The 72,089-nt window shown below is 45.1% G+C and overlaps 1 protein-coding gene across 4 annotated transcripts; it reads left to right on the top strand.

Annotated features, from left to right (window-relative positions):
• The first annotated feature begins 9,771 nt into the window (after nucleotides 1–9,771).
• Nucleotides 9,772–40,585, top strand: LOC119400211 (uncharacterized). Of its 4 annotated transcripts, none has more exons than XM_037667214.2 (9): nucleotides 9,772–10,079; nucleotides 15,271–15,558; nucleotides 18,313–18,467; nucleotides 20,146–20,308; nucleotides 21,841–21,925; nucleotides 24,462–24,679; nucleotides 36,642–36,763; nucleotides 39,127–39,356; nucleotides 40,269–40,585. In XM_037667214.2, the coding sequence occupies exons 1-8, from the start codon at nucleotides 9,965–9,967 to the stop codon at nucleotides 39,349–39,351; spliced, it is 1,371 nt and encodes a 456-aa protein (XP_037523142.1). In that variant the 5' UTR covers nucleotides 9,772–9,964; the 3' UTR covers nucleotides 39,352–39,356; nucleotides 40,269–40,585. The 4 variants fall into 4 exon arrangements, with proteins under 4 accessions (XP_037523142.1, XP_037523143.1, XP_049273957.1 ...); XM_037667215.2 differs by having other exon boundaries at nucleotides 39,127–39,321; XM_049418000.1 differs by lacking the exon at nucleotides 40,269–40,585 and having other exon boundaries at nucleotides 39,127–40,191.
• Nucleotides 40,586–72,089: the final 31,504 nt, after the last annotated feature.

Raw genomic sequence — 72,089 nt, forward strand, 5'->3', positions numbered from 1 at the left:
CGCGTCCAAGTCGGGGCTGGGACACCGTGGTGTTCCGCCCTTTCTTGGGCCCTCTGGATTGCCTGGATTTGTGCCTGGAGCGATGGGCTCCGGAGTGCCTCTTCCCAGTCGGCTTCGCTGGATAGTGGGCCGTTAGGTAACGCGGGGCATCGCCAAAGCATGTGCGCTAAGGAACAATAACTCTCATTACAGTCCGGACAGCTTGAGTCAACGTCTGTGGAGATACGACTGAGAAAGCCGCGCGAGGGCAACGAGCCCGTCTGGAGCATTCTAAGTGTAATTGACTGAGACCTATCTAATTTCGGGTGAGGAAGAGGATAGGACTAAGCCGATAGTGAGAGGTGACTTCATGAAACGTAAGAAGCGGATCGTTATGCTGGATTTCATCCTGACCCCATAAAGCATCCATGCCGCCGCGGCGCGTTAGATCTCGCGCACGGTCATGGGCAAGCTCGTTGAGGTTTGGTACGTGCTGATGAACGTCCGCACCCATATGGGCGGGAAACCAAGAGATGAAGTGAGTGCCAGGGTCTGTTCTTTTTTCTAGAATGGAGGCAGCCTCTCGCGCTAGGTTACCCGATTCAAAAGCTTTGATGGCCGCTCGTGAGTCTGTGAACACGTTGGTGCGCGAGCGGTCGGTCATGGCCAGGGCTATGGCGACCTGTTCTGCAACTGCGCTCGTAGCTAACCTGACCGAGGCTGAGGAGCGTAATTCCCCGTTGCCGTCAATGACTGCCAGCGCGAATGTGCTAGACTTGCCGTACTGAGCCGCGTCGACAAAGACGGTCGATTCTCGATTCTCGGCGGCGTTCTGTAATATCGCCCGTGCTCGGGCTTTTCGCCTCCCTACATTGTATTGCGGATGCATATTCCGAGGGAACGGGCTGACCACAAAGGTTTCCCGGACCTCCCTGGATAAGGTGATTTCCCGTTCAGCAAGCATTCTGGGAGCCATGCCAGCCTCGTCTAGGATGCGTTTCCCTGCCCTAGTTGACGACAGCCTGACCACCTGGGCGGTGACCTGCGCTTCGATCACTTCATCAATGTCGTTGTGCATGCCGAGTTGTCTTAATTTGTCAGAGCATGTGGTTACTGGTAACCCCAGTCCCGGCACCCTCAGCAACAAAATTTTTCCTAAGAGTGCAGGTATTATATAGCAAACCGTACTCAGGAGTGTTGAAGTCGTTGCCGCAGGTGCTAAATATACCAGACGAGAATCTCTAACTATTACTGCTGCTGATTCATTTGGCGGGTGTTTGCTGAAACAATAGCCAATATTTCTGCAACGGGGTCGAAGTCTGGGTCAGTTGGTACATCACTCTGAGGCAAAAACCAGTCAAAAAGACGCCGGACAAGTTGTGTTTCACTTCTTTCCCTTGTTCGGCGTCTCTTTTACTGGTTTTTGCCTCAGAGCTAATATTTCTGGAAGTACTATAGGTGTATAATCGAGAAGTCGAATTGACAAAGACCACTCAGCGTGAGAAGATTCCTAACCCAGCCTTCTCCTTTGATACCGATGCATCAGGTACAATTATTTTGCTTATTGTCAGATGAGCGAGGCAATCTCGTACTGGTCATTTAAATATCGAAATGGCACTTGTTTAGAATTAGGACAAAAATATGAAATTCTATGTGAAGGATGGAATTGAGTTTACCTGCAGAGCCATTATGTTATATATTTGCATTCAGTAGATCCACAAGCGCTTGCACGAATGTAATCTTAGGGGTGTGCACTCGCGAAGAACGAGCTTGAAAAACAGGCTAGGTTATTTAATAAAAACATATAGTGATCGTCTCTGATAAGAACTATATAGCTTTAAAGATGTTTGAAGTGTTGGTGTCTTGGATCTAATTAGCAAGCTATGGTAACTGCGCTTCCATATCTAACACGTTGTCCGCAGCGAACATTGGAAGTCCAAGGCACAAGCGCAAATCTTCCCTTTCTAATACCATTAGAGCTTTCATTTTTTAAGCAGTGCTGCCACAAAACAAAACGCCACCCAATGCCATGATTGGACGTACATACATTTTGTAAATCATTATCTCTGTATGTCTTCGCAATCCAGTTCTTCGGTTTCCGAGTTTTCGTAACAGCCAGGAACGAAGTACAAGTGTTCAGTTTTCTCGGTTTTGTAGGGAATATTATCACCACAGCTCACAAACGCATGACTCGGGTGGACCACCTAAAAGGTCGGAAAAGAAAAAAAAAAAATGATGCCGCGTGTCCTTGCGGTAGCCTTTCAAAGCGCAATCGGCGAAAGCGGCGGCTGTACCGGCGCCCCAGCCGGATGGATGGAGGATTCCAGGGGTGTCCCCATTGTAACGGGGCTGTGACAAGCGTGCCACTAGGCTTGACAAATAAAAAAAAAAACTTTTTCCATTTTTTTTTAATGTTGGCCTAATGCCTCTAATTCGATTAAACCTATCTTACTACAGAAATAAAAAAAGAAAACGTAAATTTCACAGCCCAGTTTTCTGCCCTTTACGGCAAAATGTCCTGATTTTTCCCTGTATTTAATTTTGTCCTTTCTCTCTAATTTTCTGCAAACAGTGCTCTAACCGTCTTTTACTTATTTCAATCGCGGGTGTGTTCAGCTTTCCATTGTTGTTCCTAAAGCCCTCGGCTTCATGTATAGGCTCGTGCCCAAACGTGCACCTGGGTGAATATCTCCACATTCAATCAGAACATGCTCCGCCGTTTCCTCATCTTCCCCACGGCATGTGCATTGTTCTTCTTCTTTACTGAGTCTCGCTTTATAATTACGCGTTCTAAGGCAACCCGATCTCACTTCAAACAGTAAAGCGCTTCCCCGTGAATTATCGTAAAATGCCTCTCTCCTTATTTCGTTTTCGCCTTTTCGGTATAGTTACTCAGAGCCGGTTTTTTTCTCCATAGCTGCCGTCCAGTAGGTCCTCTCCGCCTCTCTGACATTTCGCTTAACGCTCTTTGTTTACATATTGCTTGCACTACCAGCCGTATATTTACTCGTGGGCCTCCTAGTTCTTTTTCTTCACTGTGTGTCCATGCTCTTCCTATACAAATAACGGAACACCTTCTCTGCCCATCTACTCTCCTGCATATTCCTTAGCCTCTCTTCGAACCTTATTTTGCTCTGAACTTTCCTTGCCTCAAAACTTGCCCATCCCATATCGCCTTTTTACAGCCTCATTTGTCGTCTTCCCGTGAGCACCCAACGCGAGGAGTCCCACAGTCATTTGATTTACATCCATTCCCGATTGCACATCTGCCCTCATGCACACCACTGAGTTCCCAAAAGTGAGCCCCGGAACCATTACACCTTTCCACAGACCTCGAAGCACCTCGTACCTATTGTATCCCCACAACGCTCTGTGCTTCATTATTGCAGCATTCCTCTTTCCTTTTGCTGCCGAGACCTTTTCCTGTACCTCCATGTATCTATCACTCTCATTTACCCACACTCCAAGGTACTTGTATTCGCTTACCCTCGGTATTTCTTGGCCTTGTATTGACACCGTCTGATCAGAGGGATCATTGAATACCATCAATCCACACTTCGTTACACTAAATCATAGTCCAAGAGCTTCACCTTCCCTTCCGCATATATCCGCCAGCCGCTGTATATCATCTCGACTGTCCGCAAATAAGACGATATCGTCCGCACAAAATAAACCTAAAAGCTTCTGCTTAATCATCACGCCGCCCTGTTTGCGTGACAGATTAAAACCAATGTTGCTACCTTCTAGCGCTTTTTCCATAATCACCTTGTTCGAAACGCGCGCGCGCCTGCCCAGTCACGTGACCTCAAAAGAACAACCAATAGCGCGGAAGCACTCCCGGTGGACGCCGCTGGCTGCCTCCTCGCTCTCTCTTTTTTCTCTCTCGCGTGCGCTCCGACGCCAGTAAAGGGGTATTCAGACGGGGGAGACATGCTCGGGGGGTAAAGGCGGAGCCTAGTGACGTCAGCTCGCGAGGAGAAGTCTCCACAAATGCCCCCCACTCACACGGACGAGGCAAACGGAGGGGGAGACCAGTGTTACTAGACTACTCTGGTGGCTTGCACCACCCGTTTGACGAGCTGCAGACGACCATCCAGCTGCAGACTGGACACCCACTGCCGCTCTCTGCAGGAGCAAGTGCAACAATGTGGCCAAACAAGAGCCCGAAATTCCGCCACATCCCCCACCGCATGGGGATCGTTTGTCCTTTCGGGGAAAACGTCCCCCTCTCCTCCGAGGAGGCGCGGGGGGGTCACGCCCACTCGTTAATCCGTGACGTCGCGGTCACGTGATACGCAACCCCCCCGTCTCCCCCGAGCATTCCTCCCCCGTCTGAATACCCCTTAAAGTCCCTAAGATTTTTCCCTGCTCAACCCAGTGCTTGCAAAGCGGCGTCGCGCGTAGCCTACGATACTCGGAGTGACCCGTCCGTGGAAAGAGTACGCTCGGTAATGTCAAAGATGTCTTTGCCGAAGAATTGTTTCAACGGCTCCAGCATTAACTACCCTTCCCCATGCACAAGCAGCGAGGGTCGGCTGTGCGAAATCTTCAGAGACCTTCCCCTGTGGAACGAATACTTCTGGCGACTGGGCATCGAGTTGAGGAAGGTTTCGCCGGGCGAATTGTCTCTCGTCGCAGCTAACCCCACGTTCGTTTGCTGGGATTCGCCCGAACGATTCCGGGAGGCCGCCACGTTCCTACACATATTGCTGACGCAACACCGCTGCGTCACTTGTGTGGATGTACTCGTCGACAAGTTCTGGGACCACCGTCAACTCATATGCGATGCGTTGCGCGAGAGTCTCAACCTTAGAAAGCTCTTGTTGTACGGAACGTTCACGGACATTACCCCGTCTCGAAGCATCGCATCAGCGCTACTGCATCTGAACAGTCTGCGTGAGCTCGAATGCAAATACATAGTCTTCGGACACGACTTCATTGAGGGCCTCTCGGAGTTCCTGGCAAATACCCGGTCGCTGACGACGCTCACTATGCCCGACTTCTCTTACGAGGACGAGGAGGACGCCGTCGTTTTCATACAGGGACTCAAGCGGAACAAGACACTGACTACGCTGTCGCTCAACACGTCTGTACTCAGCCCGTCCAAGAAGCGCCTGACAAGCTTAGTATTGTCACGGTGCGCCGTCTCATTTGCCGACCACCTGTCCGAGAACCAGACATTGCGCACCCTCAAAGTGAGCATATCCTGGGCCTGCTGCTTCCTCGCGGTTCATGCGATGATCTGTGCACTGTTCGGCAACAAAACCCTAACCAAGCTAAGCCTAGTCATGTTTTCGCTTGACGACGAGAACATCCAGCACATTACGCGGCTGCTCAACCAGAACCGGAGCCTCACGAGCTTAAACCTGAACGCCTGCTTGCGCCGCGACGAGATCAGCCGGATGGATTCCTTTCTGGTGGCTCTCACCGAGAACGAGACGTTAGAAGAGGTAACCTTGGACTCGTCGTTGTTCAAGCAGCACGAGTGCAGGTCCTTCTTCAAGGGCCTCGCGTCTAACTCATCCCTGAAGAAGGTGAACGTCGAGCGTCTTGAACTGGAGGACATGGTGGATATGTTCCGAGTCATGCAGGAGACCGGCGTAGAGGAGCGCTTCTTCGTCGGCACACACCACGTCCTTCAAGACACTATAGCTGCGCTCACGGAATGCACGTTCCTTTCTAGCGTCAGCCTAGACTCGCGCTCGTTCCGCGGGCTTGACCCGTTCTTCACCGCCTTGAGCCTGCTGCCGTCGTGCAGTCACGTGACATCGCTGTGCCTTTCACTCCATGAGAACAACGGCAGGGTGAGTTCCTTGATTGCGCAGTACATAACGGGCACGGCCACACTAAGGAAGCTAGACCTTTTCTTCTTCTTCATCAGAAGCGGGGACGCTTTAGACGAAGCGACGCGGGAGTTGGTACATGCTCTGTCCGCCAACAAGAGTATACGCTGGCTGAGAGTTTCTGGCTTCTGCTTTGACGCGACCGAAACTCAGATGATGGTGGATACGTTGCAGTCCAGCCGGGCTCTGTGCAATGTGTACCTGTTCCAACGCAACGACGAGTCGAGCAACTCGTCGCTGATCCGGAAGTTGTCGCCCACCATCTCGAGCAATTACACGCTCCTCAGCTTGAGCTTGGACGAAACGTGCATGCTCGGCAATGACTGGTTTACCATCGACAACGTCGTGTGTCGCAACAACTCGCTGGTGACACGGGCGGCGGACTTCGTCATGGGAACGCGGAACAAGGACTACGCGGCAGCTACTGAGTTGGTGCGCTTCAACCCAGGACTTGTCGCGAAAGTGCAGGAGCTCGCGACCGTCGATGAACACGGGGCCGCGTCGCGCATCAAGAGCAGCCTGGAGAGCTTCTCCGAGTTGGACGACTTCATGCGCCTGGCAGGAGTCGTCAAGTGCAGTGTTAGTTGCCACAGGCGCGACGGTGGTCAGAAGCAACTAGTCGACCTGAATCGTGACTGCTGGTTGCACTTGAGGCAATACATAAAGGTGGGCGATATCCTGGATGAACTGTAGGCGCGGAACGGTCGGGCCAGTTCTTTTTTGTTCGTGTGTCCCGCCAAAACTTAGGTACTTTTTTAGTGCATTATTTGGAAACTGAGTGCTTATGTCTTTGCGAAGTTTTCACTCTGTGACTACATATAACTGATGCATAGTAGTGATTTATTTGTTGTTCTATACTCACGTTGTGTACGACAATAATTTCATTTTCAATAAAGTAGCGGAAATAGCTGCTCATACTTGCGCCCACTTATATTTCTGTAGGGCCGACAAACATTTGCCAGCATAATTACAAATCGTTGCGCGTTTGTCTAGCCTTGATGCATCGTCGTGCAACACAGTTATGTTTGTTGATGTTTCGGGATCTGGGCACAATGCTACTTTAGTCTGCGTCTGCATCAGAATATAACGAAGGCTTGTTCTTTTCTGTCGTGCGCGTGGACGGTTTGCCAAAATCTGGAAGACGGCTTTCCTGCAAGGTTTTTTTTTGTTTTTTCAACCAAGCATTCACGTTGACGGACCGCTTGATGAGGCGTGACCTTCCTGTGGCATGTTTTGAAAAGCCTTGGTGCTGATCCCGCACCTTCTCTGGAATGTGGACAGGCAAGCGCTCGTTTGTACCTTACACTGTGCCCTGGTCTTCACTGCAGTTGCAAAGGGTTCGCTGCCGGCTATTGCCGGTTGGTTTTTCAGCCGCTTCTTTTTTTTTTCTTTTGGGCTTTTCTGTTATTGTGTCCAGCCATGGGAAGAGGCAATACATAAAGGTGGGCGATATCCTGGATGAACTGTAGGCGCGGAACGTTCTGGCCAGTTCTTTTTTGTTCGTGTGTCCCGCCAAAACTTAGGTACTTTTTTAGTGCATTATTTGGAAACTGAGTGCTTATGTCTTTGCGAAGTTTTCACTCTGTGACTACATATAACTGATGCATAGTAGTGATTTATTCGTTGTTCTATACTCACGTTGTGTACGACAATAATTTCATTTTCAATAAAGTAGCGGAAATAGCGGCTCATACTTGCGCCCACTTATATTTCTGTAGGGCCGACAAACATTTGCCAGCATAATTACAAATCGTTGCGCGTTTGTCTAGCCTTGATGCATCGTCGTGCAACACAGTTATGTTTGTTGATGTTTCGGGATCTGGGCACAATGCTACTTTAGTCTGCGTCTGCATCAGAATATAACGAAGGCTTGTTCTTTTCTGCCGTGCGCGTGGACGGTTTGCCAAAATCTGGAAGACGGCTTTCCTGCAAGGTTTTTTTTTTTTGTTTTTTCAACCAAGCATTCACGTTGACGGACCGCTTGATGAGGCGTGACCTTCCTGTGGCATGTTTTGAAAAGCCTTGGTGCTGATCCCGCACCTTCTCTGGAATGTGGACAGGCAAGCGCTCGTTTCTTACACTGTGCCCTGGTCTTCACTGCAGTTGCAAAGGGTTCGCTGCCGGCTATTCTCGGTTGGTTTTTCAGCCGCTTCTTTTTTTTTTTCTTTTGGGCTTTTCTGTTATTAATTGTGTCCAGCCATGGGAAGAAAGTCTTTCGTTCATCGTTGCAATATATGGTGTAAGTCGTGCCTCGAGAAATGCTCGCGCTTTTCATCCCCCAAAGATGAGCAACGACTTGCAATGTGCACGGGTCACACCCTAACTGATACCGTAGCATCCACGTCGTTTCGTACTTCCCCGCATGCTGTGCGTCTTGAACCCCTTTTCCAAGTAATGATCGAATGACCTCAGTATGCTGACCATAAACTTTGAATCGCAAAATCACCGATTTTTTGGCGAGTTGATTTTGCGCAGAGGGAAGTGACAACAACCTTGTTTCTGTCCTTGTTTTGTGCGCTCCTAAGTGTTCTGCCGTAAAATTATGGTCACTTAGCGCAGAATGAAAAAAAAGGAGGGGAAAGAAGCAAGGTGATCGCTAGTAGAAGGTCTTCAAATGGTCCAGAACTTCTGAGTACTTCAAGTACTTCTAACTCAGAACTTCTGAGTCAGAAGTACTTGCCGTTGGGCTGAATGGCCTCGTCATCGGTGCTTATTGCCTCACGAAACGATTGCCACCAGTGGCGGATCCAGAGGGGGGGCGGTAGGGGCGATCGCCCCCCCCCCCAAAGCATGTGTCAGCCCCCCCCCCCCGCCTGTAGTGCCTGTCGCTCTCCTCATCCCTACCCTACCAACCCCCCCCCCCCCCCCCGGTCAGACGATGGAACCGCCCCCCCCCCCCCCCAAAGTTGCCGCCTGGATCCGCCCCTGATTGCCACAAAACTATTCCGAACCCGACAAGAACGAGCGAAGTTGCAGGAATTTGTCACACGCCTCGAGTCTCTTCTCTCTTCCTGACGAGATCTGGAAGCTACGCAGGAAGGCATGGCACAGGAGAAAGCATAAGCCAGCGCGCGTCGTGACCTTGAGGGCTCTTGAACGCGATCGCCGTCTCCCGCGGTTACTTTAGTGTGCGAGTCCTGATAGTTTTTGGTAGGCTGCACAGTGGCACATACCCGTTTGATGATGAGTTTTCTTCTTCATTTTTAGTGAACCAGTGGTGAGTAGTGGGATTTAGCCACTTTCTGTGGCACATATATGATCAGCGTTACATCTTCACAGTATTACCACGGCCCCGGACATGAAAGTCTCGACTAAGAACAGCTTCGCTATTAAAAGGCACTTTTCCATCAGTTCCTAAAACAAATCGTGTTTGTAGACTTAAGTTCTTTCGTCAGTTGGTAAATTGGTCATTACAATGCTAACTCATCACATAATCTTGATTCCATTTACAGATTACGCAACTAGATACTGACATTCATAAAATATTATGCCTTTAATTAAAAGAGTCAATTCTTTTATACATTATTTCTTTCCTCGCACGATAATCGATTGGAATAACTGGTCTAACGAAGCTGTAACCACGATATCTTTGGTATCATTTGAAGAGCATTTGGCCTGAAGCATAGAGTTTCTTACAATATGGCCTGAAGTGTCCTTGCCATCGTTTGTTCTTTTTTGCCCCACTGTACCCTTCTTATGTATGTGTACCACTCTGCTATGGTCTAACTTAGACCGGAGTATTTCCAAATACCCGACGTGGGAGCGACCCGCATGAACCCCTACGCCCTGTACGGTGTAGGGGTACGGTGGCGACGACAGCGCCCTAGCGTCGTTTATCTGCGCTAGTCTCGGAGGCAACGATCACTCAAGCCGCCGAAGAGTAAAGATCTCGGAAGCGCGCTTAGAAGCAGCGCCGCACTCAACGGCAAACGCGCGCGCAGCCTGGTAACAGTGGGGTGCGCAAGCAAGCAGTGGACACGACACGGATGACTTCGGTTGCGGACACGAAAGTGGGAAGATTTATGGAAATATGCTACCGCGGCGTAGTTTAACAACTACGAAGAGCCCATGTTAGCGAAAGGGCTACGCGGCAAACTCGGAAAGCGTGTGAGTCGGCGTGGCGTCTCTCCGTGATAACAAAAATGAGCGACTCCGGATCGTTCTTACGGCCACCGTCGTTTCATTGCCAACGGCAGTGGTTGCTGTTGTCAACTGCGACGTTGCTGTGGGTGTTGTCAGCGGCCGCGGAAGCGCTGGGTAAGTCAGCCGAACCTGCTTCTTAGTTTACAACTCTAATTACATTCTCCGTGAATGCGCTCTGACGTCACTACGGCTCTCTGACCATTGCTCTGACGCGCCGCGCGATAGCATTCCTTTCCTGGGGGGCATGAGAGTCAACAACCCACGTAAACATGGGGCTTGCATCGTTTCTTTCTTTTCCTGGCTGCGTTGCGTGCAGTTGACACCTTTTGCCGTGTTCGTTTGCTTAGGATACAACTCGTTGTAGCGTGCGTTTTGTTGTAGCTTGCGGACAAGCGTGTGTCATCGCACTTAGCCCAGCTCGAAACTGCACGCTTGCTTTTGTTTATGACGTTCGTGCTGCAGGTGTAACGAGCTGACAGTTCACTGGGAGGAGGCGTAGCATTACTGACGACGCCGCAGATGTTATGCAGCACGATTGTGTTATGCCGTTTGTGCGTGCACACCAGCTTCGCAATGATTCAGGCCTGTGTAGTACTTAGATTTAGTTGAGAACCGCGGAGCCCTCCACTACGCCGTCCCTCATAAGCATATCGTGGTTGTGCTACGTTAAACCCAAACAATTATTATTATTACACGAGCGACGCAGTCATATCTCAAGACAACCCTAGCGCGCGTCCATGTTTTCGTGTCCTCTACGTGATTTGACGCATGCCGCTTTTTCGTTTTAAAAAGCATTACGAGCCGCTTACGGTTCTGAGCGGTTGTCTCTACTCGGGAAGTGGACACAGGCGGTTGAGAATGAAGTTTAGCTTTCGACTACGTGATTACTACGCTGAGATCGGGCGTTGTAATCCTAGCTACGCGCAATGTGATGACAGCTGACTGCAGGCGCCCTGTAGGAGGCGTCCAGCTGAAGTTGGGAGTCGTTCGCACCGCCTCGTGATGCGCTTGTCTGGCTTAGAAAATCGCCGATAACGAATCAGAGCGTGCTCTGCCTCCCAGATGGACGTTCCGTACCCTGCTAGGCCCAGGAAACGTATCCACATGCAACCGTAAACCCAGTTGCTAGTTATCTGAGGTTGCCAGATTACTTCTCATAACTCAGCGGCTTCCGCAGTTTTGTGCTCGCTTTCAAACAGCCCTGTTCATCAGCTGTCACAACATTTTAAAAAGATTGATGTGGTATTCCGGCCCTTGCAGATTGATTGGGGGCTTCACATTATGGCCAAAATCAAGGCTTGCCACGTGAGGACCTTATCATGTCAATTACAACATTTTTTTCTTTGCAAGGCAAGCTTAAGTTTGCTGTTTGTAAAGCTAACGCTAAAATCATGGCACATCCTTCATTTGGGTGTGCGTCATGTCATTGGCTGTTCTTACTGTTATCTGTTAATTGACTTTGGAGCAGAGATAACTCGAGTAACAAGCGCTCGGGAAAGACTGGCAAAAAAAAGATAACCGTGTGTAAACTCTGTGCTCGATGCAAGCTTTTCATCAGCTTGTCGTGGCCTCTGCAAACTAGCTTGCGTGCTGTCAAACAAACATAAATGTTTGACTCGTGTCGGAACAAGAGGTTCGAGAGATTGTAGCACTCGCTTCCATCACAAAAACAACATCCTGGTTATTCGTTTACTTTGTGTGTGTCAGAACTATCTGAAAGCGAGATCACGTGGCTCTAAGAATGGACCGCAACCGATAACTAAGGAAATATAGTATGGGCTCTGGCACATAGGCTACAACAAGCAAATGGCAACCGTGTTGTCCGCAATGTCTTTGCAGTTTGCCACATTTACACTACATGCCAACTGGCAAATGAATCTGCAGCGGCAATCTCAATGCTTGTGACAGTAGTAGTGCCTCGCTGCCTAATATAATAAGCCTCCGAAAGTTTAATGATCGTGGATGGTTGATGCATGTTGAGTGTAATGATGAACGTGACGGTGTGGCCTTCAATGGGGTAGCCAGTTTGTTCTAGCCATCCACATTACGAACGGTAGTACCTCTGCAACATATTTGTAAGTTTGTGCCATCAAAGCTTGTGTAGCTCCCTTTGAATAACTCAAGGTAAACAGAATATTAATGAGAACTGTTAGTTCTCATTAATATTGTGTCTAACAAAGATAAACGAGCCCTTGAAAAATCATCTGCTTTCCTTCAAGGTAAACAGGCCCTTCGAGTTCTTAAAATGGGGACAAAAAACTAAGAAATGAAAAACGACAAAGATTCACTGTATACTTTCACAGTCTCGCCTGTTTTTGCTAACTGCCTCCACTCCTCTTGTTTGAACAAACCAGGAGGCTAGTGAAGATGGGCATCTGTGTGCCTGACGTACCACTTTTCTTTCTTTCGCAGTGCACCCTTCTAACTATTTCTTTCATCCATACCAGGAATTGGATGTTCATCCACGTGCTTAGCAGCACAACACTTCAGTTGCCACAGGCAGTGACGATTGTGGGTTGATATCTAGGCAACAATGAAATGGGGCAATATAAATGACAAGTCACCTCTATAAAAGATCAGATTGGTATATCAGAAAGGCTTATCACCGACAAACCCATCGATTACTTGAAAATGGTGCATACAAACATGCATGTGACCGGTGCATCTCCAAGCGCCGCATTTCCGTAGGCTCGCTGGTGCTGAGTTTTTCACCTATGATGCTGCCACCGAAATCTGTGAGCTATGAAACCTTCGCTTAAAAAGTGAAATAGGATTCAAGAAGCTCACATTTTCCTTTGCTCGCGAATTCTGGTTTATGCAAAAGGAGCATGTCAACGTCAGAATCGCAAGTCCCCTATCAGCAGCCGGCAATGGGACATTTCGACTCCTACCGTCAACTCTGTGATGAACAAATGAAAAACAACTTTGATGGCAAAAGTATGCATTTCTCATAACCCACCACCTCACAGTTTTAACACAATAGCGTTTCGCAGAAATTGCATCATATGAAGAGAGGACTCCTGTTAATGGGTCTGATATTGCGTGACAGAAGGGTAGTATTGCATCAAGCATCACATTATGTGAATTGAACGACGGGCGAGTCGTTTAAAGGCCCACCCATAACAAAGCGCCGAGGCATAGTTAATCACAATCATCAGCAACAGCATCAACAAGGTCTGCAGCTGCTCGTATTGCCTTACATGTGCGTAGTGGGTACTTTACTGATTCCCAATAGGACGAACTATGGCATAGTGGGCACTCCGCAACTGTACTTGCAGTAGGCATGCATTCTAGGAGAGTTTCAAGTAGGCAATGTTACGTGCACAGACGTTCCTTGCAACACGGTTGAGTTGACCACTGAGATGTGAAGCCAGGCAAGTGAAGGAGAAAACCATGTTAACGGGGTCCAATCACCCTAACACGTTCTACTCTCGAAGGCAAAGCTGAAGCGTCCTCAAGCTTTTTCCCCGTCCTAAATGAATGGAAGCTCTCCTGCGTCCTTACAGCCGAGGGCAACAGCTGTTTGCACCGGCAGCCACTGTTGCTTCCTTCGCCTGCATTCTCTACTTTTGCATTTGTGCGAGGCACTACTCTTCTTCTTGGTAACCTCGGTGTACAATGCTGGAGAATGCTTGATAGAGTACAAAAAAAATAAACAAGAAAAGATACGCAGCAGCGGCATGAATAGTAAAAAGAAAACGACTATGCTGCCGTCATTTCCCATTGTCTTGAGACGTTGCTGACGGGAAGAGCTTGAATGACTTCGGTGGTGAGTAATGGAAGCTTGTGTGCAGTTAGTGCGCTCTCTGACGTGGTTGTTCTCCAGTTTGTCTACTTTGTTTTGTTTACTGTACTTTGTTCACCTTCGTGTTGCCTCGTACGTTTAATTAGGCTTTGCTGAAGTATGTCGTGTGTGACACTCCTGTTTTGCTGTGTTGAATGTTGAATCGTTAAGAAAGTTAGTCAACCGAAGTACTAAGCCCTGCTAAGCAAGTGTTTCATATTTTGAAGGAGAACAGGTCCCGGACGATGATATATATCAGCAAAAATGAAAGCTTCCCAGTTGCCGAAAAATTCTTCTTGGTCTGGGATTCGAACCTGAGACCAACGCTTTTCCTCTGTCATCGCTCTACCATCTGAACTAACCAGGGGGGGCTAGCATGTCGCAGCACGAAAGCAAAGAATTGACAACTTCAAGCACAGTAGTACTGAATACGGCAAATACGGAACTGACTCCCGTATGTCGTAAATACGGAATCGAGCTTTGTATATGGTAACTCTGGAACAACCCTAAATGTGATAAATGAATACAGAATTGAACCCTGAAAATGACACCAAGCGTGGTGCTGTACCTTGCTATGGTGTCAGGCGCTCCTGAAGCCCCCCACGTAATCAATCAATCAATCAATCAATCCACCAGTGTTGATTCAATCATTCAATAAAAAAAATGGTAGCAAAATATTTGGACCGTTAGCCTGTGTGGTTACTTATCGGTCCAATCTTGTACATGGAGTTTTCTGTATACAGGTTTAGAGCAGAGGTGCTGTTGATATGATTTTAGCGAGCGAGAGAGAGATGTGACGGTGGCTGACGTGGCCGCACCGTGCTCACCACTTTATTGAGAAGGCGAACAGACGAAGAGGAGTGGCGGTGGCTGCAGCGTCCAGACAGGCCAGAACCGTGAGCGCATTCTTACTGGCTTGTGCCTTGAGCTCTTGGCATGAGCTGCGCGAGAGGTGCGGCGCGGTGGTTGGAAAATGATGATGATGGGCGATGATGACGCAAGAATGATTATGATTCTGTGTACAAATGCAATAACAGGGTAGCTTCAGTGGCATATTTTACCTAATTAAATATGCATGACAATGAATACAAAATACCTCCAAAATCTTAAATAGAAGAGCAATTAAAGCATCCATTGTAAAGATGCAGATCATCGGTGTACTAGAAGTGAATTAACACGGTTAGTGCACATAATGTAACTGTGTTAAAAATTTAACACAGTCGAACTGACATCAGGAGAACTAAAACGAGAAAGAAAGAGAAATGTACCAGGCGAGTCATCAAAAAGTATGAATGTGAAGTTAACTTTACTTAACAACATGATTGATTTAGAAGGACGTCTTGCTGGGCGAGTTGGTAATATTCCATTATTAAAGTAGCGCAAAACAACACGGACAAAGTAAAATGGTAACATACACAGCGCAGTATGTTTAATTTCACGCAACCTTAATTTCACTTGTAAAATAAATAAATATTGCTGCACTGTTGTCATGTACACTTCGCTTCCCTGTGATCAATGCAGAGGTGAACGTCACCAATGACGGGCCTGCCATACTGGACTCGACCATCACGTTCCGGGCGCAGTTGATCGGTGCGGAGTACCCCACGCTCTACTATGTCTTCCAGCACAACGTGCCATCAGGGGGAGGGCCCGTTACGATCACCAACGGAACGGAGGCCACACTGCCAATGGCCTTCCTCGCTTACAGGCACCAGCCGGGCGAGTACCTCATGACAGTCACTGTGCTCAAGCAGTACTTATTCTCAAAGCACAAGATAGCGGAGGGTTCCTGCAAGTTTCTGCTTACCCGTGAGTATGCTGTTGTGAAAATCACACGGTTGGAATTCAATAATTGTGCGCTGTTACTCTAGGGGTACCGACACCCATTTTCAAAGATTACTCCGTCACACAAATCTCCTGTATACAGAAATGGCTCTGAGTAAGTGTGAAACTCAATAAACGCTGCTGAGATATCTCATTTTGATATTAAAGTCAACTTTTGCATGGTGCACCCACTGACATCTGTACTAGCGTGACATCAGGCTACAGCTTCAATTCTGGTGACTTATGGCTAGTTGTGAGTATGGTATGGCTAGTTCTGATGATTATGGTGAGTCTGGCAATTCTGGTGAGTATGGCTAGTTGTGATGACGTCAGGTACCAAAACATACAATATGGCCGCTTGTGCATCACCAACAGAGCACGCAGTGGGGCGACCGTGGAAATGTCACATCTAGCTTGAGCACATTACGAGAAGCTCATCCCAAGTTGTAACCTCTGGGTGCAGTGGGAACCTAAACAAGCTTTGAATATGCTGTAATTAATTTTTCAGAATGCACTCAGGCTTGCCAGTACATATTCTAGGCTTTTGAGGAGGACTTGGTCTTTCATTTGACGCAAGAAAACAACTCAAAATACTCAAAATTTTTGTGTCAGTACCCTTTTAACAGATAATTTGATTGGGCTAATTGGTAATAATTCATCAGTGTAGGTAGCGCAAAGCTTTGCTGAGGACAGATAAAAAAAAAAGACAAGTGAGAATTGCTTACCTCAACTAAAAATTTGTTTCGAGCACATGGGCACATGGTTTTTTTGTTTTGTTTGTTTCCTTGTACCTATACTGCATGTTTAAGAAATTGTCTAAAATCCTCAAAAATCAGGGAAATGCGATATTTACTCGCTCCCTTCACAAATGATTTTTCTGTAGCGGCAGGCATCTTAAGGTGGTTAAAGACGTCATGTGGGACAGTAATTAAGACGGTTACATTAACTTTTTAATTAGTGAAGTTAAACAGTTATGTCAAATGGGAGAATTGAAGTTCATATGAAGAACCCATTGCAGCTTTGGGATATAGAAAATGCGAGCTCTTGTAATTATTGTGGCATAATGAATTTCAACCAAATTCAACGGCAAAACCGGAGCACTGATGAGTGCGACAAGCAGACGACCAGAATGACGTCACTGACCAGAAAGACAACGATTGCAGAGGTGTAGGACGCTCGCTCATTCCGGATGTCTTAGAAGAATATCGCAGTAGCGCTCTTCTGCATTTCGTTTTCGGTGTCACTGCCTAATTTGGGCGAATTTCATTGCTTCATAATTATTACTAGAGGCCACTTTTTCGAAATATCAAAACTGCGATGGGTTCCTCGCATGAAGGACTTCAATTTTCCCGTTGGACATAACCGCTTAACTCCACTAATTAGGTAGTTAATAATTTTTTCTTAATTACTGCTCCAGATGATGTCTTTAGCCATCTTGATATGCCTGCGGCTGCAGAAGGAGCAATTGTGATGGCATCAAACAAATATCGCCCTTTCCTGATTTTTTAGTATTTTGGACACATTTCTTGAAACACCCTGTATATGTATGCACCTCTCGCAGTAAACTTTCAGTTGAAGTAAGCACTTGTGACTTGTCCTTTCTGTATTTGTCCATAGTAAACGTTGGAGCGTCCTACAATGATGCGCGCTGTAGTATCTTGGTGGCTAAGCTGTAGCAATGCCAAGGCAAAGGGAACGAGTTTGATACCTCGCCACTGCGGCTGTATTTTAGTGGGGGTGAAATGTAGTTACACTTGTGTGCTTACCTTTAGGTGTCTATTAAAGAACTCCGCAAGTGGTCAAAATTAATCTGGATTCCCCCTCTAAGGTCGACCTCATGATCATGTCGTGGTTTGGGCCCATAAAATGCCCGAATTTAACATTTGAAAGCATTTAATGTTTGGAGGCTTTTCAAAGCTTGGTGCAAGATGCTTCTTTTTTGTGTCCTTGAAATGCAATTTATGTTTGACTTGTCGTAGTCATCAGTGAACTATAGATATCAACGAGGTGTTTGTCTTTGCTGCATTGTGCTTCTTCTGTCTGAAACCTCCATTGAGTTTTGCTTTTTAGCTACACTCGAAAGAGCTACTGCAATTGCAAATGCAGTTCATGTTTGACTTGTTGTAGTCATCAGTGAACTATAGATATTACGAGGTGTCTGTCTTTTCTGCATTGTGCTGCTGCTGCCTGAAACCTTCATTGAGTTTTGCTTTTTAGTTACACTCGAAAGAGCTCTTAAAGCTACTTGAGGTCAAAAGCAATGGCGGTCCCTCTGCTACGGCATGTATTTTTATTCAGGTACCCTAAAAGCCAAGAAGGCATTACGTAGAGGGGATTACAATGAAGGAGGCAAAAGATATTTAAAGTACACAACTAGACAAGAAAGTAGGTATTATAACAACAAGAATCAGTAAGCATGGATTAATACAAAAACAGTCACTTATAACAATCGCAAGTTTAAAAGGTTTCCAATATACTTTGAGCACCTAATCTTCATAAACACTAGTACATTCAAATGATGAAAATCAGCACACAAAAACAAGGTAAGACAGTTTTAGGTGTACATTACTGAACATAATAACAAATTGCATATTAAGTCAGTACATCGGCAATGCAATTGAACTCAACAGCAGCAGTTTTTTCCCCATTTTTCTTTGTCATATTGTGGTATTATCACATTATCATATTTTGCTTTTGGTGCATGAAGCACCTTAAGTAAATCAAATTGATCTGGCGCAGGGGACATAGTGGGAAGGATTGTGGTGTCCCAGGACGGCCACACGCTGCCGGACGACCAAACGATCGTGTCCACGAACCGGACGACAAACTTTACTTTTGAGCTGCACGATCCCAGCGGCTACTTCACCAACTCGTCCGACAGCTTGTCTTGGAAGGTGAGCACCAATAGGAAGCCACGAAAATCAAGTGATCAGCTAAGTGTGCAGCATGCTCAAATATGTTCAGCATGCCTTCTGCCAGACTCAGGTGTACAGTTTAGGCAAAGAAATTAGGCTGTTTTAGAATAGGGTATGCTGAGATAGCGTTCATTAGGTAGGATACGCTATTTCCGTCACTTAGCGGGGGTACAGAAGATGATAGCGTACGACGCATGCGCAGCGGCGACAAACGCTCACGCAGAGCTTTGCGTACCCTATTCTAAAGTTGTTTGTTTTAACAGAACAGTTATGTGAAACTCTGAATCAAAGTCTGCCTCAGTGGTATAGTGGTCACGGTGCTCGGCTGCTGACCCGAAAGTCACTGGTTCAATTATTTAACAGCATTTTGCCCTTCCAAATCCTGAATGTGTGTTTGCACTATATGTCTCCTGGCTGATGCATTTTTCTTCACGGTCCCATGAAAGACATATTAAGGGGAGTTTTACTGTACTAGTGAAATCAACTTTCTCCTTAACGTCCCTTTAACCCATATATGCCCAGTGTCCTACATATAGGACGCTTCTTTGATGCACTCTAAACATCGCTATTCCTTTAGCCGATGACTAGCGCCACCTACAGCACATCAAGCAGGCCTCATTCTCAACGTGTGCAAGCCTAGACATTGCTTGGTTTTCATGCTGCCACGTGCCGACCGCTTTCTCCGGGCAAACGCGTGCTTTGTATAAAAGACGTCATGGAGAGGAAGAAGTGCAATGTCGGTGTGCACGTGAAATGTTTCAAGGCTTACCACACCCACACATAGCACCCCTAATGCACAGTGTCTTATATGTATAGGACGGCTTGAAAAACAGTGTTGCGTTTACCTGGCAGTAAATAAAGAACCTGTGCTTTCTTTTGAGGGTAGAAGTACACTTTTTAAGAAAAAAAATATTTGTTTTGTCAATTTTTTCGAGTTTGGGCATATATGGGTTAAGGAGAGTCCGTGGTTTTGACAAGTTCTACTTAGCTAGACTCCACATGTGCATCGCTTCAAGCATTTTGACGTTAACGCCTGTATGACGATGTTTTCCACTTGTCTTTCTTACCTACCGCCGTGGTTTAGTGGTTATGGTGTGCGATTACTGACCTGAACGTCGCAGGATTGAATCCCAGCCACTGCAGCCGCATTTCAACGAAGGCAAAATACTAGAGGCCTGTGTAGTTACGTGCACGTTGAAGAATGCCAGATTGTAGAAATTTCCGGAGCCCTCCACTACACCGTATCTCGTAATCATGTGAATGGTTTTGCGTCGTAAAACGCCAACAGGTATTTCATATTACAGTGAAGCTGTCTTTGTCTGGGATCTGGAAAAAAAATGTGCACGACAACAATTAGACAACTATTCATCAATTAGCAAGATAAGCATCCTGTACTGAACATGTATTCGCATATGCAAGCACTGAAAAAGGTGACATAACCAAGCAGGTAGAACAAAAGAATTTCTGGCTGTGTTTTTTATACAATATTTAACATGAACGTATCGCACTGCAAAAGAATTATAGCCTATAATTTAAGGTGTACATAATGATGGCTTCTGACAGCTTTGTAATACTTACTACAACTGGGTAATTACAATGTTACTAATAATTTAAAAATGTAATACCCCAACAATTTTTATTATTACTTTTGTTTCAGCTGGACTACGGCCTGTCTCATTACGCTCCCTACTACACCATAAACTTCACTGACACGAACGTCCACACCGTGAACCTCATCGTGGTAGCCCTTGTAACCAGGCCAAACTCAACGTCTCCGCAGGTCAAGCTCGGCTCCTTCACGCGCAACATCGCCCCCAAAGGTGGGTGCCCGACATGAACTCCCGTGACACAGCTGTGGCTTGTGTGAATTAGGAATCGTTAAGAACGGAGAGAGGTTATGGAGGTGCTGTCTGTGTGTGAACAGAAAACAAAAGGCAGCGATGAGCATCTGTGGGCCTGTGCACGGTCGCGGCTCACACTCGCTCGCTGCTGGGGAATCGGTCCATCCGTGCGTTTCAACAAGTAAAGATGATTCTGTGTTTGCTGCCTCTGTGTCCTCTCTGAGGAAGCCGGCTGACCACCCGTTCTGAGTTTACAGTGGAATGCCTCTCTAATGAACTACTGTATAATGAAATGACTCGTATCACAAAAAATTCCTTATGTTCCAGATATGTTTAGAGCATTACGGTGCGCAATTTTTACAACAATGTGACTTGTGTGGCGAAGTATTTCGAGCGAACTAGCACTTCGTTTTAAAGGCACTTAACTGTATTTGCATTCGCTGTGGTGACTTAGTGGCTAAGATGTTACGCAGCTAAGCACAAGGCCGCGGGTTTGATTCCTGGCTATGGCGGCTGCATTTTGAAATGGTGTGAGAAACCTGTTGGATGTAGTGTTAAGACAAGATGAAGTGAATATGAAAAGACTCCAAAGTTTTAGTCATGCTTGTTAATGAACATAAATGAGATTTGAGCAGTAGCACTCACCGCACGTTACTACTATTTTCAGCGGTGTGAAATGGAAGCTAAATAACACTAATCATAACTGTGCAACAGGCCTGCATGGACAAATTGCATTGAGATCATAGTACATCATAAGTTTGAAACCAAAAGTGAATATGTAGACATATCGGTGCGATGTTCATTTTTCGGATGTTTGGGTAATGTTGTACTGGTGGATGCTAATTTCAGATTTTGATCCACAGGTCTACATAAATATAACCAACATTAACACAGGTAATTACCGAATATGGTCAAGTAAACGAAATTTTTCGCTGGTAGAAGCATGTCGGAATAGTACATTCCTATAATAAGCACAGGAAATAAGGATGATTTTTTGTGTCAGGTGTGAAGGTGAAATGTTAGATGCCTGCATACTGTGCGATGTCGGTGCTTGTTAATGAACCCCTAGTTGTCGAAGTTATCTGAAGCCCTCGGCTATGGCATGCCTCATAATCGTATACAGCGGACTCTCAGTAAACAGAAATCTCTTAAATGGAACAGCTGCTGTAATGGAACAAATGCCTCTGATATGATTGGTTCTGTACATGAATTTTGCACCCCTGTTTCTTTCTGAGTAAATGGCATTCGTGTTAACTGGAACATATTTTCTCGGACCTTTCATGTTCCGTTCAGTGAGAGTCTACTGTAGTAGTTTTGCAATGTAAAACCCCAGGAATCATTTTGTGCCATGCGACTTTGCTTATAATGTGGGCTGAATGTACTCAAATGCATCGGGTGTTCCCTTATCTTTCCCGTGCTCATGTCTTATGAAAGCAGCGTACATCTGAGTTGGTATTCATTGTGGAAGTGTACAATAAGGCTAATCGTTTCGTTCCAACTTTTCCTCTAAGACCCTATAACAGGTGTCAACGTCCAAGGCAACATCTGGCTTCGCCGTGGTGATGTCGTCTCGCTGCAGGTGTCCTGCAATGGCAGGTATGTTAGTCAAGACTGTCTGCATTGTCTGTCTTCGGCTGTTTCGTGCATTGTCACTTGCCAGAGTATAGAACATCGGTTTTTTATTACAAAGCACTCCTGTTGCGTTCACTTAAAGGGGCCCTGCAACACTTTTTCAGCGTGGTCAGAAAATGCTGTCGATCGGTAGTTGAGGCTCCCAAGAACACGCGAGCCAAACACTATAGCGCAGCACGCGGCTTGGGATTTACAATAAATTCTCAGTCAGCTAAAAAACGCCTCCTCTTCTCTCGACAAAAATTATGCTTACGGTGTCACTGCCATTGGCTGATTTCAACATTGCGCGCTCGGTAGTTACTGCAGCTGCCGCGAGAGGCCGTCACTTGCGCGCGATCCCACTGAAAGTACGCTGCGCGTTCGAAGAAAAAAAGAAAGAAAGTGTTCAGGGTCACGAGGCACGCGTGACGTACCTTCTTCCCCCGTGCCACCCCTCCCTGCTTAGCTTCTAGCGCTTTTGTGGGGACGAGAGAAGAGAGCAAGCAGTTGCAGCATGCGACAAATCTTTGTAACTCCACTCGTACTGGACAGATTCTAAAAATATTTGCGGTGGTTGATTCATGAGGAGATCAGCTCCTTTAATGAAGCCATTCCATGGCTACTTGGAAAAGCGTTGCAGGGCCCCTTTAAGAAATCATTATGAAGCTCATGAAAGTAAACATCACGGCTAGTCCCAAACCCTTGGCTTACAAAGAGCTCACTGCTGTTTCATACATTGATGGCAGTCATAACAATACCCTAAAAGAGAACGTTGGGAAGGCCGCTCTAAAGCTCGTTATCTTTAATAGTTCTGCTGTGTCTATTCTGGGTTCTTGGTATCAGTTTCCTGTGTAACGGTCCTCATAGCCCTTAAATAATCTTCACAATAAATGTCACAGTATGCTGCATTTCTTTCATTGTATTGCTTTTTCTGTCTTTGCACCGCTCCTTTATAACACCAGTCTCTCGGTTTTCAACCAATATCCAATGGCATATAATCTGAGGTCCCAATGTCCCAAAGGGATATGGACTCTTGCTCCAACTTCCCTCCTGCTACCAAGCACAAGGATGCGGGTTTGATTCCCTAGCACAGTGGGCGCATTTCGAAGTAAATTGCCACAACGCCCATGTACAGTGCTCACTGATTGAAACACGAAAACTTAGGGCTGTGTAACGCACACTCTTTTGTTTCCAGCATCTACAGTTTGTATTGTATCAGTGCAATTTTGACTCGAACACTGACATCAGAGCCAACATTACCTTTAGTGCACGTTAAAGCGACATTTAAGAGAAAACAGATTGTTCTCGTATTAGTAAATGACTCTTTCACGATACCAAAATTCTCATGCTTGCCGCGAGGAGATGCTTGGTAAGCAAGAGCATGATAAAAAAATGCGGGTGGGGATGCCATTTTCAAGTTCCCACACCAATCGCCATGACGTCATCTATTTTGACGACATCTCTAGGACCGACGTAATTCCTAATCGGTAAAAATCAAGCACTTTGTTTTCTGAGGGGTCCAGAGACTTAACGTACCTAAGTGTAAGGAAATTTTGTTGGGCCAGTGTCACTAAAATTTGAAAAAATGCCCTTTGAAGTCCGTGACGTCATGTGCAAAGATTATGGCTCTATATTTAAAAATGAAACTTTTACCTCGATTTCGTCCTCTATTATTGAAGCTATGATGGTGAAATGAGCAACATTAAAGTTTTCAGAGTAAAATTTATCCATCTAAACCTATTCACTGTTTCAATTTAGTGTCCCTTTAAAGAACGCCGAGTGGTTATAATTATCTAGAGACCCCCCCACTTCGAGGTGCCTCATAATTGCGTCATTGCTTTGGCATGTGCAACTCTGGAGCTTAAAGGGACTGAAGATTGGCCAGAAGGTGTGATTAGATCATGGTGGAAATGGAAACATTGTGAATTACAGTGACAGATTCAAGCATCCCTTTTGCGATCTAAGCAGGATTTATATTTTTAAATCGGGTGCTAAAGTAACAAAAAACCGGTATGTCATGCAGCTTAGCGGCAGCGCCTTGAAGCTTTATTATGGAGTCGTTCACTTTACTGCGCCTAGTTTGATGTTTTCATGCGCACCATATTTAACGCTCAGAATTAGTGCATGTATGTTATTATTTAACCCCGCTCTATTCTATGCTGGTTATGAGGGAAAAGGAGTTGCACGCTTAGAAGTGGCGCTGCCTTCACGGCAACTGCTGGAGCATGTATAGCTACGGCGCATGCGTGCGCAGTGCGCAGTACACACACGTGCAGCAAAATGCTGCATTCAAATAAGAACTGCTCTCGCGCTCACCTCCCACTCTTTGCAGGATGTGTTGTATGTCTACGACTTCATAGTTGCTGCAGATGGAAAAATTCTTATTAAGAATGGTTCATGGCACTTTCTGCATTGCCATTCTATGACTAGACACTCTACCGGCAAGGTTTCCATTGCGCTAATGAAAACAGGTTCTTTAAAGATTGGTTGTCAGTCCCCTTAATATTTTTGGTTTCACCAGCGCCCCCTACAATTACTGCTGGAAGTATCTACCAGGCAATGCGACCAGCAACTCAACGGCCAACCTGACATGCGACGAGCCCATCTCAACCAACCAGTGCCAGTTCCCGCTGGTGCACTACTTTCCGCAGGATGGCTCACACTTCATCGCCATCCTCGTGAGCAACATCGTTCAGGCGAAACCCTACATCAAAAACATCGAGGTGCACATCTACGATGGTGAGCTCGCATTCTTTGCACTTAAGATTTGTCTATTTTATTTTATTTCATTTACAGTAGAGCCTCGATAATACGAACCCGGCTGATAGGAATTTCGGCTTGCTATGAATTCGTAAAGTTACTTGGCCAAATTCCATTGTGTCCAGTGTGCTAAAGTTCGGATGTTGTGAACGCTTTTGAACATTGCAACGAGTGGTACAAACTTGGGTACCAAAACCGTCGGGCAACGGCCAATAGACGCGTGCTCCATAAGCTCCGGAAGTACGCACGGCCAGTGCACACACGGTCAGAACTGTGGTTATCGTTCCCCACAACCGCTGTGGACGAAGCTGCGGTCGCCATCGATGCAATCATGTATGGTGGCGATGAAATTCCGAAAGTACACATACGTACAGTGCTCGCTGAGTCAAAGCAATGCAGCCTGCTGCAATCGCTACGGACAAACACGATAGATTCAATTGTAGATAGCAACGATGCTGTCTTGAAGGCCAGTGTGCGGCCAGCGCACACGAATTGAAAACAGAACTACGTCGTTTGCCACAATTGCTGTGCTCGAAACCACGGTTGCTATTGATGCGATCATCGATAGCAACTATGCAGCTCCGAAGGTACGGGGCTAACATAGCAGTAGATTAAAGGCAATAAAGTCGCATAAAGTCATGAAGCGTTTCGGCGTTCTTGTCGTTCGTTTATGACTATGTTGCGGCGAACTTCCACACTTAGTTTTCCGTTGGCCTCAAGCGAAACATTGACGCGCGCGTTCGCAGCAGCCAGCTGTGCCTGTCCCTCATCAATCCGTTCGCGAGTGTCCCATAAAAGCATACACGGGTTCTTTCGATGGCAATAATTGTTTTCTGGATATATCATGGTTTGAAAAGTGTTTTGCTAGTTTTATTGGTGATATGAAGTATTCGGTGATACGAATATTTTTGCTCCTCTGTGAGGTTCGTATCACCGAGATTCTACTGTATTACTTACTGAAGACCCTTAGGTCCAACCAGGTGGGCAGCTTCTATATCGCATGGTTTATACAAAGAGTTACATAAAAATTGTTTGAGATTGGTGTGGGTAGAAGACATAGTAATACGAGAAATTGACATAGAAAATTGTTTTGTGATTGATGAAAAAAAGACAAACAAAAAAAAAGACTAAACGTCAGTAATAGAATATGTTTATAGATTACTGTAGTAAGATGAATTACCACAGTATGAATACAAAACACCAATCATTTTTCACTATTTAGAGCAAAATAGCGCTACCATAATAAAGAGGTGAAAATTGCAATGGTGAGACAATGCTACTTTGGTGGAATGCTACTTTTCTTTGTAATGTTTGAATATAGAAATCTCCAATTCAAATACAAATGCACTTAATCCTCGATATAACGAACCCTGATATATCGAATATCCTCGGCTAACAAACTTCCTCTTAAAGCAATTTCTTGAATTTGACGAATTATCGGACCTAATGAATATTCATTGAGATGAAGTTAACCTTGTGTCGCACAAGACTTCATTGTAATGATGTTCAACCGTCGAAGAAGTTAGCATTGAATTTAGGATATTTTCTCATTTCTAAAGCTACATGTAAATGTTAAGTTCATGTGGAGCTTGTTCGGTTGAAGAGAAGGAAAAATGTCAGGCTGATATGCATTGACGCATTCACAAATGTACATTATATAGTTCGAAATTAAGCATCCATACCTGGTATGCTTGTTAGTGACAAACTACTGCTTTAACTTTCCTTGTTGGTTTCTGTCCAGCTAATGTAGGCTGATATTGCTGAGGGTTTAACAGCAAAATGGGCCCATTCTGGTGCTGCGATTATGAAAACTGAATAGAAGTTTGGGGTGAGTGATAGTGAAGGCAGTCTGCTAGCTGGAACTGCAACTGGGCAACAGTCTTGAATTTGTAAGAAGTGTACTGCACGCTTCTAGGTTGCAGTGGGACGACACGTAGTAAGTGTCAAGAGATGTTACTTTGATATCAGAATCGTCCCTGAAATGTTGATTTGCACAGCTGTCTTACCTCTCACAATCATGAAGGAGGTTTCACTACACCTGTGAGACGGAGATGTAATATCATTGGAGATGTTTTTAGCGAAGTCTATGCAGCTGTATCAGGCACCATTTGATGACATTTTGTGCTAAGGAAATGGACAAAAGTAAACGCTGAGTTGTATAATTCCATTTTTACGTAGAAAATGAAGTTAATGCAGTCTTTGAGTACATGCAGTAAAAAACATTGTAAGTGCTTAATTTTGATTTGAAAATCATTAGAGGAGCCAGGTTATGATGATGTATGACAGTTTTGTAGGACCAAAAATGGCTATTAAAGTTGAAAGAATATGTCTGGCACAAAGTGAGCAAATAATTTCGCAGCTACATTTGTGTATGCATTCTTTATACTAAAATCACCATGACTTCAGCCCTAATTCGTTGCCCAGCCATATTTTCTCTGCTGGGATTGCATGTAAATAGGAGGTCATCATGCTACCATTTCACCTCTGAATGTGTGCGTACGCATGTGTGTATGTGCAGTGTGGTGTGGCCATGCGAATGTTGCAAGCCACACCTGATTGCAGTAAAAACCTTGTTAATACGTACCTGTCAGTAGCAAAGGCTTTAAACAGTTGCAATGAATCTTCGTAGCGCCCAGTGTATTTACTGACTGCTTAAGCCGTAGTGGCTTGTCCCATGCTGACCAGTTCGTGCGCACGAGTCACTTATTGTTGCATAAAACTTAACTGCGCCCTTCAACTCTGGGTGTGTGCTTGTGTGCACTGTTGTTTGCTTGAGCCTGCTTGAAATTTAATTTGAATTTATGAACTGTTGCTGCATGTATCTGCGGTATCTTGTTGTAGCCTTTTCTTGTGCTCGCCTAAAACCCCAGTGATCTTGTGTGCTTTTATTAATGGCGATGTTTTGTTACATCTCGATAATAATGCCTTGTATTGAGTGGCCTTGCCGAGTCGTAGCGCCCGCATCGCTACTAACGACGCTACTGCCTTTTTTTTATGTCAACGACATTGCAACAATGCATGCCTGCATTTTGGAAGCGTTATCGTTCAGTTCTGCTTTGCTCAGCTTGGTGGTTGGTGACTCATTGTTCCTCCAGCCAGTTCTGGTTCTGCCCAAAGTTCTGGCTGTGCTCGATACGGTTGCTTTCTCCCCTTCCATCAGTAGTAGGTGTGCTTTGTAGTCCTTGCTTTCTCCTACTCTGCATTGCCTGTTGGCATTTCTAATGCTTGGTGTCGGTGTGCGTATCCTCCGCATTTCGGCGGTTCGTTTTGCTTTGACATTTTGCTGTTGCTGAGAGCCGCGGGGTAGGTATCAGTTCGCTCTTTCTTTTTTTCTTTTGCCCGAAACTGGCTTCTACATTTGCTTTGGAATGCTTGTTTTCTGTTGGTTCGTTACATCCATTTAGGCATGTATGCGACTTTAAATCCACCCTCTCCTCAGTTTTTGTAAAGCTGGCTTGTGTCTTGGCATCAATAATAATGGACCTTAGAGCACACTCAATTTACCCTGCATTCTGTTTGTCGATGGACTGCCTGCTTCTGTCTGTCACGAACGTCGCAACTCGAAGTGATGAGCACCGGTGATGGTACTTGTGCAGCGCTTCCTCACACTTCGTTCACGTTGAGAACCCTTTCATTTTATGCTCGCTGTGCAATATCTTCTCGCCGTCTGTACTCTGTTGAGGAGTTGCGGTGGTGCAAGCGCCTCGAAAGACATCCATCGGTTAGCCGGACCGCTCGTCCGCATCTCTTTCCTCCTCTCTCTCGCCCTGTCGCAGTCCCGCGAAGCGGCCTGCTGTCCACCATCATCCTGCCAATCGTGTGCTCGCTCCTGGCATTCGTCATCCTGGTCACGGGCATAGCGTACCACATCCACACGCGCAACCGGCTCCAAGTCGAGGTTGCCGACTTCGACTTCCAGCGGCCGGACCTGGAGCTCACCGAGAAGACCTTCTGGGAGCATCTACTTGGCGCGTGGAGGGACACGTTCCCAAACTGGAGCAAGCAGTCCCACCGCGACGTCGACAGCGCCGGCGAGGGCGACAGCCTGACGGCGCCCGACAACGACCGTCGCCGTGGCGACGACGAGGAAAAGAAGTCGCCTGAAACCTCGCCGCCGAGAGGTCCCGGCAACGGAACGGACGCTGCGCTGCCCTCCGTGCCTGTCGAGAAGAGCGGTGTGGACGGTTCTGTTTGGACGACGGGCAGAGTGGAGAGATAATGAGCTCTTCCGTTTCGCTGCAGAAGAGCACGGTGCAACGGTTGTGCGTTTTGCCGCCGTCTCCTGTGGGAGGCAGGTTTGCTCGCTTTTAATGGATGATATGGTTGGGTGTGTGTGTGTGGACCTAGGTGGGACAGTTTTAGTGACTTGTTTTTGTATGTGTTAGTGACTGGAGCAAAAAGAGTGTCTGGAGCTGCGAGTTCTGGTGTGCGGCTGCTAAGTGAGGGTTTCCTGTGACTGTCGACTGCCTTAAGTGAAAACATAGAAGTGTTGACGTCCGCTTACAACTATTGTCGTAGGTAGTGAGTGTGTTGTGGTGGGTTGCGCAGTTCTAAAACCTCCAATGGCTTGGTTGCTAGGAAAGGGCACAGTAGTATGAATGTCATAGATGCTGAGGTTAACGAAATGCAACATGGATCTGATATACTTAACTTGCTTATCGCTCGCTACCTTGAAGTCGCTAGGCTGGCATCTGGAAGCATTCTTCGTTTCACATACAAGATCTCGGTGTGCCATTGGCAATGCTGTGGCTGCAGATATATGATAATAATATAACTTTAATCAATTCCAAGTCCCTGGGAGTTAGAAGCGGAGTTCAAATTTGTTTAGGTATAGAATGTGGCTGAAGCTTCGGGTGAAAGGCAATATGCTGCAATGCGTTGTCTTGGGCAGATTATAGGACAGCAACTGCATATTGTGTCTGTGGCACACCGTCGTAGAGCACAAAATAATCGTGTGTTATACAAAGCACCCTTTATAGGAGCAAATTTCAAATTTCACTTCCTCTTAAGCTGTACTTTTAGATAACTGAAAAGTTTTTACATTTGCCTCCTTAGACCATGAGACAGATTGTAGATGGCTACCGCTGAGGCCTCTTTGCCTTGGCTAACCTAAAGTACGGCAAAACTGACAGGTTCTAGCTTCAGCCTTATCGTTGTGCCAAAAGTATATTGCGGCATTCACGAACAAGTGTAAATTCCTTAGTACTTGGCCCTTTGCATGTTGTTGTCAGTGATAAGCTCTGCAAGTATCAGCAGATCTAATCACATGGTATCATTTTGTAATTCAGCACTGAAGGAGATTATTTTTGCTTGCATTCGATGGTCTGTGTAATCTGTAAACTGTCAGGCACAATTGCTATTCTTTAATATGGATGTAATGGTTGCAGAGGTGCCTTTTTATGGTTTTTGTCTGAATATTTTCATGTCTGCTGTAATGATGTGTTGCCCTTATAATTTGGTGAGATTGCACTTACTTTGCATAGGATAAATGGAAGCAATGCCAATTTCAGGAAATGTCATTGGTTTTGTTTGTCTACTGTAGCAATGCATCAAGTAAGGCAGAACGATGGTTTGTGCTGTTTTCTTAGTGTGTTCTGAAATATCTCTGGACTTGTGTTACAATTAGCAAGTTGGCAGTACCTTCTGAAAGTAGCAGTGGTTTTGAAAAGCGAGAAATTGTGTTGGATGTCATAGGTGGGTATTCTGACGTGATGCATGAGTTTGTCGCAGCATGTCACTACCGACGTGTTATTTGGTGACAGCACAGCAGCTTTCGGACAGCTGCTGTCAACTTTCCTGTCACATGTACTGATCTACATTTTAGTTTGTGCACTCCGGTGATGATACATGTTCATGTGATAGCCCAAGCTGGTGAGAGTACGTCTTTGGTGTTGGATAATTTTGTGCATGGTGTTTTAGGAGTTCCTGTGGCACATGACTTAGGTATATAGGAATCGACTGTGTTGGGACGACGACTTAGGTGCAAAAAAAAGAAAAAAATGCAGGTACTGCCATAGGGCCACACTAAAAATGACATTGATGTTGACATAAGGAATATGAGGTTTCCACAGGGCTTACTTCATTGATAGTCCTACGCTCTTTAGTGAAAATAAGCGTATTCCTATGTCAAATTTTTTCACCTGCAGCGAACGAGCATAGGTCAAGAAGGAGCAGGTCTATTGACACTAGTGAAGAACTCTGCTCCACAAGAAACCTAAATTGCGTTTTGAAACTGAGTCGTCAAGCTTTTCTGACTGACGTCTTTAAGAAATGTACACTGCTACGTATGAACCTTTCCGTACCAGCTTAACATTTTGAGGGAGGCAAGCAACGATATTGTAAAGAGCTTCATCGCAGAAATACAATATATCAGAGATTAGCATTGGTGTCATCGGCGTCCGTGCAGTGGGGAATTTTCTTTGTGCTGAGAAAGGACTCCCTGCTAAGCATGTTGCGTTAAAGGACCCCTGACACCAAAATTGAAACCTCGAGATCTTTGTGTTGTTTGACTTTCCTGTATACGGGGGCACATCTGACCGATTATTAGTGACGAACGTTGCCTTTAAGATATCTTAATTTGGTTTTAAAGTAAGCGTGAGTGCTCACTTGAGTTGGCTGCACCTTGCGACATCTTGGTATGACGTAGATAGAGGCCCCGTGTGACGTTCCACGAGTAAAGCAAGTATTGTGGACGTCACAGAAGGTTTGCGGGGCGCACGTGCACAATACGACGACTGGCACCCGGCGAGGCCTATTGTTCCTCACCCCTCTGGCTCTGTTGTCTCGAGGTAGTTTTCGTGAGGGGACATGCGCTTAACAGGTTTAACCCATACCGAGGCACCCACATACTTTCAATCTCTACTGCGCGCGGGGCCCCGATTTGAAAACCGCGCTGTCAACGTCACCACAGCTTGAGTGCACGTGGTCTTTGACGCTCCCCCGCATGGGGCGCCAGTTTCTTGTGGTTTTTAGGCGGGCGTTTTGAAGTGATGCTAAAATGGTCACAATTAACTACGCTAGAATTAGTTGTACGATACGCTAGAGCATTTACGATTTAATTTAGAGATTACCAGACACAAAGCTACAAATTACAGCAAAAAAGTCACCAACAAAAATTTCGCTGTCAGGGGTCCTTTAAATGAAAGTGAAGACACCGTCATGTGGCTTCAATGCATTGCTGCATGTTCTCGTCGCCATCTAGAAGCGCCTTAGTGTGCCTGCGGAATCTGGTCGTGGAAGGTTTTAGGCGGTTCTCTTAACTTTCACAGTTCAAGAACACTGCCTACTGGGAATAAGGTTGTCAAGCATGATATGTATGTTCACTTACATGGTAAATAGCGAGAACTTAATATTAACAGCGCGTCCTTACATAATGGTTTGCAGTTTTGATCAGTGTACACCACTTTGCTCAATGAGGAGCTGTTGCGACTTGTGTAATTCTGGAAACAGGAAACAGCATTATGATGATAATCACTTTTATATTATGCACTTTAACAGAGATAGCAAATTATCTCTGAGCCTTAGGTATTACCATATCGAAGTGTAGATTTCTACCTAATTCATGCAAGACAAACGTTGATTAGCAACTGAAAAGTTGCGCTAGAAGAAAGGCTGGCACAAAACTTATTTGTGCATGCAGCTGAGAGTTCGCGTTTGTATTGTCTGTTTCCCGTTTTGGATCTATTTGCATGCCTTAATTTTTTTTTCTCCGATGACCCTGTGCTATCACTTTCTCGGTGTCTTCTGGTGCAAAAGCCAAATTGTGAGTCTTTTTGGTTCATTCATCCACTTCTGAGAAAACAACCATGCAACACAAAAAACTTTTCCAGTGCGTTGTGGTAAGATAAAGCACCACGAGATGGCGTTATGAACAGCGCGATTACCATCGATGTCTGGTGTTCCGGTGTTACATAACCCTTGATCCATTTGCAGACAGGCAAAAAAGAAATGTTTAATGCTCTACCATATAGGGGTACTGATGCTCAAGTTGCCAGAATATCGGAACCTTCAATGACTCAGCATATCCGTAGAACTGATGTCGCCATAATGTGGTTTTTAAACAAGTGATTAACGCAAATGTTCTCACAAATTTTCTCGTTTCTGATAGGTTCATTGCTTGGCAGTTTGAGAGTTGTGTTTAGTGCACAGATCATTCTCTTTTCACTGTTTTTTTATTATGACAAAATCTTTGATATCTTTTGGAGGATATCATTTATATAGAGTTAACCCTTGCTTTTGTTTATTGTGTATGTACATGCGTCGGCCAGTACCCTCCCCGCACCCCCCCACTTTGTTCTTTCTAGTAAGGGCCAGCTACTTGGTGGGTTGGACTGAACTTTGAGACTACAAGTGGTTTTAGGTTTTTTTTTTTTTTTTGTGACCATCATGGGTTGTGTGACTTTCCAACGCCTTTGCAAAGATTTTAGTAGGAGTGAAGTGAATGAGACTGTAGTGCATGAGTGAATTTTTCAATGCAATCCTACACAGGAGGTGCTTTACAGAGCACTTGTGATATCATATCGACGTCAGAGTGGACATAGTGTGTGCGTGTGCCTGTATTGCGATAATATATATATCTTCGGTTTTCATTGTACTTCGTGTGTTTGCGCAACCTCTTAGAATCCCTCATGGGTCTTTTGCTGTTCCTTTATATTTAAGAGGCCTAGTCTTACTGGAGAGCGGTTTTACCTTCTCAGCCAATAAAAACATACCTAGGTGATCAACGGTTGTTTGCATTTTCTTCATTTTGTACTGAGCGGTACAAAAGTGTTGAAAATTTCAAAGTTCAAAGACAGTACTTAAAGGGAAGCTGAAGTGGTTTTAGAATTCGGTAAAACTTTGTTTTTAACAAGTGCCAACATGATTGTCGACGATGGCGTAATTTTTTCCGCTGGAGTGGTAGCAGGAGCTTTAAAATATGAGAAAGTAAAAGTTTGTCTTGCTCCGCCCATGTGAACGTGCCAAAAGCGTGGGCGTGGAAGCGAACTAGCCGTAACTACGTCATCATCAGTAGCTTTGGCGGAGCCGCACCGCACTGTCGTGTCTTCAACCGTGGCCTCCGCAACTAAGTTCCAGCTGCACACGTTGTTGGAACTGATCGCGAAGGCCATTCTTCAACAGTGCTCATGTTGCCGGTAACTCATCCTGCTGAAGATGACATCACCGCGTTTGATCAGCATCTCAAGAAGCCCTGTGGCTGCAGCCACTGTTTTTTGTGAAGAAATGCTATTTGCATTCACTTCTGTGAACTTTTACATTGGTTTCCGAATTCAGCAGGGATCAAACTACAATTACACACTCCAAAGTCATATTTTTGAAAAAGTGCTTCAGCTTCCCTTTAAGGGTGGATGCGGGGCTAAATGTCAACTTTGGAACTGCTGTGCTAATTTTGATGAAAATTTCAGGGATGGTTCTTCTTCTTGATATTAGGACATATTCCAATTTTCAGCACCCTAGCATGAATACCAAAAAGCCTACAGCTGTTATAATGATCAATCATGTATGCTAACTTAGGAAAACTATCATTTCAAAAATAATGAAAATGTATGAGTTATTTGTTATTTTATGTCTTCTAGAACGTTTCTAGTGCAGGATAAGGCCAGTCACATATTTTTTGTGACGTCTCTGTAAAAATGCCATCGCTCTAAAAAGGGTAGATTATTTCTTTTCTTGTCACTGCATGTCAGACTAATGAATTTTTTTTTGTGTTAGAAACAACTTAGGGAAATCAGAAAAGCACCTTATCTTGTTCCTAACAAAATTTCAGTCTATAAACAACCTTGTAAGCAGCTTTTGGCGAAGCAGTTTGGAAGTGATAGTTTTCCTAAGAGGCTCATTCCCCCAAAAAATGCGAACTGAGAAAAATGAGTTTAAAGGTTTCACGACATGCTTATATTTATTTAAATGGTAAAAAAAAAATATCAAAGTGACCTCCTGCATAAATACGGCCTTCATCATCAACATTACGCTGTTCTGTGACAATTTCATGCAATCGTCTTAAATTTTTCGCAGCTTTCGAGCTGAGAGTGTTGCTCACATCACGTGTCGGTCACAAAACAGACCACGCGCTGATCGTAATGAACTCCCAGGAAAACGAACATATAAGCCGAGTGGCACACAAACACAGCAGGAGTAACTCAGAATTGGCGCGAAAGCAGCGGTGGATGGTCACGTCATACGTTTCAACCAATCGGAGCTTCAGTTTCAGTTTTCCAGTGACTCTGCTGTCGGCGCACGGCCCAAAATGTGCCTTCATGATTTATTTGTTTGCTCTCTGATGTACTCTCGACAGAAGGTCTTCTGTGACAAAAAAGCGCGAAAAACAAACAATGTAACATGGGCATTCACTTCGCCTTCGACTTCTCGTCCGCTTTGCAGCCGCGTCTTGAAAGGGGTGTTTCAGCGACGCTCTCCCCAGCAAGTTTGTGCCACCCTCGCGTAAAAATAATTTGTAAATTCTTTTCTGCTGTACAGATGACAACCAAACTAGGTGAGCACGTTCTTTAATGAACTATCCATCCAAAACAACTCAACTTTGAAAATGCACATTTTTTTCTAAAGTTGTGTTTTTAGCCCCACATCCCCTCTTAATGACAACACAAGAATTCAGTGTACACTCCAACTGCACTATTGCACCTTACTGAGCGTGCTTTTGAGCTCCGTACCATGCTGATAGTCAAACATTCTTATCAGGAAGTGTTACCTGCCACAAAAGCAGCTTTGTTGTATCTAGACATTCATTATAAACATAAATTCATTCGATTATCAATGAGAATTATTAATTTACTTTGTTATAACTAATAATTCGTTCTGTTTGCGGAAGTCAACAGAAAACCTGTAGAAAAATTGTGGAAGTCAAAAGAAACCTGCAGATGTGTTCACTGTGACTTTGGTTTAGTCGCAGAATTCCTATGGCATTATAAAGAAAAAGTTAGGCGAAGTTATTCAATAGAATGTCTACAAGCCTTTCATTTTTTTTGTGCCACCATATTGTTCCTCGGTGTTAGTCGGAAGTAGAAGAAGCAAAACTGGAACAATGTTAAGATAAGACATTCTTATACAAATTTTGTAAGGTATATTTATCACATACTGAAATGATGACCTCTGCAAGATCACTACAGTGTGAGATTACAAACTGGTAAACAGTTCCTTGGTTGACCTTTAGCCCTCCTAACTAGCACACCACTTGGCAACACTGATGACGAGCTCGGTAGGTAATCATTGAATCTAATGAGGGGTGCTTGCCTCTGACTCACATTTATTCATCTCTGATCAAATCAAGATGCTCTTCTACTGGCCATATAAATTCTGGGACATGCCATAAAGATTTGCCTGGTGGTATGCCTAGCATGCCATTCCATGTGGGTATGAGGAAAAAAGAAGGGGTAGGCACAGTGTGCGAAGGATGCAAAACAAGCACGAAACGCACTACAACACTATATAAACTAAAGCGTTTCAATGAGAGCAGTGTATATTTAAGAAAGTTCATAAATGTTTCCATTGTGCGAGATGCACAGGCGTATTGAGTCGTCTGGCCGAGAAACGTGTCTCAGCCCGAGAGATTTGAGGAGCGTTCAGTTGGGATCTATATTTTTTCCTATGTTGCACATGGGGCTCAGCGGTAATGCAGTGGGAACATGGTAATTGCACGTGATGTCGTGTGGTCCCAGCTAACATTGCCGTGCGCACGAACAGCTAGATATTCTACCTTTACTTCAAGAATGTTTTGATGAAAGTGTGCTAAACAAATGCTGTACCGTCTTAATATTCTACCCATTTTGTAGAATAGGATTGGAAAAACATGTGACATTATGTTGAGCTGAGTTCTACCCAAGTTGTGCGCTTTGTTCACAAAATGATAGCCTTTTAATGAACACAATTTCCGAGTCATTCTTGTGCGTTCGGTCATCGAAATGCAATTTGTTGCGTGCACTCGACGCAGTGTCCCAGCAGCAACAGCTGTCTACAATCCTGGTTCCCATCATATGCTCTGTGTTTGCCTTGGTCATCGTGGCCTTGGGCATTGCCTATCACATGCATACCAGGAATCAGCTGCGTATCGAGGTAAGTTGCACCGGATTTTAATGCATTAAAGAGCCCGTGTCAAATCAATCAAATCAAACCAAATCTTTTATAGCAAATATATAAACACATAGGGTTAGAAAATGTGGCATCGGTGGCATTGGTTGTGAGCAAAAAATTGGGGGCTGGACCATGAGAGAAAAATCCTGATCAATGCAGAGAATAAAAACCCGAGTTCGAGACGGAATCGAACCTAGATATTCTGTATGGCAGTCAAGTATTCTACAACAGAGCCATGCCAGTGCTTGAAACTGCTTCAGAAAAAGACCCTATGCATTCGTCATGTCAGTCAAGCAGGTGCTTTTAGAGATGTAGTATTGCGTTCCAGAAGCATAGAGTTGCACCAGGCGTCACACCATGTGCATTGACGCTAAAGAGAGAAACGATTTTTCTCATATTAGTAAATTACTCTTTCACAATTTTAAAATCCCCACGCTTGCTGCGGGAAGACGTTGGTAAGTGAGAAAACACGTAAAAAGAAAAGACGGGTGGCAACTCCACCTTGAAATTTCCAACCCCAACCGCCATGACATCATAGATTTTGGTGGCGTCTACAAGATCCTATGAGTTCATACTCAGTAAAAATGAAGTACATTGTCCTCTGACTGGGGCATATACTTAACATGCGAAGTTTCAGAAAATTTCAGTGAGGCAATGTCGCCAAAATACGAAAAATACAATTTCAGATCCGTGACATCACGGGGGGGATTTCAGTGCAAAATTTAAAAATGAAACTATGACCTTGATTTTCTCCTCTATTAAAAGACATATGATGGCAAAATTAGCGACATTAGAGTTCTCAGAGTGCAATTTACTATTCTTAACCGAATAATTGTTTCACTTTAGTGTCCCTTTAATGAGTAGGTGGTTGAAAGCTGCCAACTCATTACAAAGGGCTGAGCTATAATTCATCATCCTCAGCAGCAGCCACAGCATCAGCAAAGTCTGCAGCTGCGTAGGTGCACGTATAACCTTACAGACACATAGCGGGTATGCCTTGCAGCTGTGATTGCAGTAGGTGCCCTAGGAGAGCTTACAACGGCTAGTGTCTCACACACACAGTCTTTTTTTTTCTCACGGCACGATAGAGGTATCCACCGAGAAACGAAGCACGGCAAGCGAATGAGATGGCAACGTGAACGGGGCCTAATAACACTGTTGCATTGCACTCTTAGAGGTGAAGCTTAACTCTTTCAGACGCCACCTTTGAAGAACTGTCTGTAAAGGCGTCGAATCGATAAAATGTTATTTCAAGCGACTCAATATTATATTGCGACAAAAATGATGCCGTAATACGTTAACTTATGCGTGTTACAGTAGTAATCCCTAATTACTTTGTAATTAAATATCTGTTTATTCTGAAGCCTTTCATGCTCTTTTTTTTGCATAAATAGAAGGAAATCTCAGGCTAGAAATATAGCGCAAATTTGTTTTCGGTTATGTCCAAGCTGAGAAGCTGCGCATATGCCCAGTTGTTTTTGAAACTACTGTTTTGTTTACATGTACAGTATATTTACGCATTCAAATGCGACATCATATTTTTTAGTGTAACGACTGGTATTGGCAATTGCTCAAGATAACCACATCATGTCGCGATGAATCTGGTCTCTAAAGATAATGTTGTCTCCGATCTACGCGTCCGAGTTGAAATTACGCTGATATGACCCGAACTGAAGATGGTGGAAACAAAAGTATGTGCATTACTTAGCCCTGATATGTCCTGTTTCAATCCGTGAGTACTGTAAATTATACGTCAGCGTGTTGAATGTGGATCATTGTGTTGTTGAGGTGGAGCTGGTAAACCGGTAAGCCGTCAATGAACTGTTATCACCAATGTAATAAAAATGTGCTTGATGTTGCTGTCGCTGTTGCCAGTTTGTACATTGCTCCATTGGGACTGTAATGCATTTTTCTGTGTGTGATTGGAGTTTGACGGCTCTGTGAATTAACACTAAGTGGGCAAAATTTATAAAATGGTAAAGAGTACAGGGATTTAAGGAAGAGGACATGAAAAGATAAGACTCAAACACTATACACAAAATTGTAACCAAGTAAAAGTTGAATGCAATTAAAATTTACAGCACACAGTTTACATGCGAACATACACTGGAAATGTGGGACCCCAAGCTTTTCATGTATCATTGGTGCTGCTTTGGTGTCTATACCGATAAGGGTGAAAAAAGGTCAACCTAAACGTGATTTTACCCACAGAAGAAATGTCCATTTATGTTGCAGAGTAACTCCAAAGTCAGTTCCCAAAGAGGTTAGATTATAGGTTCCTGTTGGTGACCTTGGTGCGCAACAATAATCCTTGCCATTCTAAGCGCTCTGTCATCCACGCCTAGGTTGCTGACTTTGACTTCAATGAGCCACCTATGGAAGACCTGGTGGAGAAGACGTTTGTCGATCGCCTCCGCAGTGCTCTCTTGCAAGCCCTGGTGGGCTCCGCGGAAGACGTCACGGAGACAGAGTCCAACGTGTCGCCGACGGCTTCCAACATCCGCCACCCCGTCGCCGCCAGCCGAGAGGAACTGCATCTGGTCAGGAGATCTTACGGCACTATCGCGTGACTCAGGTACCAGCATGCTCGTAGGTGATTGGTTGGGCAGTGCATGTCGGACCATTGTGGGAGGGAGTTCGGGTGATTGCCAGAGCCAGGCATCTGAACAGCCTTCGATTTAATGGAGCGTAATGTCCAGACCAAAGGTATGCTTGTAGCAATGTACAAGCAATGGCCTTTGTATCTGCCGTATCTTGAGGAATGGCTGTTCGCACCTGCGAGGGATGCACGCTGGCATACACTCGATTCTTGGCAGGCTATCTACTATAACAAACATTGCTTTGCGTTTAGCTGTGATAGTGCTTTGAAATTTGCAGTCTGGCTTTGGTTACTATCCATTGATTTAGCTTATGCAACAAAAAGCCACTCCGCACCTAACAGCATGCCCAGACGAGCCTACAAGTGCAAGTGTGTGCTACAGGCGTATATGAGCCAGCCTGAATGTGAACGTCTATCTTGAACAGGTACAAGTGCATGCGCTTCTGTGTAGATTTGCTGTCCTACGTTGCACCTACATCATGTCCTACATCCTCTGCGTGGGCTTGAGTGCACAGACGCAAGTTTGTGAGTGCCGTTAAGCATACATGGGATCTGGCCTTTAAGGGTGACAGGGCAGCATCTTGGAGTATAAACTTGTGCATATGAATGAAAATAGAGGACAAGAGAGGAGTATGTCTTAGTTTAAAACTAACTTATGCAAAATGAACAGTATTGTGCAGCTTGTTATGAACTAGTTAAAAGAGAGAAACATCAAGTCAAACAGACCCGACAACAGTATTCCTCATTGCTCACTATGAAGCACGTAAACACCTTTGTTATCCTTGCATCAGCACCTGCCCACATTTCACGAGCCTTGCAGAAGTGCAAATGTGTTTTAAACCCAACATCATGGTGGTGCTCTATTTTTGTTTTTGCTCTATCATGCAGTGAGGCAACAATCCGTGATAGTCCCATGTGCGTCAGGCCCTGTGAAACAGTTGCTCAGGCCAAGACAGGGCACCTCTGCAGCAGACCATGTCTGTAGTGCCAGTGCTGAGTTGCAAGTCAAGTGTGTTTGTCATTGGTGAAAGAGAAGACGGGACCAGAACTTTTTTATAAAAGGCGCTCCTGAGAGGCATTGAGCGTGCAGTTCTTGTGAGGGAAGTGCAGCAAAGACTGTGTCGCATACGGGTGTGGTTGCTGTAAGACTCTGGTCAAATGCAACTAGTGCAGCATATGTACTGAAACAGAAAGGGATGTTTCAAGAGTGAAGGTACAACCAATCAGTTGATCTCTTCCTTTTCACAAATTCGCCTAATCCTTGCAGGTTTCAGCTAAATGCAATAAATTAAATGACTTTTGTTGGAAAATTAACTGTACTTAAACAGTTACTAAATGGCGTAGGCTTCAGCGTTATATTTATTGGTACTTTCTAAGCAGCATCTTCTGCCTTGAATGTCTAAATACCGCTGTCCAAACAAGACCGAAGTTGAGGGAAGGATCGATGTTTGATGCGATGGAAAAAATTTTGGCACAGCGAATGTTGCTGGAACCAATGTTCCGACAAGGGAGGACGTTGGTCTTTCTGACATCATCAGTCCTGCCTTGACGAAGACAAGTCCTCTTGTTAAAATGTTGGCTTCAGGCCCATAGCCAGGAATGTTTTTTTTTTTTTTGGGGGGGGGGGGGGGGGGCACTTACTGAAAACCCTGACTATTTGAGAAAAACACCTATTTTCATTGTTTCTTTTTAGTAAAAACACCTACTTCACCGAAATTTATAGGGGGAGACCCGGGCCCCTAGGCACCCCCCCCCCGCCCCAGCTACGGGCCTGGTTGGCTTCATCAACATTCTCTGTTCAGTGATTTTTCATAAGTACTGTTGTGTTTTATGAATTAAGAATAGTTGATTTTATGATCGGATTTATTGCTTAATTAAAGGGGCCATGAACCACTTTTCCAAGTAATCATCGAATGACCTCAGTATCGGAGTTTATTGCCCCACGAATTGTTTGTCTCAAAAATTTCTCAAATCCGTCAAGAACGAGCGGCATTACGGAAATTTGTTGCACACTTTAAGCACTTCCTCTCTCCTCTCGTCTGCTGGAAGCTAAGCAGGAAGGGATGGCACAGGTAAAAGAAGTTACATCAGTGCGCGTCATGACCTTGAGCGTGCGGGATGAAATGCAATCGCTTTATCCCGTAGTGATTCCTTTGCGCTAGTGTGGCTCACTATGTAACGTTAGCAGACTATGGACCGCGGCGACATTGTTTGGCGGCCCTCAGTGGCAAGAAGTGCATAACGCCGATCTTGATTTATGTCGGCTATTGGCCAACAGCATGCTATCTGCTGTTCGACATTGAACAGCAGGCACCGGCAGCTTCGATGAGAGTGAGTACAGGCCTCTGTATGAAAAGATGGGGCCTGAGAAAATGGCAACTTTTCGCTCTGCTTCTAAACTCACTTCTGTCGCCTATGACTGCAAGATTTGGCTGAAATGTTCATGGCAGTGTCTGCTGTCCGCAGGATGTGTTTTCTCACCAAGCCTGAGGGATGGTTCATGACCCCTTTAAAGGCAGCCGAGGGGGTTATGTGAGTTACAGCAGCAGAGGGCTGTGGGCTAATTTTGATCACCTGCAGTCCTTCAGCATGCATTCAGGGCTTTCTAACACAAGTTTCTCAGTACCTTGGCTTTATGAATATGCAGTTGCTGTCACTGTGATTCAAACTCTTGTGAACTCATGCTAAACTGCAGGATACTGTATTCACTGAACCATTGCGTCGTTTTCGTGTGAAAAGTGGCAGAGGAGGAATGAAACTGTCGTTTGGGGTGCTGTTCCGTTAACTCCGAACATCAAGCGTGTAGTTTTGAGAGCTTTTAGTAGCACACTGATACCTTTTCTCTTCCTCACGGCAAGTTCTCGTTTTTTGGGAATGCCTGTTTTCAAACAGCCATTACTACAGTTGTCACTGTATATGCCTTGAATGTTTGAAAACATTTTGAAAACAGACTTATGTTGCACTTATTGTTATATTACTGACACCCTCGCTTTTACCACCAGTAGCATTACGCTTGTCAAAGGCCAGTCTTAATGATCAGTCACAGTTTTCAGGATCAGGGGCGGATCCAGGCGCTTGCTTTGGGGGGGGCCGGTTGGTTGTTGGGGGGGGGGGGGGGGGGGGGGGGGGGGGGGGGGGGCGTTGCCCAACTTTAAAACTTCACGTTAGTAACCAAATGTATACATCTCATTTTCCACGGAGTTAAGCACGCAAGCAGCCGTTTCGGCATTAACGTTTGTTTTTAATGCCCCCGATACCTTTAAACGAATCTGCCGTGCGGGCGATAAAAAAACGACAAAAGAAACAACGAAAATTGTGCGTCTTAAAACAAAAGATATTCAGCTGGATGTAGTTTACATGTAGCCACCAACTTACGATAATGTTTACATCGTTTAGACCGGCTGGTATAATAACAGCCGGTTGAAACAGCATGGACAACCACCAGGCAAAAATAATTACTCACACTTAGCTGATCATTGCAAAAGAGTGTCAAATTTGTGAGCCAGTTTGGCCTGATTCAAAGATGTTCTTTGCTTACAGAAACAAAATTGCACGTAATATAACAGAAGCCTTACATATCAGGAGACGTTCAGATAACTGCGTAAGCGAGCCGTAAAGCTTACTAACGAAGAATTTTCCCGTGGCAGTGTCACGTGATTATTTTGTGGTTTTTGTAGACAAAATACTTTATTTTGCAAATTGGTTGTACAATGTGATACCTTTTTTTTGTATGGCCTTGCTCACGTGCGCTACTAGAGTTTGCATATTCATGTAACTGCCTTTCCGCAGTAAACTGAGCAACGAGTCGGCGCTTGTCTGGTCCCTTGCATTCCATTCTCGTTCATTGTCTTGGGTTGGCGCTGCCACTTAATGAATGAACAGTATTGGTTTGATGAAGAAGAAAACGCATATTTCCGCTAAACATTGGGGAACACGTATCAGTGTTGTTGGTAAGAGGAGGGTGAAAGAGGGAAGGGCAGGCCACCTGCTCGATAAATGAGTATTCCCACAACGGCGAGCTCTAGTATTCCTTGAACGTAGTTTCGGAGTAAGCCTCCCTTTGTTACCCCGCCCCCTCCTCCCCATTGCCTTTTTTTCTGGCCGGTCGTGTTGCCAGAAAATGCCCTTTCTATCTCCGCAGCCTAAGGACGGTCAAACGGAGCTTTCGGAGTCGCGCTCGATTATACCCCGCGCACGTGCTCTCGGAGGCTTGCTCGGTACTTCGGCGAATATAATTCACAGCACCACTGCCTGCCTTCCTTCTTTTTTTTTTTTTTGGACCAGCCGCTGAAGGTTGACTAAAAGGTAACTTGTTCTGCACGCTTTGTGGGACCACGGCCGGGCTAGACTGCACGTGCGCGCTCAAGCGCGCACGTGCAGTCTAGCCCGGCCGTGGTGGGACGAAAGATGCCAGTTTGAATGACACAGAACAGACTCCTGTCTCTGAGAAAAAGATGGGAGAATTTGAAGACCCCTCGCTTTGCTGAAGAGCTGATGGCCCTGGGAGTGGGGAGGAAACTTTAGCTCGCTTCCATAAAGGCAGCAGTTGCTTTAGCAAAATAGTTGAGGCTTGTGCTCGTCGGTGCCTATTTGAAAGATGCAGGACGCAGAAGAAATCTTTTCTAGAAAGCCTGTTTCGCTCTTAACAAAAGCGCTGGGCTGTGTGAGGGGTGCTTCCCTAGTCTCGGATTGGGATGGACACAGCGACCACCTGAAAAAATTCTACGTTCTGAAAAATGGCCTTCGGTGAGGTGAAAAGCGGGGGGGGGGAGGGGGGGTTGGGTTGGCTTATAGCTTTGGGGGGGGCGATCGCCCAATCGCCCCCCCCCCCTGGATCCGCCACTGTTCAGGATCCATGTTCGACCGGCCATTTGGTCACATCAGGCACATGTATTACGACAGGCATGTTTGTTTTGCAGCCATGTCTCATGCATTGTAAGCTGCTGCCGTAGTATGCCTCTTAATGCTCTGTCGAAACTTGTGCCATTTGTCCGAAAAAGTCGCCAGAGTGGCACATTTTTTTCAGAGCACACGTAAAGCTGTGCAGTGGGTGACACACTGCAATAGCGTAGGGACCATTAGAGGGAGTTGTCCTCTGTTTAAGAAACTCTGGCCTTGTCTTAAAAAAGAATTTAAAAAAATGCAAGTACAATTGTCATCATGCCTACATTACACGGCTGTTGTAGTGCATGTGTATAAGTACGTATGAGTATTCAGGGGTGGAAGCTCTGCGCCATTTGCGCCGCGCTGCGCCAATGCTCTTCTGCTGCGCCATCCTGCTCCAAAATGCATTATTGCGCCGAAACTGCTCCCAAGCGGTGTTTGGTGCACGGCCTCCTCGATGGGCTCCGGTGCGCCGCCGGAACCGATCACCGAGGGTATAGTTTGGTGCCTTCATGTGCCGCTGTCATCCGTGTCATGGCGCGCCTATGCGAGCTTATATCATCATCACATCACTTGGCGCGCTCTCGTGACGTTGTCGAAGGCGCAAAAAAGCTAGCGAGCCTACAGGAGCTAGCTACAAGAAAGTGAGTTGGTGCGGCCATATTTCGATTGTGACGCCGGCGGCAACGGAGTTTTATGGCGCGCTACGCGCTCGAGGCGGTTTGTGTCATCGTGGCCTAGGATTGCGAACATGAATAAAAGTAAGTGCACGCGCGTTGACGCTTCATAATGTCGAAAAGGTTCTATTTGCTGCGAATATTTAATTTGATGGGAGGCCATGAGGATAATGCGAGCAGCTGCCGCGGACGTATACGCGCGACCATTATTTAGAAACTTTGCATTAAGGAAACTGCTGTAGAGCTGAGTGTGTAATATGGATTTTGTGTCGTAAGTCTGCATGAGAAAGAAAAATTTGTTTTATCCGTTTGCGGCCAATGAAGCCACTAACAACCTCGAAACCACTCACAGAGCTTCGGTTTATGTAAGTCGGTTGGACCATTTCCGAAACTCATTTTTTTTTAGTGAGAGCGTGCCTCTCCATGTGCAGAATTTTTTGCATTGCACACAAGCCCTTAGACCTTATAAATGCAGCATGTAAACACGCTCGTGCAGCGACGACCTTAGTCTCGCCAGTGCGATCGGTCGCGTTGTTCGATTTTGGCTCGTCAGAACCGGCGCTCGGCTCGTGGTCGAGTACGCTGTAGCTCGTATACCATCCGCAGCACATGACATGCCGCTCGCCGCTGTTGCTGTGTGTAGTTTGGTACATGAGGTGGCGAGTGAAGAAATATACAAAAAGAACAAGATAGACACTTGGAAGCACAGGCGTGCGCAGGGTTCCCCATCAGGGGGGCAAAGGTTCATCGCAGCGCCCCCCCCCCCCCCCCCCGCCCTACTAAGTCAATGTATGCGGCAGATTTTGCACCGCCCCCCCCCCCTCTTATGTGACTAGAAGGGTCAATGTACGGGGCAGATTTTGCGTCCCCCCTCTTGGGTGATTAGGGGGGGCGCCCCCCCCCCCCTGTGCGCACGCCTATGCTTCGAACGTTTATTACTCACAACACGAATGTGAGGTAGTACGAAAACAGAACCACGGGATACAAATTGTGCGCTTGCGACATCTAGTATCATCGCACCTCAAGTACCATATTTGCGTGCATATAACCGACACCAATAATTGACAAACCTTGAAAGGGAACTTGAAGAGAAAAGGTGGAAGCGCGAGGCGCAATTTTTGGCGCGATTTGCGCGCGCCGAGGGACGCGCGTGTTTTTTGACGAACGCCTTCGTGAAGTCGTGCCGTTGTGCCCCGAATTGCTTGATTTCATGCGCGACTGACGCATGGTTGGAGGGTCACGCGTGTCATTTTGACGAACACCATCTCAAAATCGCGGCGCCGCGTCTTCCTACTCGAAGTAGAAAAGAAAGCTCCTCGCGCTGCGCATCGCCTGCTCGTCCGACAAGCGGAATTTAGGGTACAGACGCGTGTTTGTTTGGTTTCTTCCAATGCCTCCAGACGGCGCTGACCTCCGCGCATTTCGAAGGAAATTTTTGAAGCCGGCATGGGCCTTTGACGAAAATGTAGCAACCCTGCAAACGCGGCGCCAAAACGCCGCTGCTGAAAAACGTTCATTACCATGAACGTTTTTCATTTGTCAGTCTAGTCAAGTGTAGCTATTCAAAACATTGCTTATCTCGTTTTCCTGAGTCATTGCTCTATCACAGCTGTGATGTTTTAATGATAACACGTAGCGCGCGCGTGTGTATATAAATATATATATATATATATATATATATACATACATATATCATTTGTGTTAAGTGTGGTTGGTTCATCAGTGTTGAATGTTTTCTAAAATCGTTGGAATGTTTTGACCCTACAATTCTGCTCCAAAACAAACTTGCATTGCTCCAAAACACACATTTTGGTGCTCCAAAGCTGCTCCAAAACAGCATTATTTCTGCTCCCTGAGCTGCTCCAAAACACTAAAGCGCGCTTCCACCCCTGAGTATTGCAAAAACTGGGTATCGTTCAACTGGAAGACATATACAACCAATTAAGCACTTCAACTGCAAAGAAGTAAGAATCTAAAACAAGTGTGTGCTAATGTGAGGAGTGCGTCTGAGTAGAAATTTTCTGTGCTACATATTGAAGGGCCTGGGACCAAAGTCAAGTTGGCTGCTGCTTCCAAGGAATTCCATTGTTTGTTTTTGTAGAGTGAACATATAACTTGTATGTTGAAGAAAGCAGTATGTTGCTGCATCATTGATCTGTGAATGTGTGGCCACCAAAAGTGTTGCAGCAGGAGATGAAAGGAGACCTCAAGAAAGTTAAGGAAAATATTTGGCGCATATTTACCTTGTTAGCGTTTGTGGAATACGACAACGTATATTATAATAACAGTGGGTCATTTCAAACCCAGCTTGAGAACTTTTGCTCATTATCCCCTGCTACTAGCTGTAATGTTACGGCTGTGCAGCAAAGTTTAAAACTACACATTTGGGAGGTGAGGGAGTTCTGTGCGTGCATTTATGTTATTTGGGGCAGAGAAACACAATTATTTGATCTACAAGGTAGTTGGGCAATTCAGAACGCAATTTGGGAACCGAAGTTCCCAACCGGCATTCTCAAGCTGGGTTCCAGCTTGGGAACTGGCATTTTGGTATTCCTGTTGCAGCTGTTAGCATTTTATGCATTTAATTTTATCTATTTCAGTAATACAAAGACCTGAAGGCTCTACATAAAGGAATGGTAGTGTTCTTTTTAAAAGCAAAATGTTTCAGTGATGGCGTTCTTGAAGCCGGGAGTGACTGCTGTTGTGACAATGGAAGGAGTGAGATGATTGCTCGTGCGCGGTATGAAGGATTCAGAGACTAAGTCAATACGGCATGTGGAGACCCCAAATGTGTGCCGCAGGGATTTGAGTAGAGTCTTTGAAGAGGGGAAGCGCATGAGCATCTGTCCTACGATTCATGAACTGTCATGACTTCGTGCACACGTTTGTATACCGTGAAACCCACCGAGGGGTGCTTGTGTTCCGAAGTAGCTATGTACTGTTCCATTCGCCTACTTTGGCAGCATAGCGAAGCTCACTAGTCTAAAACCTGTGATAAGCTCATCGGCTGGGCAGCCAGTGTACTTGCGTTGTGCTTTGCAAGGATTACTGTGCTGTTTTTTTTTTTTATGGTACAATGCTTCTCTTGAAGGACGTCCGTTTCAAACTTGTATCAAGTTTGTGGGCTCACTTCCTAATTACATGGTGCCTTTCTCCCATTTGTCCAGCAATTTATGGCCTTGTAGTTATGTTTATAGCATGGAGGGTGCCAAGTCTAATGTTTTTGACCTTTGAAAAGCATTTATATAGTGCCACCAATACAGTCGAACCCGCATATATTGAACCCACATATAACGAATTATTGTGTATACTGAACAGTTGTAATATCCTGCTGAATATATTTTTAATATATCAAATATTTCATATATCGAATTGCCTATATATAGAACTCTTTTGTGATCCCTTTCAGATTTGATATATCTGGGTTCAACTGTGGTTGCGTGGAGTAGTGGCAAGTTACTGACGCTTGCCCGAATATGAGGTTGCTTTTAAACATGAGTTAATGATAAAACATTGTTCAGGCATTGCGCAGAAAATGGGAAGGAATCGATAAGGACGTTCGATCGCCACATTTGGGATTTCTTGCACGTATGTGCCTCGGTGTTGGACTCCTACTTGTAGATAAAGCGGTCTTTTTTACAATGCTGACAGTAATGTGCCTCGTCCAATTATTCTTTTTTTCCCGACTGAAATTTCGCTTAGTCAGTGAGGATCCACATTTAAAAAAACAAAAAAAAAACACCAGAGTATGTCTCAACAAAGAGCAAGATGACGTCTTCTGGTTTTATGTCTGCACCTGCGGAGTAAATTTTAATTCACCATATAGCAACCACAGAAGCGTAACTTTTATTGCTTTTCTGGGTTCTTTATTTCATGTGTAAAAGCGTACACGAAGCATTGCTTGATGGATTTATGAATGCATGGAGCTTTCACTCATAATTAAAATGTAGCGAGAAGGTCAGCTTAGGTTTTCCTAAGACTCGTAACTTGAAGCTCATAACCACTTAAGACGAACATTATTAGTTTTTTTACTAATATTTCGGTGTTGCGAAAGTATGATTGTCAAGCCTTCTGAGAGTGCTTTCTTTTTTCTTTGTTGTTTTGCTGGCAGATTTTTGTAAAGCAGCATTTAGCAGTGCACGTGGTACTTATTTACAGATTATTAAGATTAAGAGATATGTACTCATCTCGGTAAGAGGGATGCTAAAAATAATCTTGAATTTTGGCGTACTGGAGCCCCTGATGATGTTTATGTTCAAGTAGAATCTATTGTGCACGCTTTCACTTCATGTGTCACCATTTTATACCTATCATATATATTGTATATGCATTTATTTTCTGTGGTATTAAAATGTGCCCTGGCAAGCTGCTTTTTATATATTGCTCTTCATTGTGTTTTTGGAGGATAATTGTCTTTTCAGGAAACTCGCATATCTTTGGGCATTGTGTATATATGGAATGCACTATCATGCATTTGTGTTTAATCTATGGAGTGCTATTTACGTTGAAATTTTAATGTTTCAGCGCAGTTTGTAATTGGTGTAGTATTGACATATTTATTGGAAATCACAATGTTTGAGAGCACTTGTGAACCACATAGCAGTGTGCATTTTTTTATTTTAGTTTTGCTGTTTTCTTTAATGTTGCAACTGCAATATGGGCACATATATAGCACATTTTTCTGCCAGTGCCTCGTATTGTGCCAAGAGTGCTGTCAGTACCTTTGTTGACAGATACTGTGCTCAGTTTTCTTTGTTCTTGCTGCGCATTGTGAATAAGTTAAGTGAGCACTTCATTTTGTGACTGATGCTCAGGCATGTATTTACCAAAGAATGCCATCTATTTACATTTTTCATGCCAATTCTATGCTATTATGCCAGGAAGGCAGTAAGGAAACTAAAGTCGAACCTCATTATAGCTAATACGAATATAACGAATCTTTTGTTATAACGAAATAAACAAGGAATTGTGCTGCCATTCGTGCAGTGTCAGGAATGTGCGTTTATAACGAATTTTTTGGTATAACGAAGTCATTTTCTTGTCAGGTGTGACTTGCCTATAATGAGGCTTTACTGCACATTAGCAGTAAAAGTGGTCAGTTTTTTTTTCTCAGATTAAAAGAAGTAGCCAGAGTAGTATCGACATTATAAGGAGTTTATTCATGGTAGCTAAAGATGAACACACAACTCACAAATTTGGCACACTGGTCCAATGCACTCAGCAGCACTTGTAAACTTTTTCAAAGGTGGCTTGTGAAGCAGGATGTAGCACTTACCCTATCCATGTGGCATTTCACGTAAAGCAGTTAAATAGTCTCCAATCTATGGCATAATTATGTGCTACACGTCGGGCCATAGCTTACATGTTCCTACTGCTGCACAGTGTGCGTCTTCAGCTGGAACCAAATGTTTTTGTCACATATCGTCACGTTTGTGACAGTGTAGATGTGTCGCGAAGTGTGAGAATGTTTTCAATAGCATCTCTGTGTGTTGCCGCGGCAGGGTTCAATTAACTGTACAACTCCTGTGGGCTTCGTCATAGTGTGTGCGCTCACTTTTTTAACCGCATATTATATAGACGCTTATATACATGTTGCTTTTATGAGATATCAATACACCTTTGGTCACTTCTATAAACTGTTGCAATTAGTCCTTGAAGTATTTTGTAGTAAAACATATCTTCACGTGTATAGATGCTCCTGTGCTCCTCAAAATTGCAATTGATAGGGGCCTACTACATGTTTGGTTAATATAATAGAAGTAGGGCATAATGGAAAAAATAATTGATTCAGAGACTCCCTGCTGAAGAGTAGCCTAATAGTGTGTCAACATTATTTGAAATTTCATAACGTAACCAGCGTATGCTGTGCTACCCAACGCTACCCAATCACTTAGCCAACGTTAGTCGACATTAACGATGATTACACTTCTGCACCAACTGCACCAAATTGTATTTATGGCACCATCCTGATGAAATCGACGTAAATTGCGCCAAACTGCGCCAGAGTCTCGGGTTTGACGGTGTCTACCCCCGGCAGTCGCACTGCCGGCACCTCAAAATGTTTAGCTTGATCTTGGGGCCACCAAAATCACACCCACGGACCAAGGATTATATTCCACAAATGAAACAGCGCTCGCGCGTGCGTTGTGATGAAGCCACGACAATGCACAGTGACGACAGAACTTCGGCTGTGCAAGTTGGCTCGATGGCAAAATGCGCTCTCCGCAGAGGCTTGTGACTTCTAGGTCCATCGGTGGCGATTCATCGGCAGACATCGTCTGTTCCAGAAACGCTGCTGGTAGCTCGTTTCAAGCGCCGCGTGGCATGCAATATTCAATAACACTTATCACAATATACGTGACTTGGTGAACATGCCAGCAAATATGTGCAGCAGATATTATGGTACACGTAACTTACATAATTTGCAGGGTTAGCATGAAGTGAATAATTAATCAAAAGGATCAATGCAATCAAGTGAGAAGAAAAAGAGGCTGGCTTTCGCCTTCGGAGAATGCATAAGAGACCGTGTGATTTTTTAGCAATGAGGCATCATGGGCGTCAGCAAGGGAGTGCGAAGGGAGCACTTGCCCCCCAAGCCCCTGGACAAAACCCCCCTCCGAGACAAAATCTTGCCGATGCCCATGCATTGAGGCACTGTTGTATGTCGTGGTGTTTGTTTGTCTTTTCTTATCTAGCATCCAACATTTGATTACCATCAATATTTTAGATTTCCAGCAGGAGCCCTGTACTTGGAAAAACACATAGTTGTATTTAGAGTGTTATTTGACAAAAGGTCACAGGGTCTCGTATACATTCACCTAAGACAACTCGAAGGCAAAAGCCATCTTCTTTTTTCTTTCTGGGTCGATGTATTGATACTCCCACGCACCCCTCCAAAAGCCTTTGGCACCTAACATGGATTCGCACTGTCTCCAGGATCGGATGCTTTGCATGCTTTCTGCATCTGACGTGGTTTAGCACTGCCTCCGTGATCGGCCCACCTTTGACTGTGTCATCTGATGATGCCACATATCTGACGTCACATAATGACGTCGTGTCGTGACGTCATCACATGATGATGATTTTTTGCAGTACTCGTGTTGACGCCGACTGTCAATTCTCGCATTTGACGAAGCATTTAAGGCTTTCCTCTTAATATACAATTTTATTGATCCACTGTTCTGTTTATTTGCTTGTGTACGAGAAAAAAATAGCTGAGGAGGTTATTTCGCAACAGTCAATTGCATGACGCCCTTATTCTTGAATAATTGAGTGAAATAATGAGTGCTACGGAGATCATTTTCTCTGTGGGAGGTGCAACGAATCGAGATATCTATGTAGCTTATCACAAGAGTTTCAGGTGTCTAAATGTAAATGCTACTTGCTTCTCCAGTGTACTCCAGGATGTGAAATTACCTGCTCCAGGGTGCTCCCAGATCCAAAATGACCTGCTCCAAAGTGCTCCAAAATGAAAATTTTTGCTGTGCCATGTGCCAGAGTGCTAAAAAATATTTATTTTGCTGCTCCAGAAATTGCTCCAAATCAGAATTTCTCAGTAACATCACTGCATTATTCAACACTAATCATAATTTGGCTAAAACCAGCCATCGTTAACCAGCACTAGTTGACTTAAACGTCATAGGCGATATTAACCATCACTTGGTCAGTGCTAGCAAACATTAACCAGTGCATGTAAATATCGTGGGCTATGACACTGGTCTTTTGGAAACTTTGTAAGGTTTACTTTCTGTGGCACTCACTGTGCTTCACGTCCTGTTACAGTGTCACGTGATAGAGCTGGAAAGAAAAACGCACTTTTTTGAAAGCATACCAGAGAATATCCCATTTCATCTGCAATGTTTTTAGGTTGGGAACCACTCGTTAATCATCAATCTGTTTTGAACTTTTTCAAAGACGCTGCCACATTAAAAGTCATTTGCACAAGAGATGCTGCTACGGGAGAACCATATTTCAAACACTATCCTGTGGGCCCTTGCTTGCAAGGGTCATTGCGAGGCAGTATTGCCCTCGTATTGTATCAACCTTCAGCACATTTTCACCAATGGCACCGTTTTAAATAATCGAACTTTCACCTCACTGTCATGATTTTATTGCAATAACAATTATATGGACACTCTCGGCTGATTTTTGCCGTCGCCGTCATGTCCCGGATATGTATATGTATGTATATATAAAAAAGGCACAAAGAAAAATGAATGAGAAGGAAATTACAAAGCACCTATATGCAAACACATATTACACATATGCAAACTACACTAGCATATTCTTAGAATGCCCCGACCACCCCCCTCCCCCCGCGTTAGGTGTGGAGCTGTGGGGGGCTACCTTGGCAGCTCCGAGCCTGCAGGGTCTACAGAATGACGTTCTGCGCTGGGCAGTGGAAATAATGGAGCTCTGCTGTGCTTAGATGTTCTGTCACCTCCCAACCTCACAGGTCCTGCAACGTTTTATCCCAGTCAAATGTTCATTCATTCGTTCATTGGCTAAAACCGAACCAGTTCCATCCCGTGAAAATTGTTGGAGAGCGAAGCTGTCGCCGCTTTCGTCAGGCATTACATTTCGCTCCTAAATTTCGGCAAAGATTTTGCGAGCATGATCACCATGATTGTCATTTCGTTTTATCTAATTGAAGAAAAGCATCATCACCACAATGATTTCGAGCAACATCATCATCATTTCGTTTTTTTATTTGTTTATTCAGTTCCCCTTCTGGTCACGTGACCTGCGTGACTGCTAGTAGTACTACTACGACGAGGACCATAATGGCACAGGGTAGACTAAGGCGTTTCGCTGTGGAAACGAAACCAGAGCTTTGATAGACTGCAATGACTAAATTTATCTTTGCGCCGGAGTGTCCCGTCTAACGAGAATACGTAGCTGGCGTAAGTGGAATATGGTAAATTGTCTTTAATAGCTGCTTTTAAGTGTCGGCATTCGTTGGAAACACTCTCGCCGGACGCCTTCCCGCAGGGAGTGTCGATGAAGCTTTTTCGCGTCTTGTCCCAAATTGAGGGAACTGGAAATCCTATGGAGACAATTGCAGACTCGCATATGACTGCTCCGTCGCTGCTGAAGAAGGTATATCCCGATGAATTTCTCTATTCCGGCTGTTACCATGTCGCTGACACTTACGCAAACCACAATCGAATACTTTTAGAATGCCCCGACTACCACCCTCCCCCCATCCCGCCTGAAATGTCTAAGACTAAGACGGCTTAGTTACCCGATTCTTGGCTAGTCCCCCAGGGTAGGTGTGAGCCAAATTTTAGAATCTACAGCTTCGCGGCGAAAACGAAACCAGAGCTTAGAATGTTTGCGACAACTGAGTAACTTATCTTTGCTCCGCAAAGTCCCGTTTAGTGAGAATACGTAGCTGACATAAGTAGGATATAATAAATTGTCTTTATTAGCGGCTTATAAGTATTGGCATTCGTTGGGAACTCTCTCGCCGGACGTCTTCCCGCACGGAGTGTCGATGAAGCGCTTTCGCGTCTTGTACGTGACCATGCAGCGCTGGTCAGGCGGACTGACGACGGCAGGGCCATGGTCGCCTCCCATGGCGCAGCTCAGCGCACAGTGCATGACGAAAAAGAGCTGCTTGCTCGATAGCAGCACCCCCGGCAACGTCCTCGTGTGGCCGCTATCGGAAGCATTAAAATGGCGAGCCCTCAGGAAGGCCAGGTAGGCTATCCTGGAGCCCAGAAGCTCGTCGAGGCGCGCCCCTTTGGTGAGGTTCCCCTCGTCGACCCTGCTCTGCCATCCAGTGCCATTCTGCACGGGAGAAACCAGACGCATGATTGAAATGTGGGGACAGATAGTCGTCAGGGGCGGCGCCAGGATTTTTTTGCTGAGGGGGCACCCACGAGGAGTGAGTTAATTTATGCGCTGTGTTTTGAATGTTTCCTTCGGGTCCCCCCACCCGAAGGGGGGGGGGGGGGGGGGCAGGTGGAAATCTTAGGGGTGCAGCTGCCCCCTCACGCCCCTTGCTGGCGTACGTGACATAGGTTAGTGACCACGGTGTAGTTGGACAGGGACGATTGAGGAGATGTGGAAGATATTAAATATTGTTGCCGAGTTCGGAAATTGTCATTGTAAATCAATTTTATTCCATAATTTCGCGTTAAATATGGAATTTCGCGAATGATAGGGTACTAATGATAAGATACAGCAGAACCACCCTACGTCAGGAGGCGCTCAACGCGATTGAGTCTACCTTTAAAAGGACACTAAAAAGAAAAAATTCGGCAGATCCCACGTACCGTGGGAATCGATGTGATGCGAAGCATGCGCGGGATGGTGACTGTGGGACAATTTTTCACATTGAGCGAAACGTTACGGAATGACGCTAGAGAAATGCGGAAGTGATATACAAACACACATATGTTGAAGAGTCGCATATGTATTATACAGCCAGTTTTTTACAGTTGCGTAACGATGCCAACAGCAACATGGGTGTTACCAGCACCATACGCGGTAAGCCTTTATGTAGTGCTTATATTCTTCAATACTGGATAGAGCGAATCCGAACAGGACAAAGAAGGAAAACAAGTGCACAGGACAGGCGTTACTCATAACTAAGCTTAATTCAGGAAAGTTCCCCTAGATATACACACAGCCGAGTGGCACGCGCAGGCGCACTGCACGTACGTTAAAGTGACAATTGCAGTTATTACAGTTGCGTTACAGTTGTTATGCCTATACTTGTCCGTTATGACGGAGAACGCACGCACGTTTCATGACCCCATGTGTATGTGTAGAAGGGGTTCTTGACAGTTCTTGAGCAAGGTCATCATCACCGTGATCAGTGAGCCCCAGCAGCTGAACCGGACTTGTTAATCAGATCCGTTCGTGATAGCGGCTACGAGGGGTCTAAGTGCAGTGAAGTACGAGGTATAGCACAGCTGGTGGAAATCCTGGACGCCTCTTACGATGAAGTGGTGTGACGCCTCCTGTCCTGGACGTGGCAGCGAGATCTTTTGATGCCCTGTCCACATTCAAGCCGCTTTTCACGCAGTATAAAGACCAGGCGTTGTTGAGTCTTGATAAATCAATGTTGAAGTCACCGATAATGATGAAAGGCGTGGATTTCTCATCAGATTTATTGTAGGAAGCCTTGACCCCGGTTTCTGCGTAATCAACGTGGTCCACGCTGCGGACCAAGTGAACGAGTGCATGATAGTTGAGCGTCTTCGAGGGGTGTTCTGTCTTCAGCTTCCTCACTTTCCTTCCGTTCGCCGCTGTGGTGTAGCGGTTACGGTGCTCGGCTGCTGACCCGAAAGTCTAGGGTTCGATCCAGGGGCGTAGCCAGAAATTTTTTTCGGGGGGGGGGTTCAACCATACTTTATGTACGTTCGTGCGTGCATTTGTATGTGTGCGTGCATATATACGCAAGCAAAACTGAAAAATTTCGGGGGGGGGGGGGGGGTTTGAACCCCCCCAACCCCCCCCTTGGCTACGCCCCTGGTTCGATCCCTGCCGCGGCGGTCGCATTTCGATGAAGGCAAAATGCTAGATGCCCGTGTACTGTGCGATCTCGGTGCACGTTAAAGAATACCAGATGGTCAAAATTCCGGAGCCCTTCGCTACTGCGTCTGTCATAACCATATCGTGGTTTTAGGACATAGGACCCACACTTCTACACTTATGCTCCAACAATTATTAATATTATTATCACTTTCCTTGCGTGTCAATGTGTGTGTTCACGGTTACTGTGTTGGCGGAGACATTGTATCACCTGTGGCACATACCCGCATATCATGAACTCTGGTATGGGGCATGTGCCACACGTGACTGAGAGAAAGGGTTTCGTGACGTATGCGACATGTATTTTGCGTTATTTATGTCATGACCAGTGAATCGTGTTCGTCAGACACTGATCCTCTGCTATGCCAATTTTGGTATATTACGAGTTATGGAGACGACCAGGAGAGCGCCCAGACGTAGGCGGCTAGATAGATAGATAGATAGATAGATAGATAGATAGATAGATAGATAGATAGATAGATAGATAGATAGATAGATAGATAGATAGATAGATAGATAGATAGATAGATAGATAGATAGAAACGCCCAAAGTGCCTGAGGTTCGCAAAGAAATGCTTCGCATTTAAAACGAGTTTTGTCTTATTAGTGAATTACAATTTCACAATACCGAAAGCACACTCTTACCGCGAGTAGACACTTGGCAAGTGACAAGACGCACAGAAAAAAAAGATGCAGGTGGTGACGCCACCTTGAAGTTCCCGCACTACCTCGCCGTGACGTCATAGATTTTGACTGTAGACTGCTAGAACCTACGATATCGTTTATTGGTTAAAATTGCTTAAGTTGTATTCTGAGGGACAAAGTTTTGACATAGCAAGTTTGAGGCAATTCCAATGAACCAATATAGCCAAAACACGCAAGAAGACTTTGAAATTCATGAGGTCACACGGAAGTTCACGTAGTGAAGTTTGGCGCGAAATTCAAACATGCAACTTTGACCTTCATTTCCTATTCTAACAATTATTCTGTGATCGCGAAAAAATGACAGTAGAGTTCTGAAAGAATAATATATCTGTCTAAACTGACTTAAGGTTTCGCTTGGGTGTCCCTGTAACGTCGCCTCTCAATGAACCATCTTGTGGACGGAACACTATATGTATACACATAATCACAGTGGTTTGTCGCGAACACGTATGAACAGAAAAAGGAACAACGAGAGGATGAACTTATAAAAAAAGCAAACGAACGTCCGTGGAAAAACGACTGGCAGTTGGAGAGATGTGAAGTTGTATTTCTGTACCGCTTCTTTATTTCAATGAAATAATCTTCCCCGTGCTTTTTTTAGTTTTCGCTGACTGCTGGGCTCCGTACAATTAAATGAGAAAAAAAAACGCGCATCGCTGCTGCCTCCTTACATACGCTGCAAAAGTTAACGTGAACATTTGCTTTACTTACCTCATTGTAACCGGTGTAAAGGCAATACACGGTGCCGCCGGTCACGTGGTCACCTTCGTCCCAGAAGCGACGCCAGCGCTCTCCGACGGCCGGATTGTCGCGCTGCCGCTTGATCAACTCGTGCGCCATGGCTTGCGCGATGATCTAGGCAAGGCGCAAATGTTGTCACGTGATCGTACCCTAAAAAATTTTACAGTCCCTTTAGCTAACGTTAAGGAGTGCACAGGCAAACGCCTGTGCTCTTATGACACACTATGAAATTAAAAAAAAAATATTAAGGCGGCTTTGCACTTGTGGTGCCAAGCCTGTAGGAAGTGCAGAGCTTGGCGGCCTGCCTTGTTTCTCTTTATTTTTATCTTTATTTCTTTGTTTCTTCTATCTGTTTTTTGCCTCTGTTTATTTCTATTTGCCTTTCTCTCTCTATCCATCGCTTTCTCGCTTTTTCTAGTCATTCTCATTCTCTCTCTCTTTCTCTCTATTTGTCCCTCCCGTGACACCCCGGGTTCACGAATTTTTGAACGAATAAAATTTGACATTCCCAGTCGGTTGCATTGTCATTTCCTGTTGTCTGATTTACTGTCAAACCGCGCTTGAACAAGCTGTTTGCAGAAATGACTAGCTGCCAGTGGTTGGGTTAACTGCATCGCAGGAAAGCTAGCTTTACAATTGTGAAAAGGATCTTTTACATTTGATTAAGCTTGTGATTTGCTATTTTAACCCCCTCCCCTCTGGCATCAGAACTTACAAAGTTATACCCATACATACTACATGGACACATACAAAACACTCACTCGAACGCGCGCATATATGAGGGTCCAACCCCTACCCCGAAATGAAATCATGGCTACGATCCTGCTGTTAGTGTAGGTCGATATTGAAATGGTCTCTGTACCTGTCCGAGAGCGGCGAAGTTGTACGCTGGCGGTGCCCTGACGTCATAGTAAGGCGGCCGAAAGAAGGCCGTCAGCGAGTCCACGTTGACCACGGACGCCATTGCGGGCAGCAGCGCCTGCACCAGCGGCGGGAGCGCGTGCCACGCTCGCAGACGTCGCAGCCACAGCTTGGGGAAGGTGTGGGCAGTCGCTGCCTGACCTTGCTCTGTCGTTGTAGCAGCGTCCTGCGGAACGCAGGTGTGAGAGGTCTAAATACAGCTGTCGGGAGCCAGATGTTACAACTTGCGCAATCATGAAAAGGTTAACGACAATAGTTGGCACTCGCCAGATATTAAGGAGCTTTAGTTAAAGAGAACTTAACTTTTTTTTTTTAACTTGGAAAGGCGGCGTGCTACACACGGCCGCATGAACTATAGCCACAAGAGCAAAGACCAGACAAAAGTATAATGTAGTTAGTTACGCATTTGCCAAAGACGACTCGAACGCGAATGTCATTATTTTTTCCTCATTCGACTGTATTGATCTCCCCCACCCCACCACGAAAGTTCGGTGCACCCAATGTGCTTTGCGCCGCGTCCGGGATCAGAAGCATTGGAAGCTTTCTTCACGTCACGTGGTTTTGCAATGCCTCCGGGATCAACTTTGACCGGACGAATATGTCATGTGATGGCGTCATCACGTGACGTCATCAAGGCGTCACAAATTTTGGCGACCTGTGACGTCATGACGACGTCATAAAGTGTCGTCATCAGCTGATTTTTTTTTTTTGTAGCACTCGCGTTGGCGCCGACGGTCACTTTTCGCGTTTGGTGAGGCATCTAAGGCGTTCGCATTAAAATTGAAGATTATTCATCACTCACGCATCGCCGTTGAAGAAACTGAGCGCTTTCGTAATTTTTTGTACGAAACTCTGTAATGCTTACTGCGAAATGCCAGATTTACGCGCTAAGCAAGAAAGATGGACGGGTAGCAAAAACGTTCCGAACCGTCCTGGTATCTCCAAGCGCCCTGAAGAAGTACTCGGCGTCAGCGCTCCCTGCTGGTGACTCCGGGAACAGCGCGACTTGCTTCCTCGCAGCGGTTGTAGAGCCTTCTGCGGAGTCGGCGTGTTTCGCCACGACGTCTTGTAGCTTCGTTCCGTCCCTGAAAACAAATGCCGCCGCGTCCTGGAATTCGGCCATGAACCGCGTCACGTCCGATATGGTCTCGATGGATACGGTGTTCCCGCCTGCATCATTAAGAGAGAGAGGGAGAAAAAAGTTAAAGGTGTCGACCAGACGATTTGTTACTCTACGTTGGTTTAAAAAGGAAAGGGGGCAACAGAAGAGATAGAGTGAACAATGCATTTAGGAAGACTTCGTAGCATGATTGACATCGGTCTCCGATTCGTTGCTCTTCAACAACTGTAACAGGCGTGCGCAGGGTTCTCCTTTAGGGAGCACAGTTGTCATTGCATTCCCCCTCCCCCCACCCCCCACACCCTATAATGGTAATAATTGTATGTTTCCATGATGCGGTACTCAAGATTTGAAGATTACACAAACGTCGGGACACAATATTAATGAGAACTAACACTCAATAACGCCAAGGAAAGTATATGGGATGTTATTTGCAGTAATTAGGATATAAATGTGAAGAAAGTAAAGTGGACGAAAAGATAAATTGCCGCCGGCAGGGATCGAACCTGCGACCTTCGAATAACGCGTCCGATCTCTATTACTGAGCTACGGTGGCGGTCATGCTCTCGTCCACTTTATGGGGTACATATGCATAGGCATGCGCAGGGTTCGCCATCAGGGGGGGGGGGGGGGCAAAGGTTCAGCGCAGCGCCCCCCCACCCTACTAAGTCAATGTATGGTGCAAATTTTGCGCCCCCCCCCCCTTTTAGGTGAATAGAAGGGTCAATGTACGGGGCAGATTTTGCGCCCCCCTCTTAGGTGATTAGGGGGGGGCGGCCGCCCCCCCCCCTCTGCCACCCCTGTGCGCACGCCTATGTATATATGTACATTTAAACCTAGGAGCGTTACTGAGCGCCGATCGGAGCCATGGCGGCGAGTGTGGAACACTTTTACAGCGAAAGCTGTTATGAGATCATTTCAACGGCCGTTTTTGGTGGCGTAGTTGTCCGCCGCCGCCGCCGCCGCCGCTGCCGCCGCCGCCGCTGCCGCCGCCGCTGCCGCCGCCGCCGCCGCCGCCGGTGTCCGTAACCACTATCGCTCGAAATAAGAAAAAAAAAAACGAAATAAGAAAAAATTTCCAGGATGGAACGGGGTTCGAACCTGGGTCCTCTGCGTGGGAGCCCAGTGTTGTACCTCTGAGCCATGCCGGTGCTTGGAACTGCCTTGCAAAACGACGCTATACAGGCCTCATGTCCAGAAGGAACCACATTAAGATATGTAATTTAGTGTGGTAGAAGAGTGAAATAACAACCACGCACCACACAACGCGAATTCTGTAACCAGGCGTCAAACAATGCCAATTGCGCAACGAGTGGGCTGTTGGATGCTTCCACCCACTACAAGGGGCTCTGCAATAATTCTTCATCGTCATCAAGCACAACACCAACAAAGTGCGCATGATGCCTTGCATGTTTTTAGCGGGTACCACGGCTCTCCGTTGAATGACGAAAAATGGCATAGTGGCTGCTGCCCTACTTCACAGAAATTATTATTTATAGCGTAGTGGGTTCCTCGCAAGTGCACTTGCATTGGTTGCCAAAGAAGCCCATGAGCCCATCATCCATTTCCTCAGTGTCTCAACAAAGTTCTTCCCCCCTCTCTCTGTCTCTCTTTCTCACGTCAATGTATGTTATATTGCATAGCGGGAGAGTTAAATAGCGACCGGGCGTCACACAATGCGAATTACGTAATTGGTGAGCCGTTCAAAGCTTCCAGCCCATTACAAAGAGCTGAGCCACAATTCTTCATCGTCATCAGTCGTCACGTAAGCATTTCCATTTCACAGAAATTATGATGATTTATAGCGTAGTGGGTTCCTCGCAAGTGCACTTGCATTGGTTGCCAAGGTAGCCCATAAGCCCATCATCCATTCCCTCATGGTCTCATAAAGTTCTTCCCCCTTCTCTCTGTCTCTCTTTCTCACGTCAATGTATCTTATATTGCATGGTGGGAGAGTTAAATAGCGACCGGGCGTCACACAATGCGAATTACGTAACTGGTGAGCCGTTTAAACCTTCCAGCCCATTACAAAGAGCTGAGCCACAATTCTTCATCGTCATCAGTCGTCACGTAAGCATTTCCATTTCACAGAAATTATGATGATTTATAGCGTAGTGGGTTCCTCGCAAGTGCACTTGCATTGGTTGCCAAGGTAGCCCATAAGCCCATCATCCATTCCCTCATGGTCTCATAAAGTTCTTCCCCCTTCTCTCTGTCTCTCTTTCTCACGTCAATGTATCTTATATTGCATGGTGGGAGAGTTAAATAGCGACCGGGCGTCACACAATGCGAATTACGTAACTGGTGAGCCGTTCAAAGCTTCCAGCCCATTACAAAGAGCTGAGCCACAATTCTTCATCGTCATCAGTCGTCACGTAAGCATTTCCATTTCACAGAAATTATGATGATTTATAGCGTAGTGGGTTCCTCGCAAGTGCACTTGCATTGGTTGCCAAGGTAGCCCATAAGCCCATCATCCATTCCCTCATGGTCTCATAAAGTTCTTCCCCCTTCTCTCTGTCTCTCTTTCTCACGTCAATGTATCTTATATTGCATGGTGGGAGAGTTAAATAGCGACCGGGCGTCACACAATGCGAATTACGTAACTGGTGAGCCGTTTAAACCTTCCAGCCCATTACAAAGAGCTGAGCCACAATTCTTCATCGTCATCAGTCGTCACGTAAGCATTTCCATTTCACAGAAATTATGATGATTTATAGCGTAGTGGGTTCCTCGCAAGTGCACTTGCATTGGTTGCCAAGGTAGCCCATAAGCCCATCATCCATTCCCTCATGGTCTCATAAAGTTCTTCCCCCTTCTCTCTGTCTCTCTTTCTCACGTCAATGTATCTTATATTGCATGGTGGGAGAGTTAAATAGCGACCGGGCGTCACACAATGCGAATTACGTAACTGGTGAGCCGTTTAAACCTTCCAACCCATTACAAAGAGCTGAGCCACAATTCTTCATCGCCATCAGTCGTCACATAAACAAAGTGCACACAATGCCTTACATATGTGTAGCTGGAACCTCGCTTCTGCGCACAATGACGAATAATCGTGTTGTAGGTGCTTCCCAATTTCACAAATATTGTGATTTATGGCGTAGTGGATACGTTCTTAGTGTACTTGTATTAGTAGCCCCAAGAGAGTTTACAACGGGCTCTAGAAATGCCGCTCTTCCAGCTTTCGCTGTGACTGTGCTGCGCTATCCGCGCAGGCCTGGCATTTTTTTCTGCCTGTTGGCGTCACGTAGCACGTGATCTTTTTTTACAAGCCGGCAGCTGACCAATAATCCCTCGCATACTACCTGAAGGCATCAAGTCTGCCAGAACGAGACCCTCGCTATGGTCAAACGTCGGGAAGGCACTTATCTGAAATTTGTAGCATACGCTGAAGTGATGTGCTCTATTCACCTTCCAGCATGTCGAGAGCCTTGTATGGCACGCCGACGACGTTCTCCACAAGGCGCTGGCACTTATCTTCTGGTGTTAGCTAAAAAAAAAGAAGAACCGTGGCAAGACGCGTTTTCAGACCGTTCACGTAACAAAACGTTGACATCATCAAGCGCTAAAACATCGGGGAGCATCATTACAGCCGCACACTGCCGGCATAAGGCCATAAACGTTCACACCTCATGTACTATTGGCCCACCCCTGCTATAACGAACATGCCTCGTTGAAAGAATGGTCGTTTGTGAAGCATCTACGAGACGGCTTGGATCTATTGCATTCCAAGTGTGGCGAATAGTGAGATTTAGCTGGTCTTCATACAAGCTCTAATACATCGTCAGCTGCTTGCAGTTGCTATAGGCACACATATATTCTTACGAAGACCTCTGACCGACGTCACTTGCAAGATCGATTGTGGTTTCTAATAAATCTTGCCGATATCTTGTATTTAAGGCTGATGTAAGTGTGTTAGGCGTATATTGTCTGAAGAATCATTAGCGGCGGGCGGCGCTAATTCTATGGCATATCATTTATTGTACCGTATCCGTAGGTAATGGGCTCCGCAGTAGAGCTCTACAAAAGCCGGGGAAATATTTAGCAAATTATACTATAAGATTGAACGTGGCCTGTCTGCGTATTTCGATGCTTATCTCTTATTATGCCTCGATGAGATGATTTTGTCACTGAAATTAGCCGATTCCTATAGCCGATTGAAAATAGCATCGATGGGACGAAGCCTGAAAGCTTAATAAAATACAATATAAAAAAGGGCAGGATATAGAAACACAGAAAAAAATACAGCTGGTATAAAGGCTTGAATGAAGAAAAGAAAGATCAGACAGAGATAGCCAGAGCTGCTGGATTGCAATACTTGAAATCTATTAGGACAAGCTCGCCGGGTGTCTAATTCTCGCCGCCCTATCCCAAAGGAGATGCCAATAAATATATTGCGTTCGTTGTATATAGCTGTTGGTAGTGAATAAATCCAAGCGCTTTATCCACTGTGATACAGCCCGTGAAGGAAGGCAATTTGTTTCTTCGTCTCATGTGTTTGTAAACATATTTAAATATGTTTGTAAAAATGTCTTTGGGATAGAATTCCGAGCTACATGTGTTCTCAATTCCAAGAGAGGCATTCTTTGTTCGCTGCTGAGTCCTGGAAATAGTAGCGTCCACACAGCGCCGTCTAACCGTGACTACGCCGTCCAGGTCGCCATACGCGCCCGTCCTGTTGAGAGCCGCCAGGACGTCCAACTTCGGTCCAACCAGGTAGCGAAGGACGTGCCAAGCCAGCACGAGCCGGTTGTGTAGTCGCTGGTCTGGCCGCGACAGGTACGTCACCATGGCTAGCGCCTGCTCGTCCGCGGTCACGTGCTCGTAGGAGGCGTGCTTCGAACGGCCGAACAGGGTCAGAAGCTCTTTCCAGCGGTCTGCAAGGGATAGTGGCGATGTGTTCCCGGACTCGAAATTATTTCTTGCGAAATTAAGTCCCTCCACGCTACTCGTGCTTAGCCTTTGTCAAAAAGCTCGCGCTTAACCCTTTCAGACGCCACCTATGAAGAACTGTCTGTAAATGCGTCAAATCGATACAACGTTATTTCAAGGCACTCTGTATTCTTTTGCAACAAAAATAATGTCATATTGCGTTAATAAGTTATGTGTGCTATAGGAATTAATTCTAGTTCAGTTGTAATTAAATATCTGTTTATTGTGAAGTCATTCATGCTCCATTTTTGCATTAATAGATTGAATCTTACGCCAGAAGTATAGTACGAATTCGTTTTCGGGTATGTCCGTTCGTAGCAAAAAAAAATTATACTTTTGGCGTGGCTCGCGGGAAGGGACACGTTGAACGACTCGTCGAACAATCATATACAACAGTGCACTGAAAAATGAAGTTAAATGAAGAGAAATTTATTATGCAGGAGGTTCATTTCATCCAAAGCGCAATGTGTCTTGCTCTCTCAGCCCCTAGTCGTTACAAACGATAAAAGCAAGTGGTGTACACAATTGTGTACACAGCGTGTTAAGGTGTGTTAAGTACACCATTCGCTGAGGGATAGACAAGAAATTTTGGAGGATTCTAGTTAAACGTTGGTGTAGCCAAGAGGTTGGAGTGGAGGGTTGAGGGGTTGAACCTTCCCTTGCGCACTCATATTAACGCACGCGCGAACATTTTGTCAAGAAAAATCATGCGATCCATTTGCACAAACAAACCGCGATGAATTTGTGTCCCTTAGCCTGAAGCAAGGTTTCCATTTCTAGCATGGCGGCATTAACAAAAGATGCAGTCAGCGCCACAAGTTTAGGGACCTCATATACACAAGACAAAGCTAAATATTCCCGCTCCTTCGTCAGGCAACCTTGGATCCGGCCTGCTCTAGAACATGCTAACAGCATGATCCGTGCATTTCGTCCGAATACAGTCACGAATTACTTGGAAATTCAAAGTTCTCTGAGACCATATAGTGGTCTCTAAACTTTTGACGCCGACTATACGTAGTTATTGCAAACTGAACAAAGCGAACTCGCTGTTGTGCTCTGTCAACGCTGTCCACCTTGTCCACCAGATTTGGTCTGAAAGCGCCGTTAATAACTAACCTTGTGTGACGCCGGTGCTGTTGGACAGGCTTGCGATGCTCATTTTGACAGGTTGATCGGATCCATACCTGTCGTTCACGAACTCTGAAACTGAACACCGCAAAACCGCAGACGTGTACTTGCGTAAAACGACCATGCAGTTCATTCTAAGATGCAGGAGATGCGGCGAGGAGTTGAAACGTTTTGACTTCATGCAAAACACTTTACGGATGCGCACCATAGAGCGAAATTCAGCTTAAATACGTCATTATGACGTCATGAACACTCAGGAGGCTGTCTGGTATATAGGGCTTGTCTTTGAGCAGGAAATAATTTTCCTGCGTAAATTATATTAGTTGAGTATTCAAACCACATAAACCTTTCAAAGAGATGGATATGAACTAAACCTGTTCGGAAAAAAATCTTTGACGTCACGTCTTAGTGCTGGAGCACCAGGATGGTGTCACCACGTCTCCTGAACAAGAATGTTCAAACTTAGAAAATAAATCCAAAGACTAAGACTGATTGCATGTTATTATTATTTTATTAATATTATTGTTATTATTATTTTGAAGTTCCGTATTCTTGTATTCTTGACCTTCAAATCATGTTACTATGCTATGCTTGTACGTGTTTGCTTCTTTGACATTGCTTTTTCTTTAAAATTTTGTGGGAGAAATTATTGTTGTGCGCAACTGCCACGCTTTCTAAGGAGAGTTGCAGCATTGTAGATAAATATATGAATGAATGAATGAATGAATGAATGAATGAATGAATGAATGAATGAATGAATGAATGAATGAATGAATGAATGAATGAATGATATTTTACTTCGGTAGGCAGCCCATCCGAAGAGTGGCAGCTTACGTCTAAAAATCCTGCACGTATGTGTTTATGTTTAGATGCTGTCTTAACTCACTTTCATCGTCCGAATCCATGAGCTGCTCCTTGATGGTAGTGTTCTCCACGAGAGCATAGCGCCTGAGGAAAGTCTGGTAGAACCCTTCGATGTCCTCTTCTCCCATCGTTCGCGAAGCGGCGACGAATTCGTTCATTTCATGGTTTAGGATGACCTGTAGACAAAATAAAAACGGCCACTCTTTTCAAACTTCTTTTGCAAGAATGCTTCGCAATTGTTGCGCAGTGACCGAGTCCTTAAAGTACGAGTGAAGGTCATCGTGCTGGTAGCATGCACTAGGAAGGTATTCTCGGTTACACGGGACCTCTTGCATACTTGCCCAGAACCGATGTTCTTTTTCAATTTGCTGAGAATGTTCACATACCGAATTTTACATGCGCAATTGAACGTATCCAGTTACATAAGCCCACTGACCCAAGCTTTGTAAATGGCAACACAGCATAAGCGAGCAGATGGAATCCGTGGTGCGTGCGTAATAGGCAAAGAAAGCTTAGCTTTAAAATGTAAACTTCAGGTATAGCGGACAAAATGCACGTGCTATACACCGCTCTAAGTTTTAACATCATATATATTGTTGTAGTGCGAATAAAAATTTTGCGAAACCCTCGCAAATATTGCAACAATTTCACATAATCTGCTATATTTATGTAGTATAACATTTGTCTTCAGAGACTCTCTGGATAACACAGGCAGTATACCAATCTGCGATGTATCATTTTTGTTGCGAACTTGTCTCGGAAAATTAGTGCTTTTTTATAATATTTTCTTGAACTGTCAGCAACATTTCGAAAACTATTTGATGCCACAAATCAAGATTCTGCTTCCTAACTACGCAGTTTAACATCTTCTGTCAAATACGATTAAATTAATTGATCCTGTAGTTGTCTTCTCAAAGCATACCTTTGTTTTACAGTTACTTCTTGAACTGTCAGCAATATTTCGAAAACTATTTCATGTCACAAATCAAGATTCTACTTCCTAACTATGGAGTTTAACATCTTCTGTCAAATATGATTAAAATTGATCCAGTAGTTGTCTTCTGAAAGCATACCTTCGTTTTACTGTTACTTGACCGGAGAGATCGACGCTTGACCCCAAGCTTGCTTTTAAGAGCTACTGCGACTGGGCTTAGCATGTACTTAGTACACGTGATGGTAAGTAATTTGTTTAAGACAGTTGCTTTTCGAAGCAACTGAAATGACAAGATCAACGACCGAAGCTCAACAGAGTTAGACTAGAATTCTATGAAAGTTTGTCTGGTCAAGCAACGTGATGAAGTGACTCTGCCGCTGACCAAGTCACGCATACGACGCCGAGATTTATCGGGAGCCGTACACAAATTCAAGGTAAAAGAACACACAAAGACCATCGGGGAACCCAAATGGTTTCGTTGACCAACAACCAATGCATGTCCTCTGACCAGGCTTTTTGCGACCCACGCGGTGTTCCTTGACAGCGAACCCTTGATCAGATCGTTCTAGACCCGTACGTAAGGGCTCATGACCAATAATGGGCATATCCTGACCAAATCAAGGGTAAACAAAAAGACATGCGGAGACTTTTCGGGACCCAAGCGGATTTTTTTGATAAAAAAATCCTGAACAGGTCCCATAAAAGTATCTGCATGTTTTTCAGCTCGACTAGGTAAGAGACCTTAACTATTTCATCGGAACAGCAAATTGGCTCGCTTTGCGTTCTCGTCTCGACTCACATCGATCACAAACGGTGCCGACGCCTCGCCGATGACGTCATACTTCCGCGAGAAGGCCACCGGCGCGTCGACGCCGTACTCGAGCGACAGCTCCATCATGCGTTTCAAGGGGTCCTCCGTCGGGTCGTCCACCATGTGACGTATGTCGAGGTTGAAGCGCGACAGGAAAGAGAGAACGTCTTGCACGCCCTCTTCCGGATTCCGCGCGTACTCCGCGCAGGACTTCATGAGCTGATCGCCGTCAGCTCCGATGGGCCCGTACTTGTAATGTTCGTTGGCAGAGTCGTCGCTGCTTTCGTTCTTGTCCGCTGAGTGCTTCGCGTGCAGTGAGACGTGAGATGAATATTAGGTTGAAAGAAACAGAGAAATAAAAAAAATTAGGCGTGGCTTTGCTTAGTAAAGTGATAAATTGGGTTTGTTGATTCTGCATATTCAAAAAGAAACAGCGCGATTTTTTTTCAGACGGAGACAATACTAAACAATCTATACTAAAAGCTTGACAACCACCGGGGTTCTCCTCTGAGAAAAACAGAACTAGCGTCTGAGAACCACGCATGCGAAAATGGTCGGAAAAACTCAGCGAGGCTAAGCAGTTATGCAAGTAAGTAGATACAGTGAATGGCCAGGTGCCTTTCTCTGTGTGCTCGAAAGGAAATCTCATTCTGTGTTTTCGCTGGTAAAAAAAAAACCAATTCGAAGTGAGCGATTTAGCCTTCTTGACATTACACGTTATACTCTCTAAATTTCGTGAGTGCGGCAGCTCTCCGCTATTCTTATTCACTGTCCCGACCCATCGGGAAACTAAATTTCGTGATTGCGGCCCGCTAGCTGAGGTGAGATTGAGATCCCTGGGATGGGGCCTCTGGGCAATTTCTCTCTCTCTGGGAAGGCGACGGCTGTGGGCTGAGTTTACATCTACTCTTTGTTTTGCAACCGACTTAGACACACCTTAGTGTCGTTTGCTGGGAAGCTGGGAAACGTGACTGAAGAGTCGCAGACAAAAGTGTTCTCTTTCCTGCAAGGGTCCGCCTGGCGGCCGACAGTGTTGACGAACCAGTCCTTGAGCTGTCGACACAGGGAGTTGTTGCACTCGGTTCGGATGCTTCTGTCGGCTACATTTCGTCCTCGACCTCCGAAGTCGTCGTCGTCTTCCTGCAGTTCCGCCTGATCGGGCGCTGTCGTTGGCCCCTCCGGTGTCGTCGCCGCTTTTTTTGGTGACGTCACGCGACGACCCGCTCCCCGCACCTTGTGTTTCGCTGCAGCAGGCTTGTCGAGAGCGGCCCGGCCCACCAGCTTACGAGGGTCTGTTGTCTGTGGTAGCGTTATAAGTAAGAGTAATCGGACGAACCATTTCTCAATCAGTCTATCCTATAGTTTAACCGTTTTAGAGCACTTGAAAAGAAAAACGAAGTACCAGGTATCAACCTGGCTTGTGAATAGTAGGCAAACCAGTAAGTTGATGCAAAACATTTAACACAACAGAACACAAGTAAATTATGAACATACCCACCAATGCGCACTACAGCCTTTGACAACATCATATGAGAACACCAAAAATAAGAACCAACTACGGGAAACAGTCAGTTACCAGGCACCTTCACTACAAAATCGACTATGCTACTTTAATGGTGAGGTTATGGAAGGTTCGAAGAAATCGTAGAAAATTGTTCTCATGACACAGCATTGAGCCTGTCTGCCTAGAACTTACACAAACACAAATACTCAACAAAGTGGATGAGAAAGCGACCGCCGCCGTAGCTCAATTGGTAGAGCATCGGGCGCATTATTCGAAGGTTGTAGGTTGGATCCCTACCTGCGACAAGTTGATTTTTGATCCACTTGAATTCCTTTGCATATATGACATAATGACTTTACTACAGTTGAAAACCTACAAATAGTGTCCCGTATACCTTCCTTACCTTCATTACCTGTTGGTGTCATTAGGTTGTGTCTAACAAAGAAACTAGCCGTCGACCAAGCCCCCCTCTTTCGTACTACAGTATTTTGTCGATTATATTTTTTCGATTCCAGGTTTTAGCTGTGGTTTAGACAAAATGTTCCTAATTTATATTCTGCTGGAATTTTTACATTTCCTGTAGACGTGTTTTATTTTCGCGACTTTTCGGTTGGATCCCGTTTGCACGGTATATGTGGCGTATTTTTTCTAAGAGATCCAAATCCAGAAACCGAAACTGGGCTACATTTCACAAGATCGTAAAGCGCGCCTAAGTATATTTCACTTTTAAAACAATTGTAACCAAAATGGGTCAATTCCTGATTGTAAAGTCAACTCAAAAAGGCAGTTTCGTACAAAAAATTTGCCAAATCCTGCATATGCTTCGATCAAACTGAGCCAGATCCATTAAACCATGGCTGCGTCAACAACTGTGACCAAAACAGCCAACGGCCGCATCCAATCTGTTTCAAATGTGTCCTAGTTGCTTTCCTATCGGGCTTTCGTTCCACAATTAGTTTTTTTTTTTGGCGAGTTGGTACTTACTGAAGGACATGCTGTTCTAGGGCAAAACTCGAATATAAAAAAGTAAGAGGCCGACTTTCCTACTTCTTTCTGCCTTTTAGTGTTTCTTTCCGAGTTTTGCGCTACATTATCATGTCCTTCTTTCGCTCCAAGACGGTATATTTGAATACAAGACAAGTGAAATAATGATACTTGGCACCGATCTATTCCTTGAAGAAGAAGTGGTCCGAAACGATGCGGCATAAAACGAGCTAAGAAGAATAAGGAGAACTGAAGCATTTTTTGAAGGCCTTCAACAGATGCCAAGAAAGAAAACGTAGCCGATAGTCCCGAATGGTGCGTGCTTTGCCTGAAAGGACCACTCGCTCTACAAGTTTAGTCGTCGCCATTAAAGCCATGCAACAAAGGACGGCACGGCCGTAAACTCAAGGATGGTGTTAATTTTGTCGCGAAATATTGCTATGTTGTTCAGTCGATTTAGACTTCCTTTACGAGCTATTTCAAGCCCAAATGAAAATGTTCCAATCTGTAAGAGCCAAATCCAAACTTTACTCCTGAATACCGACGATAGTGGACTATATAGATTTTAGAGCACACTACCGAATTATTGTTGGAGCAGGCCCGACCATACTGTCAATTGCAAAAAGCTGTGTTTTTCTAGTTTCAGTTAAAGTAGACCTGCCTCTTCTAGGAAAAAAAAAGAACGCCACGTAGTAGTTTGTATGATTTTTGCGCTACGTATACAGCCTGCCGAATTGTGCGGGAGCAGAAGTCTTTGTCGGCTCACATGGCCTTTAGCTTCCGCTTCCTTTCTGTTGTAGAAATGAGAAATGAAGTTAATTAATTGGTTAATTAATTATTAATCCATTCATTGTAGTGACGTGCTTGTTTTGGCGTTGGTAGGACATAAGATAACATAGTGTAGATTTGAAACTTGGACAAATGAAAGAGGAAACAAAAGTAGGCTATGTTTTCAAA

Source organism: Rhipicephalus sanguineus, chromosome 7, assembly GCF_013339695.2.
Source record: "Rhipicephalus sanguineus isolate Rsan-2018 chromosome 7, BIME_Rsan_1.4, whole genome shotgun sequence".
NCBI lineage: Eukaryota > Metazoa > Arthropoda > Arachnida > Ixodida > Ixodidae > Rhipicephalus > Rhipicephalus sanguineus.

Coding starts and splice junctions, on each gene's coding strand:
- LOC119400211 (XM_037667213.2), top strand. CDS start 9,965: ATGAGCGACTCCGGATCGTTCTTACGGCCACCGTCGTTTCATTGCCAA. Junction 18,468..20,145: donor CCGACAGCTTGTCTTGGAAG/GTGAGCACCAAT, acceptor CTTTTGTTTCAG/CTGGACTACGGCCTGTCTCA. Junction 21,926..24,461: donor CAGGTGTCCTGCAATGGCAG/GTATGTTAGTCA, acceptor TGGTTTCACCAG/CGCCCCCTACAATTACTGCT.